At 35.8% G+C, this 70888-nt stretch overlaps 8 protein-coding genes and 2 long non-coding RNA genes across 31 annotated transcripts; 6 read left to right on the forward strand and 4 right to left on the reverse strand.

Annotated features, from left to right (window-relative positions):
* Positions 1-2617: 2617 nt before the first annotated feature.
* Positions 2618-6984, reverse strand: LOC108333450 (pentatricopeptide repeat-containing protein At1g53600, mitochondrial). 2 transcript variants are annotated; one of them, XM_017568897.2, is made up of 3 exons: positions 4529-6984; positions 3581-3696; positions 2618-3338 (listed from the first exon to the last, which is right to left on the reverse strand). In XM_017568897.2, the coding sequence occupies exon 1, from the start codon at positions 6897-6899 to the stop codon at positions 4764-4766; it is 2136 nt and encodes a 711-aa protein (XP_017424386.1). In that variant the 5' UTR covers positions 6900-6984; the 3' UTR covers positions 2618-3338; positions 3581-3696; positions 4529-4763. The 2 variants fall into 2 exon arrangements, with proteins under 2 accessions (XP_017424386.1, XP_017424385.1); XM_017568896.2 differs by having other exon boundaries at positions 2618-3696.
* Positions 6985-8644: 1660 nt separating this feature from the next.
* Positions 8645-9952, reverse strand: LOC108332597 (uncharacterized). The gene is made up of 2 exons (XM_017567918.2): positions 9913-9952; positions 8645-9339 (listed from the first exon to the last, which is right to left on the reverse strand). Exons 1-2 carry the CDS (start codon positions 9950-9952, stop codon positions 8756-8758), a joined length of 624 nt encoding a protein of 207 aa, XP_017423407.2. The 3' UTR covers positions 8645-8755.
* A 4778-nt stretch (positions 9953-14730) lies between these two features.
* Positions 14731-16555, forward strand: LOC128194692 (uncharacterized). Its single transcript, XR_008246012.1, has 3 exons — positions 14731-15117; positions 16144-16225; positions 16316-16555. It is a non-coding gene; the product is annotated as an uncharacterized LOC128194692 (long non-coding RNA).
* A 10695-nt stretch (positions 16556-27250) lies between these two features.
* Positions 27251-28951, reverse strand: LOC128194690 (uncharacterized). 2 transcript variants are annotated; one of them, XR_008246010.1, is made up of 3 exons: positions 28775-28951; positions 27667-27748; positions 27251-27576 (listed from the first exon to the last, which is right to left on the reverse strand). It is a non-coding gene; the product is annotated as an uncharacterized LOC128194690 (long non-coding RNA). The 2 variants fall into 2 exon arrangements; XR_008246009.1 differs by having other exon boundaries at positions 27667-28951.
* Positions 28952-29487: 536 nt separating this feature from the next.
* Positions 29488-30163, reverse strand: LOC108333745 (uncharacterized). Its single transcript, XM_017569221.2, has one exon. It carries the CDS (start codon positions 30044-30046, stop codon positions 29609-29611), a length of 438 nt encoding a protein of 145 aa, XP_017424710.1. The 5' UTR covers positions 30047-30163; the 3' UTR covers positions 29488-29608.
* Positions 30164-41364: 11201 nt separating this feature from the next.
* On the forward strand, positions 41365-42048 carry LOC108333732 (uncharacterized). The gene has a single exon (XM_017569209.2). It carries the CDS (start codon positions 41486-41488, stop codon positions 41921-41923), a length of 438 nt encoding a protein of 145 aa, XP_017424698.1. The 5' UTR covers positions 41365-41485; the 3' UTR covers positions 41924-42048.
* A 9119-nt stretch (positions 42049-51167) lies between these two features.
* LOC108333729 (uncharacterized) lies at positions 51168-51823 on the forward strand. The gene has a single exon (XM_017569205.2). The coding sequence runs from the start codon at positions 51298-51300 to the stop codon at positions 51727-51729; it is 432 nt and encodes a 143-aa protein (XP_017424694.1). The 5' UTR covers positions 51168-51297; the 3' UTR covers positions 51730-51823.
* A 3902-nt stretch (positions 51824-55725) lies between these two features.
* Positions 55726-56607, forward strand: LOC108333666 (uncharacterized). Its single transcript, XM_017569141.2, has one exon. It carries the CDS (start codon positions 55930-55932, stop codon positions 56377-56379), a length of 450 nt encoding a protein of 149 aa, XP_017424630.2. The 5' UTR covers positions 55726-55929; the 3' UTR covers positions 56380-56607.
* A 1194-nt stretch (positions 56608-57801) lies between these two features.
* On the forward strand, positions 57802-61905 carry LOC108334260 (pentatricopeptide repeat-containing protein At3g14580, mitochondrial). Of its 19 annotated transcripts, XM_052870489.1 has the most exons (6): positions 57803-59842; positions 59979-60035; positions 60108-60172; positions 60248-60299; positions 61138-61242; positions 61517-61905. In XM_052870489.1, exon 1 carries the CDS (start codon positions 58543-58545, stop codon positions 59716-59718), a length of 1176 nt encoding a protein of 391 aa, XP_052726449.1. In that variant the 5' UTR covers positions 57803-58542; the 3' UTR covers positions 59719-59842; positions 59979-60035; positions 60108-60172; positions 60248-60299; positions 61138-61242; positions 61517-61905. The 19 variants fall into 19 exon arrangements, with proteins under 19 accessions (XP_052726450.1, XP_052726449.1, XP_052726458.1 ...); XM_052870490.1 differs by having other exon boundaries at positions 57802-58206; positions 58444-59842; positions 60248-61905; XM_052870498.1 differs by having other exon boundaries at positions 57803-59875; positions 60122-60172; positions 61084-61905.
* Positions 61906-68503: 6598 nt separating this feature from the next.
* LOC108333350 (tobamovirus multiplication protein 2B) lies at positions 68504-70714 on the forward strand. 2 transcript variants are annotated; one of them, XR_001832549.2, is made up of 6 exons: positions 68504-68679; positions 69409-69474; positions 69576-69640; positions 69876-69966; positions 70247-70344; positions 70424-70714. XR_001832549.2 is itself a non-coding variant. In XM_017568764.2 (5 exons), the coding sequence occupies exons 1-5, from the start codon at positions 68506-68508 to the stop codon at positions 70283-70285; spliced, it is 435 nt and encodes a 144-aa protein (XP_017424253.1). In that variant the 5' UTR covers position 68505; the 3' UTR covers positions 70286-70714. The 2 variants fall into 2 exon arrangements, 1 of the variants encoding a protein (XP_017424253.1); XM_017568764.2 differs by having other exon boundaries at positions 68505-68679; positions 70247-70714.
* The last annotated feature ends 174 nt before the right edge of the window (positions 70715-70888 follow it).

Raw genomic sequence — 70888 nt, forward strand, 5'->3', positions numbered from 1 at the left:
GTTTTAAGTAGAAGGTGTGGGTTGAAACCCAATACCTAGGTGATCATCTTTATTACCAATTTGATGATAGACTAATCAGATCTAATGGAACAACTAAAGAGAAGAAGTTTCTACAAGAAATCATTCACCTTATGGAAGTATAAGGAGAAATTTAAGAAGGGAAGCAGCTACTTCTACCATTACCAAACCTATAGAGTAAGAGTCTTCAGATGGTACAAATTTGAGAACAAATTCTCTACAATCTAATTAGGGTACTGTTCTTTTACCCTCTACACATAAGAGTAATTTAATGTAAAAGTTGTTTATGTTGTGAATTAATTGTATCCAAACGTCCAAGGAATTCAATCTTGCTTTCACTTGCACTTCGATTAGAATTTCATACATGGTGCACTCATACAATCTGTCTTCTAGTTTCTTTTTTGGTTTTAGCAACAAAACAGTGGAAGCAAAGATACAATGGCTGAAGTGCACAGACTGAAGTGGTGAATTAAAAAATGTACGAATGACAATTACAATGAAATGTAAAGAACAAAGAGTAACGTGGAGAAAAATAAATTAACAAGGGAAGTAAAAGAACTTGTAAATTAAACTTGAGAGTGGTGACCCAAATTGCAACAACTAATATATACTAGATTAATCATTTTTCTGTTTGCGGAATTTCTCACTATGTATGTATTGTTCTACAATTTATTATCCTTGTTAAATACAAAATAAACCTATTTATATCTTTTTATCCTTACTTAGACAGTTACAAGATTTTGAATTTGAAATTTGATCAAGTTACATGCCATGTACTCCTATAATTGTTCTAACAACTACCTTTAGCAATTTTGGAGTTCACATGTCTTGAGTGGTTAATATCTTTATGTTTCCATAGTGGTTGTTGTTTTGTTCTTTTTCCCAATTTGTTTCGTTTTTTTGTTTTGATTATCTTTTCTCGATTGTCATTAGTTGTATCATTTCTTCTTTTTTCTCTCACATAATATGGGGTAAATAGTCTCCTTCTAACGAGTTATAGGCTCGTCTTTGTATGATGTGTGGTTTGAGTTTATGATTTTTATTGAAAAATATATTTAAACTTATAATGTGGTGAAAACTATTGTTATTGTTTAGGTTGGCTTACCCTTTCTGTTTTGTGGTTTCCCTTTACAATGATTGTATTTTTACATAAGCAAATAATAATATTGGTGTTGAGAAAGATGCACAACACTAGATAGAATGGTCAATATCGAGAGACATTTGGGATAATATTAGTCTTATGTTTTTTCCGTTTCATAAAGTTTGTTTATAAAACAATTTTTTCTTGAAGATTTTCAATAAAAAAGGAATAAAGTTATTTTAAATCATGTAATTTGTGTTAATGATATATTTTAGGAAGCGAAAATAAAATTGGGGTGTTACATTGTTACATTTTGGTATAGAGTAGTTAGGTCTAAGGGTTACGTGGGAAGTGAGCTTATTGTGCTTTTATTGTGCAATGTCTCTTAGAATATGAATATGTTGTTGTGTTTGTTTAACTATAACATTTTTAGTGTTTCTCTTAAGTGTTTTTAAAGAAAAATATAAGAAGAAGATACTTTTTTTTTTCATTTACAATTTTGGGGATTAGTTTTTTTGTGGGGAAATGTGAGATCCTAAAAATTTTAATATTTAGAAAAATATATAAATATGGTTAAATATTTTAAGTAAATAGATAAAATGATTTGTTATTTATGATTTTAGAGGATATATTTTATTTAAAAGATATTCTAAGAAATAGTATTTGGTTTATAATTATTCAATTAATAATATAGTAATTGATATTCTTAGAAATAAGATTTGGTGAATAATGTCAATCACACAAGCAAACGGTTTCTCAAAAGAGAAATAAAATGTGACAATTATTACATAGATGATCAACAAGTCCAAATTGGATTTTTTTACTGATAATTGTTTGATGCAAGACAAGCTCGAACCATGAAAATATGAGATATTGACTAGATGGATTTTATACAAGATGTGCAGGATAAGGTCTGTGGCATAAAAAATATCCCAAAGAACACACTGTCGAGCTCGATATAACACAGGATGAGGCCTGTGGCATCATAAATACATCAAACATTTAGCTTTTACTATACATTCAAGCATGAGTGTCCAACCATGAACCTACATGGAAAATACTCCAAGTATCTTTTGAGTGTCCAACCATTGACATACTTGAAAAATACTCCAAGTATCTTATGAACGTCCGACCTTGAACTCACTTGAAAAACACTACAAGTACCTTATGAATGTCTGATTATCAACTTACTTGAGTATAAATTAAGTGTTTAAAAGCATGACAATATAAGAGCCCAGGTACACTTTGACTATGAGCTAAAAGTAACATACAACTTGTCCAAGAGATAAAATTAACGTATAAAACTAAGTATAAAGCTAAAAGCAACATATTAGCTCGTTCATTTAATAACTTGGTTCACATGCAAAAGTTATTAGCTTTTGAGCTCAAAGGTTATATACATACCTAACCCAAAATATATTAATAAACAAGAAATCTAAGTATGACATTTGTATGAAATATTAACACTCATAAAATCAGAAAAATTTGATATTTATGATAATATAAATAGAATCCAGATTATAATAATCTACATCCAGTTATTATATATGATAATACATTTTTATATCTTAATTAGTAATTTGCTTCTTATATTTAGGCCTTTGAGTATTAGAACCACTCCTGATACTTAACAACCTTAGCCGAGATTTCCTTTGAGTATTCGAACCACTCTTGCTACTTAGCAACCTTGTCAAGATTCCTTAACTCAAACAGAGTTCAGTTGTAAGTATTTTAATTCTCTTCAGAATTGTAATAAACGATTGCTTACAAGCGGTTAAAACTATATCTCTCGTAGAGAGGATTTGATTACAATGCAATACAGTCTAAACACTCGCAGATATTCTCCCTTTCTCTCTTACAACAGTAAGCAATATGACAATGAAGTGCGAGAGTATCTCTTTCTCTTTTTCTCTTCTCTTCTCTTCTCTTCTCTTCAGCTCAAATATCTTCTTTTTCTTGAGATCTTTCTCTTTTGCTTCTCAGAATGAATATTTATAAGCTTTTCTTCACTATGTTATCCTCTTAAGCTATCTTCTTGGTTTTCTTCTTAAGATATCTTCTATTTATAGGTTTAATGAATATTTGTCCGTTAGATTAAGCTTATAGCCTTGATACTCGTTCTTTCTCTTTCTTCTTTGCACAACAGCCGTTGGGTAAGTCAACTTGTCAGAGCAAGCATATTTTTTCAGTCCTTTGCTTAAAGTAGGTTGTACTCCAAGTCTTCCAAGCAGTACCCAATCTACGGGAACAATACCAATAAATTATTCATCTCTTCCTCCACTAAAAATAATATTAATAATAACAAGCCGCCACAGATTTGGTTTAAAAGAACACTGAATTATATGTTCCTGTATATAATCAAAGTATATAATATACGAAACAATGGAATAGAATAAACAGTAAAGTTCAGGATATAAGGTTATATTATCTGATTGCTTTCAGGACTCTCGGGTGTGAGTGTGGAAGTAGAAAAGAAAAGACCTTAATTCCAATATAGTAGTATTGGCATTTCTCATCTTTACTCAGCGTCACTTGAATGAATCCTACTCCAGAGGATTACAAGTATAGCCTAATTGAATATTTATAAAAAGTTGCACCTGCAAATAGTTATCACAGTACTTAGTAGCTGCCAAAACTTGTAACCACAGAAGATCATGGCATAAATGAAGCTTCGATTAAAACAGTTGTTTTGTCAGTTCAAGAAAAAGGGGAAAGAGTAGAATTAGATGCAATGCAATGTTTAAAATTGTCAACATGCATATTCAACTACCTAAGAACTGACTTCATACTTCAAAAGTTATTTTGACTGTAAAAAGTATATAGCACGGCAAACCAGTGCCCTCGTCTTATTATGAGTAGAGGGTTACAGTTAAACATCATAGGAAAACAACAAAGTTTTGTCAAAACAGAAAAACCTTTGTTACCACGAAGGTGAACTGTAAATTGATACAACACACTAGAAAGCATTCTCAGTTCAGACATAAATACATATATACATGCATGCATATATAAATGAATCGTTGGAGAGGCCGCAAACAAAGATCAAAGAAATATTTTACAGGTAAAATTATACGAGAAACCAGTTTAACTAAGCTTCATACTCTTTTTTATACAAGTAATCAAATTTCTTTAATACGTAATCAAATCAATAAACAATAATATACACAAAATTCTTGACAAAATTATAAACAATTAAACATGTATAGTCCCCACTGGCCATTTAAAACATGCCCTGAGTATCACCAGGACTCCAACACCAATGAAATCCCTCAATTTCAACTATTTCAAGCACATTTCAGAATTTCACATTCCTGGTTATCTCACTAAACCCTAAACAATTTTTATGATAAAATAAAAATCAGAAAAAATAATTGATATTATATTCCCTAACCAAACACATTTTAAACTTTGACCAACTCTAACACTTACGTGGTCAGTACTTATCCATACAGTAGTTGAGGTTTGAGGAATTGATGATCAAGAATGCTGAAACGCACACATTAAGTAGTGTGTTGAGTGCGCTAATGATCTTTTTCTTAGACGTCATTACAACAGGTGCATCCAAGAATCTTTGGTTGAAAATGAAGCCAGCTCGGCTACACAATGATGACGCTGCACCAACAAAGAAGTAATGTTCATAAAAGAAAGAAACGAAGACTGTCAGTCAGCACCGACAATGACACAACCACTGCATTTCCCTATCCATGGTCAGTATTGTGGCTTTCATTTCTTCAATATTATCATGTGATTGATCCCCTGCAAGAAACAGATGAACCTTATCTTTCATTGTAATCCAACTACAACCTGGATTTTTTTTTATTCCTTTAAAGTTTTTGGTCTTTCTTACTAAGTCACTGTCAATCTTTTCCCCAGAAGCAGAATACATGTTAGATAATACCACATAAGGAGTTGCATTTTTAGGCTCCAGCTCAGTAATGTGTTGAGCTGCAAGCTTAGCAAGGTCGAGACGGAGGTAAGTATTGCTTGCACCAAGAATAGCCCCCCAAACCCCAGAATGGGGCTTAAATGGCATTGAACGGATTAGATCAACAGCTTCATCAAGCAAACCTGCACGGCCAAGGAGATCGACAATGCAAGCATAATGATCAGCTTCTGGATCAATTCCATAACGTGATTTCATGGAGTTAAATAAGTTCCATCCCTCTTCAACTAATCCTGCATGAGTACAGGCTGAAAGAACAGCAAGGAAAGTAACATGGTTGGCTTCATGACCTTCACTCTGCATTTTTCTATAGATACCGAGAGCCTCTTTGCCAAAACCATTTTGTCCAAACCCATTGATGATTGAGTTATAAGAGATGACATTTGGTTCAATGACATCTAAGAAAATCCTGTGGGCATCAATCACATTCCCACACTTGGAGTAAAATGATATAAGAGAGTTTTGTACAGACAAATGATACTCTAGGTTCATTTTCAGAATACAGGTATGAATCTGTAGCCCTTCATTTAACGCCACCAAAGCAGCTGAAGCTGTGAGGACACTACTAATAGTTAAAGGATTTGGCCTGCATTCCCAAATCATCCGAGCATACCAATGCAAAGCTTCCTCATACTCCTTATTATTTACAAACCCAGATATAATAGTCGTCCAAACAAAATCATCCTTCACTGGCAACATATTAAAAAGCTGTATGGCATTTCCAATTCTTCCACTTTTAGTAAACCCTGTGATCATGGTTGTCCAAGAGATCAAGTTTTTCTCTGGCATACTCTCGAAAACCCTATACGCAGCTTCCACTTCATTGTTATGAACGTATCCAGAAATTAAAGAATTCCAAGTAACTATATCTTTGTCGCTCAATATACAAAATACTTTGTCTGCCATGTCTGTGCAACCAAACATGCAATACATAGTAATCATGGAGTTACTCAAAACACTTTCCAACTCAAATCCCAAACGTGAAACCAACCCATGTATCTGCATGCCCTCTGGCATTCTACAATAATTCCCGCACGCTTTAAACATGATAGTCACTGTGGTGGAATTAACATCAACCAGACCTTCCCTCCTCATATCCGTAAACAAGGAAAAACCCTCTTGAAAGAAACCTTTCCCCATGTACCCATCTATCATTGCACTCCAAGAAACCACGTTCCTTTCAGGCATCCTGTCAAACAGCTCCCTGGCAGCTGCAACCCTCCCATCCCTGCACAACCCATCAACCATGGCACTCCAAGAAACCACATCCCTCTCAACCATGTTCTCAAAAACCTGCAACGCTTCATTCACTTCACCTGCCTTCAAATATCCATTTATCAACGCATTTGAGCAAGCAGGGTCCCGGAACTCATGTGGAGCCTGAAGGTACAGTTCCTCAGCCATGTGGAACTTCCCTGCCTTCACAAAACCCGTGATCATGGCAGCATATGAGACCAAGTTGCGTTCAGACAACACTAAAAACAGCTCATAAGCTTTGGCCACGTTGCAACCATTGCGAATATAAGCCGATATCATTGCGTTATATGAGACCGTAGTTCGTTGAGGCGTTTGATCGAACGCTTTGCGGGCGTTTTCTATTTGGCCATTTTGGGCGTAGACAGTGAGCATGGCAGTCCAAGAAGCAGTGTTCTTCACGGGCATCATGTGGAATACCAATTCTGCCTCATTAACGTTTCCATTTCTTCCATTCTCTGCTATCTGTTTGTTGCACTGAATCAAAAGTTTGCTGTCTCTAACAACTCTATTTATGGAGTCACTAGGTTTCGGATCATGCTTGAATTGAAATTGCTTCAACTTAGTAATTCGTTGCTGTAAACTTCTGAAGTTCTGCTTCATATTCTACAGCAAATTCGGGGAAGATAGATAATTAAGAGAAAGTTGAAACATGAACGATAAACATACTCCTTGCAGTCACAAATTAACAAAAATAGTTAATTCAATTAAATTTTAAGAACACTGTATGTATACAAAATATAAATAAATCATAATATTTAATAGAAATAAAATAACAGGTATACTTTTTAAAAAAAGAAAATCTAAAATGTGTCTTAAAATAAAAACCAACAGGAGTAAGTTTTTATAAGAAAAATAATTGTTACTGAACTTTTCAGAAATTAACATGTTCATGAAATAGATAAAACTTTCGTCACACATAAATAACTTTATGATGTTCTTTTTAGACTGTGCCAGTAAAGAAAATATTTAGCATGGAACTAGCTCCTATAAGAAGATCCAAAAGAATAATAAGTTTGTTTTTTTTTTATAAACAAAAGTTAAAATTAACAGAGAGTAGTTTTAATCTTTTTACTTAAACACAAAGTTCATATCTTCTAAAAGTTCCTAAAACAAACTCTAAGGTATATAACATTAATCAAAACCTGCAACAAATTGCACAATAGCCTTCTAAAAAAAACTAAGTTCATTGTATGAACATTTTCTAATGAAAAGAAAAAATATACAGATATGTACCAAAGAGCTAAACATAATATAATAAAACATAACATCCTCTTAAAAGATACTATCACCACAAAATATCTCTTTATATTTGTTTTTGTGTTTCAACTATTAGATACTTCTTATGACGTAAAGACATATTTTTGGAGCACCACATACCATCTTCATTGTATGAGTATAGCAACATTGTGTTTTCCATTATTCTCGTTAATTGTGAACCTTCAGTTTGGCTAATAATGGTAACATACATTTCCTACAAAGGATATGTATTTTGCCTTCTATCTAGTTAGTCACTTCCTGACCTTTTCTACAACCCTTTTCCACATTTTGTAGCTTCTAAAATTACCTCCTATGTTCAGTTCCAAGTAAATAAAAGATAGTGTCATGATCTTACAATTCATCGTTTCTATATATATTGCTAACATATTTTCTTCTACTCCCATTCTTCCTATCTTAGTTTTTGAGAAATTCATCTTTAGTCTAGTCTCAAGCTTAAAACACCTCAAAATGCTCTCAATAACCATAATATTTTGTGTGTTTTCCTGACATATACATAAAGTGTCGTCCGCAAATTATAACATATCCACTATTGCCTTCCTTTTCCCTACCTTAACTCCTTATGATAATTGTTTATTTGTCATCCTCACCATTCCACCAAATTAGGAACAAGAAAGGAGATAAAGAGTCTCCTTGCCTAAGACCTTTTAATAGAATAAATTCTTTTGTTGGGCTACCAATTACAAGAATTGAGATTATGGCATGCTCCAAACACTCTTTTATCCCATTCATCCATTTGTTACTAAAACCCATTATTTCCATCATGTAGTACAAAAATTTCCAAGTAAAGTGTCGTAGTAAACCTTAACAATCAAAAGAATGCTCAATTGTATCTTGTAATATTAGTCGTATAGGAAAACTTAATTGATCAAGAACTGAGTGTGTTTTGCGCTATCAAGATATATAATTTTAAGAAAACTAAAAATAAAAAGCAACTAAACTCTAAAGCAGTATCATTTCTTGCATCCAACTAGGGTTGAGGAAATGAGGAAAAATCATAATGTTCACACATATATATATATATATATATATATATATATATATATATATAGGTTTGGTAAATGGAGAAAAATTAAACTAAAGATAAAATTAAAAGGTTTACAAATTAATTACAAAGTAATCCATCTTATATCTTCTGTTTCCTTACATAGTACTTTATTAACTAATTTGAGAAAAGTACATCACTTATCACTTGGCCCTTGTGCCAAATAATCAGTGTCTCTATATTGTTGCTGCAAGAAAAGTCCATAGCACAGCTGAAAGTCTTCAATATAACTTGCTTCTTCATATTCCATTGGTGCATGCTCCATCATCTCATCTCCACAAGGGATCCATGCATTCATCTCATCAAAAGGCAAGGAAGAGATGATGTTCATCTCAGCCCAATGATCAGCCTCACTGTCTGACGTGGAGCAATCTTGATCATCCATTTGAGCTATTTCGGTGTCACTGATCTCTGCCTCCAATGACTGAATCATGCTCACAAGTCTATCATCACCATGATAATACTCTTCTTCCTGTGTTTCTTCCATCAGTGACATGAGAAGAACATTGTTGGCCCCTGAGAACTCCACGCCCAACTCAAACACACTCTGAGGAAGACATGTTTGTGAAAAAAAAGGAGTTTTTGAGTAACCCTTTTGTCTTTGGTTTATGAAAATGGATAAAGTGAGAGCAATTAAGGTTGTTGCAAATGCAAGATGAGTTTGAAAGGTTAAAAAGGGACCTTTATATAAACAAATAATAGCCCTTGCTTGTTGCCACTCTATATATGAAAGATAAATTATGCAGTGAGAAGATAAGATTCATATAATTGTGGAAAAAATTAATACTTTTGTCCCATTTGTGTCTACTTGTCGAGCAACAAATCAAGCCATTCCAGCTCATGAGCAATATCTGATATCTGACTACCTAATTAATGGTTGCATCAAAATCAGAAACTAGACATAATATGTGTGTGTATTTGTACTTTGTGACCAATAATTAAGTAACATGCACGAGATATTAAAAAAACAATAAATGCATATGAACAGTGTTTTAACAGACAAAGATATATACGATTGATACTGAAAGGCAAAACATGATAGAAATCAAGGAGGAATTGATTTTGATTTGTCAATGGAGTGTATGAGGCTGATGTATAAGTTACAGCAGACTAAGAATCAAAGAAAAAAAACAAAGCATCATAGTTACTGCAGATTTCATATTTATTAACGTACATATAAGTACCTGAACCTAATAAATTAGACTCGTGTGTATAATATTTGTTTCGGTGGAAAGTTTTGGGACCGAGCGGGATTTACCGCTCGTCCTTCAACAGGAAACGAGAAGATTTTACCTCGCGGTCCTAGAAGATTTGACCTCGCGGTCCTCGACATTTGTCGAGAGGGTTTTACCTCTCGACCTTCGACATTTAACCGAGCGGGATTTACCGCTCGTCCTTCAACAGAAACCGAGAGGAATTTACCTCTCGGTCTTCGACATTTGTCGAGAGGGTTTTACTTCTCGACCTTCGACATTAACCGAGCGGGATTTACCGCTCGTCCTTCAACAGGAACCGAGAGGAATTTACCTCTCGGTCTTCGACATTTGTTGAGAGGGTTTTACCTCTCGACCTTCGACAGTAACCGAGCGGGATTTACCGCTCGTCCTTCAACAGGAAACGAGAAGATTTTACCTCGCGGTCTTCGACATTTGTCGAGAGGGTTTTACCTCTCGACCTTCGACATTTAACCGAGCGGGATTTACCGCTCGTCCTTCAATAGGAACCGAGAGGAATTTACCTCTCGGTCTTCGACATTTGTCGAGAGGGTTTTACCTCTCGACCTTCGACATTTAACCGAGCGGGATTTACCGCTCGTCCTTCAATAGGAACCGAGAGGAATTTACCTCTCGGTCTTCGACATTTGTCGAGAGGGTTTTACCTCTCGACCTTCGACAGTAACCGAGCGGGATTTACCGCTCGTCCTTCAACAGGAACCGAGAGGAATTTACCTCGTGGTCTTCGACATTTGTCGAGAGGGTTTTACCTCTCGACCTTCCACATTTAACCGAGCGGGATTTACCGCTCGTCCTTCAATAGGAACCGAGAGGAATTTACCTCTCGGTCTTCGACATTTGTCGAGAGGGTTTTACCTCTCGACCTTCGACATTTAACCGAGCGGGATTTACCGCTCGTCCTTCAATAGGAACCGAGAGGAATTTACCTCTCGGTCTTCGACATTTGTCGAGAGGGTTTTACCTCTCGACCTTCGACAGTAACCGAGCGGGATTTACCGCTCGTCCTTCAACAGGAACCGAGAGGAATTTACCTCGTGGTCTTCGACATTTGTCGAGAGGGTTTTACCTCTCGACCTTCCACATTTAACCGAGCGGGATTTACCGCTCGTCCTTCAATAGGAACCGAGAGGAATTTACCTCTCGGTCTTCGACATTTGTCGAGAGGGTTTTACCTCTCGACCTTCGACATTTAACCGAGCGGGATTTACCGCTCGTCCTTCAATAGGAACCGAGAGGAATTTACCTCTCGGTCTTCGACATTTGTCGAGAGGGTTTTACCTCTCGACCTTCGACAGTAACCAAGCGGGATTTACCGCTCGTCCTTCAACAGGAACCGAGAGGAATTTACCTCTCGGTCTTCGACATTTGTCGAGAGGATTTTACCTCTCGACCTTCGACATTTAACCGAGCGGGATTTACCGCTCGTCCTTCAATAGGAACCGAGAGGAATTTACCTCTCGGTCTTCGACATTTGTCGAGAGGGTTTTACCTCTCGACCTTCGACATTTAACCGAGCGGGATTTACCGCTCGTCCTTCAACAGGAACCGAGAGGAATTTACCTCTCGGTCTTCGACATTTGTCGAGAGGGTTTTACCTCTCGACCTTCGACATTTAACCGAGCGGGATTTACCGCTCGTCCTTCAATAGGAACCGAGAGGAATTTACCTCTCGGTCTTCGACATTTGTCGAGAGGGTTTTCCCTCTCGACCTTCGACATTTAACCGAGCGGGATTTACCGCTCGTCCTTCAATAGGAACCGAGAGGAATTTACCTCTCGGTCTTCGACATTTGTCGAGAGGGTTTTACCTCTCGACCTTCGACAGTAACCGAGCGGGATTTACCGCTCGTCCTTCAACAGGAACCGAGAGGAATTTACCTCTTGGTCTTCGACCTAGGAGTGCTTCCTAGGGAACGGGCTTTACCGTTCGACTTTGAGAGGGTTTTACCTCTGGCCCGAGGGGGATTTACCGCTCGGTCTTCGACCTAGGAGTGCTTCCTAGGGAACGGGCTTTACCGTTCGACTTTGAGAGGGTTTTACCTCTGCTTTGAGCTAGGAGTGTTTCCTAGTGAACGGGATTTACCGTTCGTCGTTGAGAGGGCTTTACCTCTTGCCCGAGGGGGATTTACAGCTCGGTCTTCGACCTAGGAGTGCTTCCTAGGGAACGGGCTTTACCGTTCGACTTTGAGAGGGTTTTACCTCTGCTTTGAGCTAGGAGTGTTTCCTAGTGAACGGGATTTACCGTTCGTCGTTGAGAGGGCTTTACCTCTCTCCCGAGGGGGATTTACCGCTCGGTCTTGGACTTGATCGTTAATTATGAACTTTGCTGACGAAATTGGCAATCAGTGTTTGCAATATGAGACTTCCCCTTCGTTAATTGAATTCCATGATACTTTAAGCATGAAGTCCGTTTATGACAAGATCTTAGTACGCACTTGCATAGTTGATGGCGTGGATTTTGATATATATTTCTTCAAGATGTTGTCTTGTTAAAATTCTCATGATGATATATATTATGGTATATAACCGTATAATAAATGATTCGGTTACCAGATATTATGAATTGCACCGAATAAATAACATATATAATAAACAAGGTATCAAAACCGTCCTGAGATTTTATAATATTGTTGTTGATAATTATCTTTAAAACAACAATTTCTTTGACTATTTTAATCATGCCAAAAAATGTTTCGGTTATAATAATTAGATAACTATATTTATAGTTATGTACTATATTATATATCATATAATATATTATGGATTATACTATATATTTAACATAAAAATAGTTGTTATAATATCTATTATCAATTAGATATTTTATGAAATATTCATATTTCAAAAAATACTTATCTTGTTGACGACGTCGCACGTAGAGATGATGATTCATCTACTGTAGTTTTTACTTTGTCGAAAGTTTCTGGTGTTGATCTGAAATAGTGATGTCGAGACCGAACGCTCGTCTTGGTTTCTTATGGTTTCTAATCATCTTTCTGGTGCTCTGTTGTTCCTCCATGCTCCTCGTGGTCATCATTGGGTTTGACGCTCGGCCCCACGGTGGGCGCCAAAATGTTTCGGTGGAAAGTTTTGGGACCGAGAGACTAACCTGTTGATGTGTCTGGGCTGCTCGCTCGCCTCCAAACTCCAGCTGTTGGCCGATCGGTGTTGGCGCAAGCCGATCGGTATCCTTTGGGACGGGGGCGGATGTACCTGCAAAAGGTACTCCGACGCTCAAGTTAGGCGTGTGATTTTGAGGAGCCTCGGCTCTTAGTTGAATGTTTAGTGAATGATGATCACTATTGAGTATTGGAGAGTAATGTAGAGTAAATGATGCGTAAGTGGAACGTACCTGGCCTTTGGCCCTGGCTTTGTATTTATAATTTACCTCATGGATCTTAAGCTGATATAAGCCCAATAAAATATAAACAGAATAAGATATAAACAGATTACCTGAATATCCGGTTGGTTGTTTGTAACCACTCGGTTAATATTTTATACTATACAATATTTAATGCAGAATTATGATGGAAAACTTTAGTTAATCATGCAATTAAATCCTTATGGCTATGAAAATCATCATAACCTTTATATGTTTATCATCGAAAGCAAGTTTTGTTAGATTTATGAATCAGATCAATAAATAATGAACAATAATTTTTTATAAAAGAAACCGTGCCTAAATTCTTATAAGACAGAAAACGGAAATTTATCTGAAAGATTAATCATTAGGAACAATTATATAAAGGGTTAGTCTTATTCAATAAATCTCTTTTAAGTTATTCAACTAGCAATTTCTCCTTTGTTGCAAGTTTCATTGACAATTAATAGTCATTAACCATAAAAAAATTCTCATTGTTTGATTTTGTTCCATTTATAAGAAACTAAACTATGAAACAAAAAACTTTTACAAAAGTAATGTTATAACTTTTATAATATTCAATTAGTATATAACAATTATGATTAGCATGTTTTCATTAGCAAACCAATTATTAAATAGGAGTAAAAGACAAATTCAATATATATATTCTAAGGTTAGAAATCACGCTTTAAATTAATTGTTTGCATGAAAGTTATATGGTAATAATTTTTTATTTTTGTTATCTTAATGTAATAAACAAAATAATTCTTTTGAATGTGAGTATTATGTCATATATTAGATCAAAAGTATCGTTAAGACATGAGTCATTTATAATTAAAAAGAGGTATGTAAACACTTATAACTAGTGTGTAAATTATATAATCTGAGGAACTCTGTTTATGTTAACATTGTATCATTGTTTTAGATATTAATTTGGTGATTCCTCACCAATATCAAAACACATGATTGAAATAAGAAAAGAATAGACAAGCTATCTCTTAAACATTTAATAAAATTAGATTTTTACTAGTTTTTTCTTTTAAGTTAATTATCTTTTTTATTCCTTATATATTCATTTTTTATTTTATAAAATATATTATAAATGCTATATTTGAAATATATATCTTGTTACCGATATTTTCGGATTTTTAAGTTTTGGTTTTATATCAAAATCAATTCAATTTAAAAAAAAACTATAAAATTTATGTTTATTATAACATTAATAAACATAAATTTACGTTTATTGGTATCAACTGATGTAAATTAATGTTTGTTCATGTGATAACATACCTAAATTTCGATACAGGTAAACAAAAACTTTTGTCGATTGTTTGTATATCAAACATAAATTTATGTATATTATAGATTAAATATAAATTTATATATGTTGTTTTCTTTCAACATAATACCAGACATAGTCTTTTGTGTGAGTAACAATATAGTTACAGGAATAGAAAACAAAAATGATTCTTTGACACGGTTAAAGCAAATTACATTCATTTGACACGCGGTGGGCCCCGAAAACTGTCAACATCATGAAGGATAGCTTGGTCATTTGACATTATGGGCTGGTGCTGAGTTGGCAGGTAAAAAAGTTAAATGAAACGTTGCGTTTCACTGTGTGGCTTAGGATCTGTGTGTGGGATTTCAAATTTCGAAACGCTCGAGTTAACTTGCTGGCTTAGGATCGTGTGTGGGATTTCAAATTTCGAAATTTCGAGCTAGGGTTAGGATTGAGAGAGAACGAGAGATAACGAGAGAACCAGAGAGATCGAGGGAGAAAACACAAACCCTACTCCATTGCTGCCACCGGAGGCTGGACGTGATAGGAAAAGTTTGTACCAGCGAAGGTGTAGCCGAAGGCAAAGTTCGTACCGGACGTGATCGATGTGGAGCGCGGAAGGTTTGTCCCCTTTCTTATTTCTCCCCTTTGTACCGTTTGAATAATATAAAGTATGACACTGTTGTTCCTTTGTTCTTTTCTCAGAATTTGTCTATCTTTGTTTTTATTTTTGGTATTTTATCGGAAACCCTAGACTAAAGGGGGAAATGTCGTGAGAGATAAAATTCTGGATTGGGCAAACCTGTAGGATTATTTACTGTCCTTAGTGTTTTTGGGCTTGGTTTGCTTATTTGCAAAAGGGAATATTGCAATAAATGGATAAAGTGTGAGATGATTACAAGAAATGGAAAAAGGGTAGTGTCGATGGAGAGCTAGAGAGTGAAAAAGTTCCACGAAATCAGAGGGAATAGTGATTGGAATAGTTTGCAAAATGGCACCCACCCAGCACGGTTATTCTGCTCAGCAGCAGCACGAAATGCAACGCAAACGTTTCTAACTGTCTTCGCGCCAATGCTGGAGCTACTTCCCATGAACTGATTGAAATGATTCCCCTTTTTGTTATAGTCCGAAAACTCCCTGTCCATGCTGCATTGGCTCCCTCTGTGTTCCTTCATTATTATCTGTTTGATGATATTTTTTTTGAGTTAGAAAAAGGGAAATATTGTCATGAGAGTTGAACATCAGTTTAAGGTGTCCTGAATTTTTCATACATTTGCTTCTGGCACCATTTTATTTTTAATTTATGTATTGTATATGTTATTTACCTGCATCCACTGTTTTTTACTCAGTGATAAATTTGCTTTGGAATCCATCACATATATTTTATTTCTATCACTACTAGGTTGCCCTTTCTTGGTCAGTTGTATTAGCATTTTGCATTGTGCCCTGTTTGCCCCTAGATATATTGCGTGATTATGTTGTTTGTGGTTTGTATATGGTGTTTGGCCACTGTTATTTATAACTCCTTGGATTTTATGTAGAGAATAGTTTCATCTAATTTATGAATTTAAATATAGATTATTCTTTCATAGAGCTAAGTGCTTGATTAACACCAAAAGTTTCTTTCTCCATTTTTTCTGTTTCTAGTGTCCTTGTGGAATCAGCTCTTACGAAATTAATTGTTTTGCATGTATTACCCTATGACATAACTCTGAGGAATATTGTCAAGGTAAAGATTTTGGTGAACAATTTTCTATTGTACTATTATATATGTTGTAAACTTTTCTATGACTTTAAATGATACTCTCGGATTGTGCAGGTTTTTGGAAGTGATATTGGGGGCCCAACTGATGACCTAGTACGTCTATCAATACCAATTGATACCAACAAGCCTCCAACACGCTCCGTTGATGACATTCTATCGAAATTGATTCCACCTCTTCACAAACCTCAAGGCACTGGATGAAAGAAGAACAATATAAATGCAACAACTTTAAAACTTTCATAATTTCCTTGCCTGTATTTCAGATTTATCGTTGTTGTTTGTTGTCGAATATTGTGTGTGGTCACATGGATGTGTTATTTAGAAAAATTTGTGAACTACTTAACTTATGTTGATCAATTTGTTGTTGCATTAAGTGCTTATGTAATGTTCGTTATGTTATAAGTTTTATATGAAGTTCATTTCGTGAAAATTAAAAGTGTTTAACTTTATGGACAACTTTATTCGGTTATTTATTGAATTGGTTTTCTACAACAATATAAGTGGTTATTTATGCAATTTGGTTTTGTACACCACCACGAGCGTCCAATTTTCTGGAGGAGCGTCCAATTTTCCGGACGACCGTCCAATTTTATGGACGAGCGTCCACTTCTCTACGATCTTCTGGACGAGCGTCCTTCTGGATGAGCGTCTGGACGACCGTCCACATCTGGACGACCGTCCTTCTGGATGAGCGTCTGGACGAGCGTCCATCTGGTCCAGCGTCTGCACGACCTTTAAACGACCGTCCATGTGCCAGCGACGGACGTATGGACGAGCGTCCACTAGCAGATCGAGCGTGGACTTGATCTTCTGTGGACGACCATCCTCTTGTGCATGCAGGGGGCGACGAGCGTCAGCTTGCTATGAAATGTTCGTGCGCTCGCTATGTGACGAGCGTCCTGGGCGACAGGGTGATGTGCGAAAACGCTTGAGGCTCGGTCAGCTGTACAGAACGAACGCTCGGTCACGTGTAGAGAGCGCTCGTTCACTAAATGCATAGGCGCTGATTTGGTTACAATAAATGGGCGAAAACGCTGGACGCTCGGTCAGCTGTACAGAACGAACGCTCGGTCACGTGTAGAGAGCGCTCGTTCACTAAATGCATAGGCGCTGATTTGGTTACAATAAATGGTTATGTTGTTAGACCTTTGTGGTTATTTCTGAATTTTATTTTGTACAACAATATTACTGGTTAAATTCAATATCAAAGTTTTAATTCTTTGATGCACTAACTGGATATATGGACAACTTTATTCGGTTATTTACTGAAGGACCGCGATATTCCAACAACACATTTTTAACACTCTTTTAACACTATTTCATGGATAACTGTAATATTTGAAACGTACAATGTATCATTTTGTTGTGTATGTTGTGTAACTGAATCTCTATTAATGGTGTATTATAATGAATTTAATTATGTCATACAAAATGGTGCCTAAAACTCATGAGGGGTGCCTAAAACTGAATCCCTTTTTTCAGCAGTCTCACTCATTCCTTGCACAGCTTGCTCCTCCAACTCATGAGGGGTCTCCCCACCCTCCTTGGCCTCACATCACATCACCATCCACCCTCTCCCACCTCTGGAACACCTGCACAAGCCTCAGACAGGTGCAGATTAGCATAAAAGTTAGTTTTGTGTCCCATGGTGACCTGTGTTCATCTGACTGAGTACCTGTGTTGGACTTTCTGTACAAATTCACAATTTCTCTCGGGTAATCGTTTACAGGGGTCCTGTAAACGATTACCAGACCCTTTTTTCAGCAGTCTCACTCATTCCTTGCACAGCTTGCTCCTCCAACTCATGAGGGGTCTCCCCACCCTCCTTGGCCTCACATCACATCACCATCCACCCTCTCCCACCTCTGGAACACCTGCACAAGCCTCAGACAGGTGCAGATTAGCATAAAAGTCAGTTTTTTGTCCAATGGTGACCTGTGTTCATCTGACTGAGTACCTGTGTTGGACTTTCTGTACAAATTCACAATTTCTCTCGGGTAATCGTTTACAGGGGTCCTGTAAACGATTACCAAACCCTTTTTTCAGCAGTCTCACTCATTCCTTGCACAGCTTGCTCCTCCAACTCATGAGGGGTCTCCCCACCCTCCTTGGCCTCACATCACATCACCATTCACCCTCTCCCACCTCTGGAACACCTGCACAAGCCTCAGACAGGTGCAGATTAGCATAAAAGTCAGTTTTTTGTCCAATGGTGACCTGTGTTCATCTGACTGAGTACCTGTGTTGGACTTTCTGTACAAATTCACAATTTCTCTCGGGTAATCGTTTACAGGGGTCCTGTAAACGATTACCAGACCCTTTTTTCAGCAGTCTCACTCATTCCTTGCACAGCTTGCTCCTCCAACTCATGAGGGGTCTCCCTGATGAATCATTATTTTGTTCACTTCACTTAGTTTAATGTGCTATAATTAGTCAGGAAATTGTGTTTAAATGTCCAGTATTTTTCCATTTTTTCTAATTGTGCTTAATTTGACCAGAAATTCTTATTTTAATTAATTTGAATTATCTGAGACTAATTATGTGCATTATTAATTTTAGGAAAATTATTGGATAAAATTAAGGACTAACTTCTTCTTGGAAGCAAGCAAATTGTTTGAAAATAAAAATCACAAATGAAATAGTACATAGTCTTGGGATAGCTCTCGGTTGAAATTGCAAAATGAAAATGGAATTGGTATATCTTGAACCGAGAAATGTAATGTCACGGTTTCCATCCAAAGCTTTTTCATCCAAGAGTAACACTTCTTACACGTGGAAAAGGGTGCATTTCATTTTATATTGAATAATTGGAAGATAATGTTGGCCACCAAGCAAAAGAAATACACGGTCTTGAATCACATGACACTTGTTTTAATTGATAAAAGAGAATGATAGGAGAAAGCACTATGGCCCACTTTGTCATTCATTGGCTTAAAAGAAACACACATAACTCACGTTTTATTCCCCAGGTTTTATTTTGGCATTTAATGCCTTGAAGCTTACGTCCACGTGAAGCACCTCCAAAATGCAATGATGAATTTATTAAATTAGTATTATGAAAGAAAGTGGTGTGCACGAGAATGTGAGCAAGAAGCAGCAGCCACCACCAAAGGAGAGCACTTATTTTTGGCTTGGAGTGGACAGCAGCACAACAGCTTCGTCCAACAGGTGGTTGTGCCCAGCAATGCAACGCGGAAGAAGAAAGAGCAGCACAGTCCACCAACACAGCAAGGAAGAAAACGTCCAGCTTGAAGCCACCTTCACGGTGCATTGAAGGTTCACTTTGCTAGAGAGCAGAGGTGGCACACATTGAAGGAAAATCACGTTGACAGCAGAGATGCATGTCCAGTAGAGCTCACTCATTGCTGCACTTGAGAGAGGAGAAGCATTCCAGCCATTACAGTCCACCACCAGCAAAGCTCCTGGTCCAGAGAGGAAGAGAAGCAACCCAGCAGCAGCACCGGACCTTCAACAGATCACGTGGAGAAGAGGAGTCTCGGTCATGGCCTGGCTGGAGAGAAAACCACCACGGAAAACCAGAAGATGTGTCCGGCAATGCAGGGATTAACGTCCAACAACAACTCCATTACAGCAACAGCTCCCCGTGTACCAGCAGCCACCAGAAGCTCACGGCCAAGGGTCCGTTCACCACTTAGAAAATAATTATTTGGAAGAAGGAAAAGCCTTCAACGGTCCAACAGCTTAGAGTGGAGTTCATGTTCCATCAACGACCAGCAGAAAAGGATGGTGTCTGAGTGGAGGTCCAGCAGAATGATGTGCACGTGATGGAAGCATGGGCAGCTGAGTTCAGATGTCACGGCCTTGGATATGGTCCAGTAGCTGAATCACGCTACAACATTGGCACCGGAGAACACACAACACACGCATGCTAACACGGCTTGCAGAAAGAGAAGCAACGTTTGGGTCTCTCGGTTTAGCAGCAAGCTTGATGAATTGTAAAGCTTATTCACGTCCTGGAGAAAGGATTTATGGGATTGTTCCAGCAAGCAAATCCAACATGGTTTGGAAGGAAAGAAACTCACGGTCAATGAATCAGCAGTTGGTCCAGGCCGTGAGATAGCAAGGAAGTGGCTTTCATTCAGAACATTCCAGCAAGGGGTCCAGCTTCATTTTAAAAGAAGAATACAAGAAGTGATTGGTCCTACCCTATTTCTTTGGCATGACTAAAAGTGGGAAAGAATTCACGGACTGCCATCAACAGTTGCTGGAATCAAGAAAGAATACACGGGAGTTGGTTCTGAGTCTTGGCTATAAAAGAGCAATGGCAGCAGAGAAGGGGAGGCATTAGAGTTTAGGAGTAGGAATTAGGAAGCAATTTATGTGCTGGCTTTGATTTTTCTTCCTCCCCGTAGGGGAGGTTTTGTTTCCATTTTCAGTTCATTGCTTATTTCCAATTGCACAATTTAATTTCTTTCAGAAGTGTATTTGTTTTGCAATTTATCTTTTTCAGGTCTAGTTTCTGGAATTTTATTTGAAGTGTTGAATCATTACATGAATCTTTGTCATTTTCATTTAAACATTTTATTTTTACCGTCTCTTTATTTTACCGTCTCTTATTTTACCGTCTATTGTTTTATGCATCGTTAAGTTTTACCATTTTCTAAATTTACCATTTTCTATACATTTACTGTTTCATGCAATTTATTTACCGTCTTACTATTTTAATCTTGTTTTTACAGTCTGTTATTTTTACTGCCTTTCCAATTTAATTTTTCAGTGTCAAACCAAAAAATTACAAAAACAACCCCCCCCCCTTCGTGTTAAAATCTAAGACTGAACCACATAAATTGGTCCTTGAGAGACGACCTAGGAGTCACTTCCTAGTAATTATACTGCATAAATTTTTGTATCAAATTTGTATGACCGCGACAGTCGTATCACTCCCCACCCTCCTTGGCCTTACATCACATCACCATCCACCCTCTCCCACCTCTGGAACACCTGCACAAGCCTCAGACAGGTGCAGATTAGCATAAAAGTCAGTTTTTTGTCCAATGGTGACCTGTGTTCATCTGACTGAGTACCTGTGTTGGACTTTCTGTACAAATTCACAATTTCTCTCGGGTAATCGTTTACAGGGGTCCTGTAAACGATTACCAGACCCTTTTTTCAGCAGTCTCACTCATTCCTTGCACAGCTTGCTCCTCCAACTCATGAGGGGTCTCCCCACCCTCCTTGGCCTTACATCACATCACCATCCACCCTCTCCCACCTCTGGAACACCTGCACAAGCCTCAGACAGGTGCAGATTAGCATAAAAGTCAGTTTTTTGTCCAATGGTGACCTGTGTTCATCTGACTGAGTACCTGTGTTGGACTTTCTGTACAAATTCACAATTTCTCTCGGGTAATCGTTTACAGGGGTCCTGTAAACGATTACCAAACCCTCGTTTACAGGACCCCTGTAAACGATTACCCGAGAGAAATTGTGAATTTGTACAGAAAGTCCAACACAGGTACTCAGTCAGATGAACACAGGTCACCATTGGACAAAAAACTGACTTTTATGCTAATCTGCACCTGTCTGAGGCTTGTGCAGGTGTTCCAGAGGTGGGAGAGGGTGGATGGTGATGTGATGTGAGGCCAAGGAGGGTGGGGAGACCCCTCATGAGTTGGAGGAGCAAGCTGTGCAAGGAATGAGTGAGACTGCTGAAAAAAGGGTTTGGTAATCGTTTACAGGACCCCTGTAAACGATTACCCGAGAGAAATTGTGAATTTGTACAGAAAGTCCAACACAGGTACTCAGTCAGATGAACACAGGTCACCATTGGACAAAAAACTGACTTTTATGCTAATCTGCACCTGTCTGAGGCTTGTGCAGGTGTTCCAGAGGTGGGAGAGGGTGAATGGTGATGTGATGTGAGGCCAAGGAGGGTGGGGAGACCCCTCATGAGTTGGAGGAGCAAGCTGTGCAAGGAATGAGTGAGACTGCTGAAAAAAGGGTTTGGTAATCGTTTACAGGACCCCTGTAAACGATTACCCGAGAGAAATTGTGAATTTGTACAGAAAGTCCAACACAGGTACTCAGTCAGATGAACACAGGTCACCATTGGACAAAAAACTGACTTTTATGCTAATCTGCACCTGTCTGAGGCTTGTGCAGGTGTTCCAGAGGTGGGAGAGGGTGAATGGTGATGTGATGTGAGGCCAAGGAGGGTGGGGAGACCCCTCATGAGTTGGAGGAGCAAGCTGTGCAAGGAATGAGTGAGACTGCTGAAAAAAGGGTCTGGTAATCGTTTACAGGACCCCCGTCAACGATTACCCGATAGAAATTGTGAATTTGTACAGAAAGTCCAACACAGGTACTCAGTCAGATGAACACAGGTCACCATTGGACAAACACTGACGTTTATGCTAATCTGCACCTGTCTGAGGCTTGTGCAGGTGTTCGAGAGGTGGGAGAGGGTGGATGGTGATGTGATGTGAGGCCAAGGAGGGTGGGGAGACCCCTCATGAGTTGGAGGAGCAAGCTGTGCAAGGAATGAATGAGACTGCTGAAAAAAGGGGCGGGTAATCGTTTACAGGACCCCTGTAAACGATTACCCGAGAGAAATTGTGAATTTGTACAGAAAGTCCAACACAGGTACTCAGTCAGATGAACACAGGTCACCATTAAACAAAAACTGACGTTTATGCTAATTTGCACCTGTCTGAGGCTTGTGCAGGTGTTCCAGAGGTGGGAGAGGGTGGATGGTGATGTGATGTGAGGCCAAGGAGGGTGGGGAGACCCCTCATGAGTTGGAGGAGCAAGCTGTGCAAGGAATGAGTGAGACTGCTGAAAAAAGGGTCTGCTAATCGTTTACAGGACCCCCGTAAACGATTACACGAGAGAAATTGTGAATTTGTACAGAAAGTCCAACACAGGTACTCAGTCAGATGAACACAGGTCACCATTGGACAAACACTGACGTTTATGCTAATCTGCACCTGTCTGAGGCTTGTGCAGGTGTTCCAGAGGTGGGAGAGGGTGCATGGTGATGTGATGTGAGGCCAAGGAGGGTGGGGAGACCCCTCATGAGTTGGAGGAGCAAGCTGTGCAAGGAATGAGTGAGACTGCTGAAAAAAGGGGCGGGTAATCGTTTACAGGATTCCTGTAAACGATTACCCGAGAGAAATTGTGAATTTGTACAGAAAGTCCAACACAGGTACTCAGTCAGATGAACACAGGTCACCATTGGACAAAAACTGACGTTTATGCTAATCTGCACCTGTCTGAGGCTTGTGCAGGTGTTCCAGAGGTGGGAGAGGGTGGATGGTGATGTGATGTGAGGCCAAGGAGGGTGGGGAGACCCCTCATGAGTTGGAGGAGCAAGCTGTGCAAGGAATGAGTGAGACTGCTGAAAAAAGGGTCTGCTAATAGTTTACAGGACCCCCGTAAACGATTACCCGAGAGAAATTGTGAATTTGTACAGAAAGTCCAACACAGGTACTCAGTCAGATGAACACAGGTCACCATTGGACAAACACTGACGTTTATGCTAATCTGCACCTGTCTGAGGCTTGTGCAGGTGTTCCAGAGGTGGGAGAGGGTGCATGGTGATGTGATGTGAGGCCAAGGAGGGTGGGGAGACCCCTCATGAGTTGGAGGAGCAAGCTGTGCAAGGAATGAGTGAGACTGCTGAAAAAAGGGGCGGGTAATCGTTTACAGGATTCCTGTAAACGATTACCCGAGAGAAATTGTGAATTTGTACAGAAAGTCCAACACAGGTACTCAGTCAGATGAACACAGGTCACCATTGGACAAAAACTGACGTTTATGCTAATCTGCACCTGTCTGAGGCTTGTGCAGGTGTTCCAGAGGTGGGAGAGGGTGGATGGTGATGTGATGTGAGGCCAAGGAGGGTGGGGAGACCCCTCATGAGTTGGAGGAGCAAGCTGTGCAAGGAATGAGTGAGACTGCTGAAAAAAGGGTCTGCTAATCGTTTACAGGACCCCCGTAAACGATTACCCGAGAGAAATTGTGAATTTGTACAGAAAGTCCAACACAGGTACTCAGTCAGATGAACACAGGTCACCATTGGACAAACACTGACGTTTATGCTAATCTGCACCTGTCTGAGGCTTGTGCAGGTGTTCCAGAGGTGGGAGAGGGTGCATGGTGATGTGATGTGAGGCCAAGGAGGGTGGGGAGACCCCTCATGAGTTGGAGGAGCAAGCTGTGCAAGGAATGAGTGAGACTGCTGAAAAAAGGGGCGGGTAATCGTTTACAGGACCCCTGTAAACGATTACCCGAGAGAAATTGTGAATTTGTACAGAAAGTCCAACACAGGTACTCAGTCAGATGAACACAGGTCACCATTGGACAAAAACTGACGTTTATGCTAATCTGCACCTGTCTGAGGCTTGTGCAGGTGTTCCAGAGGTGGGAGAGGGTGGATGGTGATGTGATGTGAGGCCAAGGAGGGTGGGGAGACCCCTCATGAGTTGGAGGAGCAAGCTGTGCAAGGAATGAGTGAGACTGCTGAAAAAAGGGTCTGCTAATCGTTTACAGGACCCCCGTAAACGATTACCCGAGAGAAATTGTGAATTTGTACAGAAAGTCCAACACAGGTACTCAGTCAGATGAACACAGGTCACCATTGGACAAACACTGACGTTTATGCTAATCTGCACCTGTCTGAGGCTTGTGCAGGTGTTCCAGAGGTGGGTGAGGGTGCATGGTGATGTGATGTGAGGCCAAGGAGGGTGGGGAGACCCCTCATGAGTTGGAGGAGCAAGCTGTGCAAGGAATGAGTGAGACTGCTGAAAAAAGGGGCGGGTAATCGTTTACAGGATTCCTGTAAACGATTACCCGAGAGAAATTGTGAATTTGTACAGAAAGTCCAACACAGGTACTCAGTCAGATGAACACAGGTCACCATTGGACAAAAACTGACGTTTATGCTAATCTGCACCTGTCTGAGGCTTGTGCAGGTGTTCCAGAGGTGGGAGAGGGTGGATGGTGATGTGATGTGAGGCCAAGGAGGGTGGGGAGACCCCTCATGAGTTGGAGGAGCAAGCTGTGCAAGGAATGAGTGAGACTGCTGAAAAAAGGGTCTGCTAATCGTTTACAGGACCCCCGTAAACGATTACCCGAGAGAAATTGTGAATTTGTACAGAAAGTCCAACACAGGTACTCAGTCAGATGAACACAGGTCACCATTGGACAAACATTGACGTTTATGCTAATCTGCACCTGTCTGAGGCTTGTGCAGGTGTTCCAGAGGTGGGAGAGGGTGCATGGTGATGTGATGTGAGGCCAAGGAGGGTGGGGAGACCCCTCATGAGTTGGAGGAGCAAGCTGTGTAAGGAATGAGTGAGACTGCTGAAAAAAGGGGCGGGTAATCGTTTACAGGACCCCTGTAAACGATTACCCGAGAGAAATTGTGAATTTGTACAGAAAGTCCAACACAGGTACTCAGTCAGATGAACACAGGTCACCATTAGACAAAAAACTGACTTTTATGCTAATCTGCACCTGTCTGAGGCTTGTGCAGGTGTTCCAGAGGTGGGAGAGGGTGCATGGTGATGTGATGTGAGGCCAAGGAGGGTGGGGAGACCCCTCATGAGTTGGAGGAGCAAGCTGTGCAAGGAATGAGTGAGACTGCTGAAAAAAGGGGCTGGTAATCGTTTACAGGATCCCCGTAAACGATTACCCGTGAGAAATTGTGAATTTGTACAGAAAGTCCAACACAGGTACTCAGTCAGATGAACACAGGTCACCATTGGACAAAAACTGACGTTTATGCTAATCTGCACCTGTCTGAGGCTTGTGCAGGTGTTCCAGAGGTGGGAGAGGGTGGATGGTGATGTGATGTGAGGCCAAGGAGGGTGGGGAGACCCCTGATGAGTTGGAGGAGCAAGTTGTGCAAGGAATGAGTGAGACTGCTGAAAAAAGGGATTCAGTTTTAGGCACCCCTCATGAGTTTTAGGCACCATTTTGTATGACATAATTAAATTCATTATAACACACCATTAATAGAGATTCAGTTACACAACATACACAACAAAATGATACATTGTACGTTTCAAATATTACAGTTATCCATGAAATAGTGTTAAAAGAGTGTTAAAAATGTGTTGTTGGAATATCGCGGTCCTTCAGTAAATAACCGAATAAAGTTGTCCATATATCCAGTTAGTGCATCAAAGAATTAAAACTTTGATATTGAATTTAACCAGTAATATTGTTGTACAAAATAAAATTCAGAAATAACCACAAAGGTCTAACAACATAACCATTTATTGTAACCAAATCAGCGCCTATGCATTTAGTGAACGAGCGCTCTCTACACGTGACCGAGCGTTCGTTCTGTACAGTTGACCGAGCGTCCAGCGTTTTCGCCCATTTATTGTAACCAAATCAGCGCCTATGCATTTAGTGAACGAGCGCTCCCTACACGTGACCGAGCGTTCGTTCTGTACAGCTGACCGAGCCTCCAGCGTTTTCGCACATCACCCTGTCGCCCAGGACGCTCGTCACATAGCGAGCGCACGAACATTTCATAGCAAGCTGACGCTCGTCGCCCCCTGCACGCACAAGAGGACGGTCGTCCACAGAAGATCAAGTCCACGCTCGATCTGCTAGTGGACACTCGTCCATACGTCCGTCACTGGCACATGGACGGTCGTTTAAAGGTCGTGCAGACCCTGGACCAGATGGACGCTCGTCCAGACGCTCATCCAGAAGGACGGTCGTCCAGATGTGGACGCTCGTCCAGACGCTCATCCAGAAGGACGCTCGTCCAGAAGATCGTAGAGAAGTGGACGCTCGTCCATAAAATTGGACGGTCGTCCAGAAAATTGGACGCTCCTCCAGAAAATTGGACGCTCGTGGTGGTGTACAAAACCAAATTGCATAAATAACCACTTGTATTGTTGTAGAAAACCAATTCAATAAATAACCGAATAAAGTTGTCCATAAAGTTAAACACTTTTAATTTTCACGAAATGAACTTCATATAAAACTTATAACATAACGAACATTACATAAGCACTTAATGCAACAACAAATTGATCAACATAAGTTAAGTAGTTCACAAATTTTTCTAAATAACACATCCATGTGACCACGCACAATATTCGACAACAAACAACAACGATAAATCTGAAATACAGGCAAGGAAATTATGAAAGTTTTAAAGTTGTTGCATTTATATTGTTCTTCTTTCATCCAGTGCCTTGAGGTTTGTGAAGAGGTGGAATCAATTTCGATAGAATGTCATCAACGGAGCGTGTTGGAGGCTTGTTGGTATCAATTGGTATTGATAGACGTACTAGGTCATCAGTTGGGCCCCCAATATCACTTCCAAAAACCTGCACAATCCGAGAGTATCATTTAAAGTCATAGAAAAGTTTACAACATATATAATAGTACAATAGAAAATTGTTCACCAAAATCTTTACCTTGACAATATTCCTCAGAGTTATGTCATAGGGTAATACATGCAAAACAATTAATTTCGTAAGAGCTGATTCCACAAGGACACTAGAAACAGAAAAAATGGAGAAAGAAACTTTTGGTGTTAATCAAGCACTTAGCTCTATGAAAGAATAATCTATATTTAAATTCATAAATTAGATGAAACTATTCTCTACATAAAATCCAAGGAGTTATAAATAACAGTGGCCAAACACCATATACAAACCACAAACAACATAATCACGCAATATATCTAGGGGCAAACAGGGCACAATGCAAAATGCTAATACAACTGACCAAGAAAGGGCAACCTAGTAGTGATAGAAATAAAATATATGTGATGGATTCCAAAGCAAATTTATCACTGAGTAAAAAACAGTGGATGCAGGTAAATAACATATACAATACATAAATTAAAAATAAAATGGTGCCAGAAGCAAATGTATGAAAAATTCAGGACACCTTAAACTGATGTTCAACTCTCATGACAATATTTCCCTTTTTCTAACTCAAAAAAAATATCATCAAACAGATAATAATGAAGGAACACAGAGGGAGCCAATGCAGCATGGACAGGGAGTTTTCGGACTATAACAAAAAGGGGAATCATTTCAATCAGTTCATGGGAAGTAGCTCCAGCATTGGCGCGAAGACAGTTAGAAACGTTTGCGTTGCATTTCGTGCTGCTGCTGAGCAGAATAACCGTGCTGGGTGGGTGCCATTTTGCAAACTATTCCAATCACTATTCCCTCTGATTTCGTGGAACTTTTTCACTCTCTAGCTCTCCATCGACACTACCCTTTTTCCATTTCTTGTAATCATCTCACACTTTATCCATTTATTGCAATATTCCCTTTTGCAAATAAGCAAACCAAGCCCAAAAACACTAAGGACAGTAAATAATCCTACAGGTTTGCCCAATCCAGAATTTTATCTCTCACGACATTTCCCCCTTTAGTCTAGGGTTTCCGATAAAATACCAAAAATAAAAACAAAGATAGACAAATTCTGAGAAAAGAACAAAGGAACAACAGTATCATACTTTATATTATTCAAACGGTACAAAGGGGAGAAATAAGAAAGGGGACAAACCTTCCGCGCTCCACATCGATCACGTCCGGTACGAACTTTGCCTTCGGCTACACCTTCGCTGGTACAAACTTTTCCTATCACGTCCAGCCTCCGGTGGCAGCAATGGAGTAGGGTTTGTGTTTTCTCCCTCGATCTCTCTGGTTCTCTCGTTATCTCTCGTTCTCTCTCAATCCTAACCCTAGCTCGAAATTTCAAAATTTGAAATCCCACACACGATCCTAAGCCAGCAAGTTAACTCGAGCGTTTCGAAATTTGAAATCCCACACACAGATCCTAAGCCACACAGTGAAACGCAACGTTTCATTTAACTTTTTTACCTGCCAACTCAGCACCAGCCCATAATGTCAAATGACCAAGCTATCCTTCATGATGTTGACAGTTTTCGGGGTCCACCGCGTGTCAAATGAATGTAATTTGCTTTAACCGTGTCAAAGAATCATTTTTGTTTTTGTAAACTAAAATTATAAAAGCTAACAAGTCACTGAGAATTAATACGGTGAAGTTTATGTGATTCGCAGAATTCGTATTAATTCATATTATAAAAAAAAAAACAATATCTACTACTCAGGAATTAAATATCACTACTATCTATCTATCTCTCTCTCTCTATATTTCTTATATGCCAGTATGATCGAGTAATGGAGAGAAATTCATTCTAATAATTTTTCAGCTAGGTAATTACATGAAATTAAAGGAAGAAAAAGAACAAAAGATAAAAATAAAAAGTTTGGCATTAACATGTACTTAAAAGACACCTCCAAAAGTTAATTACAAAGTAGCTAGAAAACCATGTTAATTATCTTCTCTTTCCAAGTATGATCTGCTATATGTTAATTAATTTGAGAAAAGTACATCACTTGGCCCTTGTTCAAAATAATTAGTTTCTCTATATTGTTGCTGCAAGAAAAGTCCATAGCACAGCTGAAAATCTTCAATATAACTTGCATCTTCATATTCCATTGGTGCATGCTCCATCATCTCATCTCCACAAGGCATCCATGAATTCATCTCATCAAAGGGCAAGGAAGAGATGATGTTCATCTCAGCCCAATGATCAGCCTCACTGTCTGACGTGGAGCAATCTTGATCATCCATTTGAGCTATTTCGGTGTCACTGATCTCAGCCTCCAATGACTGAATCATGCTCACAAGTCTATCATCACCATGATAATACTCTTCTTCCTGTGTTTCTTCCATCAGTGCCATGAGAAGAACATTGTTGGCCTCTGAGAACTCCATGCCCAACTCAAACACACACTCTGAGGAAGACATGTTCGTGAAAAAAAGGAGTTTTTGAGTAACCCTTTTTTGTTTGGTTTATGAAAATGGTTAAAGTGAGAGCAATTAAGGTTGTTGGAGATGCAAGATGAGTTTGAAAGGTGAAGAAGGAACCTTTATATAGGCAAAAATAATATATGGTCGCTAATTAATATACATTAAAGGTGGAGTTGCTTTTTTGTTTTGCTTGTTGGTACTCTAGGTCAATAGATAAGATTCATAGAACTGTGGCTAAGGAAATATCTGTATAATTGTGATGAAAAAACTATTAATTGTTTGACCCATTGATGTCTAGATGTGGAGCAACAGGGCATTGGGGTGGTCAATATATGGTATTAGGGTATAGCCATAATGCACCCACTAAAGGTTGCAACAGTGGGGCATCAGAAACCAGACAATATGCCCACCGAATGACCAATAATTAAGTAATGCAATATTTTTTTGAAAGGAATTTGTAGGAACCACCCATGATTAATAATTTTGTAGGAGTGTCGGCTATGGGTTGGAAACCTCAATGTGACGATGTTAGAGAAGAATGTGAAATGATTTGATTCTTGATTATAGGAAATTTCAATGTCAAAATTGTTGCATGTTGAAGAATGAAATTATCTTTTCTTCTGTGGACACCCTATACCTAAAAGAGACCTCTATTATTATACTTGTAATGGAAATATAATAGAAAACGATAAAGGGGTGTATGGAATGAATACCCCACCCAACCATTGAGTTTCCTCGACCACAAACACTAGCTAGAATGTTGAAAGAGAATTATCAGAATTATAGTGGACCAGCACTAGCTACAAATCAAACTCAATATGTTCTACTGAGTCATGTCTTGTACGGCATCAAAGCTTATTATACCTGTCTGTATCTGTCATAAACTGTTATCTTTTCAAGTATATTTCATAACAAATACAACATATGACGGGATTTTTCTAGAGGGCTTCTTAAAGTGAGATAATTTGGGTGCAAGCTACAATTGTCAGAATTTTCGATCCAAAATTTTAAACAATAAATTTATCTACGTGGTGGTTGTTATAATTATATTATGTGTTATTTTTATTTATTATCTTAAGATAATAAGTTTATGAGTTTTTTTTTATATAGTTTACCGAATGATTAACAATTTACGAAACCGATCGAAAGAGAGCGTTAGAGATATTCGATAGACCAAGTAGTCTATAAGTTGTAAGTCAAGAATAAGTAGTCCATCAATCAAGTGACCAAGGAGGAAGGGAAGCCGAGCAGACATTCTGTAGCGCCAATCACTCTTAAATATCACGTCAAATCAAGATTACGGATAAACATTGTTTAATGATTTTGAACTATGATTAAGGTTTTACTATTCTCAGATCAATCTCGAAACTTATAAATAAAGATCAAAGGTAAGAAGGTGGTGGATTCATTTATTGTCAATTTAAGATTTTACTCTGATATCATGAGAGTGCCTTTAACAGATATTTCGGACGGTTTAGAACGTAAACAAGGAAGGATTTGGGACTGAGATATGTAGGTTACCTAAGTTAATTTGGAATAAAGTGTGAAGACGTGTTTTGTAAAGATTCTCGACCCTATATCCAAAACATATAGTATTTAGTTTTATTATTTTTAATCAATATGATAATTTTTTTTATATATAATATAAGGATAATTTTGATGTATGAGTTTTTGAATAGGATGCGGCAGTGGAATATGATATGTCAAGTGGGTGGTGGGAAAATAATTGTTGTGTGGTGCTTAAAATCTCTTTGGAAAGAAAAAGCTTGATTGAAGATGCGTCCAATACATGAACCACCGGCATGCACAGAAGGGACGTACGTTGAAGTAGTTCTTAGAGGGATATGCACACGAGGCACCCACGTGGGTGTTCGTTTGGTGTGAAACCAAAACTTGCACGACTAGTCCCATCTCCACGCAAGTTTATATTTATGATCACTTACCCATATATGTCTTCTTGTTTTAGGGAGAAAGTCTTTAATTCATGTGTTAGGTATTGCGTTTATTTCTATCATATGAAAATGAAATATTCAAAGATTTAGGTGTCTCTATGCATGCTGGCCTGTAGCTTCGACAACTATGGATCATGTGGCCAACACGATCGATGTGGTTTATAATTTGTGTTCTTAATGAATCCCCAACAGATTGGTTAATTTGTGTTCAACCTATGGCTTTCTTTTGTGAGCCCCACTAACGACGAAGGATGTTAAAAACAACATGGTGTTTCTAAATAGAAAGATTCAGGCAACAACCTAATAATGTTATTTCTTTGAAGAATTCTTAACCCTTTTCATCACTCATTTTGTTGCAAATAAGATTGATGTGGTGGATGATGGATTATCATTGAATATTTTTGGACATCTATTTATACTAGTATTTGGTCATCAAATATGTTTCTCTAATAAGACCCAAACTTTGGACATTAATTTAATCAATTCATAGTGACCAAATTCAAGTTGCAGTTGTTTCAATGTTGATTTTTTATTGATAGGAAACCCAATATCAAACAAAAACAATATCAAACCTATATAAAAATGACTTATTTTAACAATATATATAAATTGAAATCAAGATCATCAACACTTACCTATGGTATTGTTCTATCAAGTAGTATTGATAAGGTCACGTATCACATTATAAACCTAACACGTGGCAACACAAATTTTTATAAAAAAAATCACATATTAACACGTGTCACATCATTAATAGGGTTAGCATTTTTTTAAAATGATCTAATTGAGATATTTTTTTCAAAAATTGGAATACAATTAAAACAAAAATGAAAGTGGGAACTAACTTCAAACTTTTCGGCGAAAACAGGGATTAGACGAGTAATTAAGCCATTTATAATATTATTTGATGAAATAGATAAATATTTTTATTAGTACTATAAAATAATGAACCAAGTCAATCTACTTTGATTGTACTGTAACAAATATATAAAATAAATAAAAAAACTAAATATTTTAAGTGAATCAACCCACTAACTTAATTAACCCATGATGAGTCAATTCATCAAAATGTAAACTATTAAGTTGACTTATTTTTAGCTTAATGTATAGTGAACCAGTGAATTGGGTTGACTCATTCTAATATCTTGTATAACCCTATCTAAATTTTCAATCACAATTTCTAAATTTGCAATCACAATTTTAAAAATTGTGATCATCTTGATACAAAATATAGCTATTGTAACAAAAAATTATTTTACCTGTTAACCAATGATAAAAAAAATAAAATCTTTATTTTAATAATTTATTTACATTTTTAGTCAATATCTGGAGTAATTTTAATTTTGGTATTCAAATTTTTTTTAAAAGTCCTTAAAAATTGAAAAAAATATCATTCCAAATTAAGGGAACTAAAATGAGGTTTACATACTTCATCACTTAACATTTAGGATAAAGATTTAGAATTTAAAATTACTTTTAATCCTCCAAATATATGTTTAAAGATTGAAACTTTTTTTTTCAAAAATTTAGGATCAAAACTAAAAGGTTTAATTAATCGGACGGTTTCTATTTTAGTGGACATATCCTAAATTTTAAAAAAATTATCGCAATTGACTTTCTAAATAATGTTAATACTTCACATGTACTAAACATAAGGGCCCTGGGATATTCCTCTGAAATAGGAGTTGTATGAAGTGGTAAAAAAGATTACAACAAAAGAAAATACTCATAAATAGTTAATATACTATTCACTAACACTGTTCGTTTGTGATAGCTTTTGTTCATAGTTCAAACTTTAATTCTAGTTATATAAAATGTCAAAAGTGGACTACATTTGTTAGTTTTTTACTTTTCAAACTTGTAAAGTTGTAAAAATAAATCACTATTTATTAAAAAACAAAGAAGTTAATTGACGTTGGCAAATAATAGAAAAAACATTGATTAATGTCGAAAATTATCATTTTCCAATGTTAATTACCGTCGAAAAATGTAATTTCCAACGTCAATCAACGTTGTTTTTTTTTCACGTTAATTAACGTCTCCCGATATGATATCGATATCTTTTTGGACGTTAAAGACAAAAAACACCAAAGTCAAAGTTCTTTTTTGCAGTAGTGAAAGTTCATCAAATCTTATATTTTTGTTTTGATTATGTTCTTAACATCAAAGTATAAAACATGATTATAAGTATTAAATCTGGGTAGATACAAGTGCTTCTTATGGCCAGATAAACACACAACATTGTGTATGAATATTTCATCCAATAAATCTTTGCTTGGGCGACCGATAAGTATACATAGTCTAAAGCGTTTATAGTAAATGTCAAACATTTATAAATGTTAATTTTATGCTTGTAGACAACGTTTGTCTCTTCATTTCTTAGAAAAAGATCACGTAATGAATTGTCTACATAAAAAATATTCTGAGGAACGTGTTTATATTGCTCACACAAACAACTTTTTAGAAAGTGTAGAAGGACAATTTTGCAAAAACAATCAATCTTGTTAGATCATGTGTTGTACTACAGTGTGAGAAAAAGTTATTTGACCTAGATTTCATAAGTCATGTCATGTATAAGAGAATTGCATGCGTAAAGATTATATAATGATTTTATGTTGCATGAAGGGAATTTAATGAATATTTAAGCATGAACATGGGGAGATGGAAGTGGAAGAAAAAGAACTTTGCAAGACCTTTGATAAGGAAAACAACTACCTTGATTCAAGGACAAGGCAACCTCCTTGAAATTATAGAGATAAGGGGAGAGAAATAAATTTTTCCAGCTACTATTCTCATTCATTCTGCTGAAATAAATACATGTATTGGTTGTCAATCATTGCCTGACCGCATTTGAAGGAAATAGAAACTAACAAAGGAATATTCCCCTAACAAAACCTATGATCAAGTGACACCTCACAAAGATATCTTTATAATATGATTTTGTCAAACGTCTTCCTCAAAGCTGATAATCCAAAAGATTTTATTACTCTCTCTTTTAGTCAGAATGGTGCTACTAGGCCTTATATCAGTATCGGCCCTATTGCTAAGTTGCAAGGCTGGACTGCTTTTGCTAACATTACCTGCGTCAGGGAGAGTCACCTTGTCCTCAAGGTGAAAAGTATTACGAAGCTCCTCCCATACCTCCCAGCTTGCATCCTCGGGAGCAAGACCCATCCATTGTACGAGGACCATCTTAGTAAGGGGATCAGTGGTAGTATCTAGTTTCGAATCAAGCATCGCAAGTGGTTCAATGACTGAATTGTTGTTGTGTGCCATCAAAGGGAGAGGACTTGGTGGTGTGGTGAGTGGGCCAATGTGCAACTTCAACAAAGAGTAATGAAAAACAGGGTGAATTTTGGAATTTGCAGGAAGGTCCAACCGATAAGCAACAGGACCAACATGTTTGGTAATACGGAATGGTCCAGAAAAACGTTTTGCCAATTTATGATGAGGAGATCCTCGAAGTGAACCTTGGCGGTAAGGACGTAAGCGGACATAAACCCAATCTCCAACTGAAAATTCAAGAAGGCGTCTTTCACTATCTGCATATAATTTCATCTGTTATTGAGTCTTTTCAAGCTTTCTAGTTAGAGCGTCCAACACATCTTGGCGAGTAGTGAGTAGAGAATCCACGGCCTCCACCGAAGAAGAGCCGGTGGGGTAATGAGGAATGGATGGAGGTGGTTTGCCGTAAGTGACTTGATAAGGAGAAAGACCAGTGGAAGAATGAACAATAGTGTTATAAAACCATTCAGCAAGAGTTAGGAATTTACCCCAGTGAGTTGGATGATCATGGACAAATGCTCGTAGGTACTGCTCCAGGGTCCTGTTTAAGACTTCTGTCTGCCCGTCAGTTTCAGGGTGATAAGAGGTGCTCATGCAGAGTTTAGTGCCACATAAACGGAAGAGCTCACGCCAAAATTTACTAATGAAAATCGGATCCCGATCTGAGACCAGGCTACGAGGAAATCTGTGGTATTTGCAAACCATATCTAAGAAGAGTTGAGCTACCTTGAATGATGTAAAATAGGAAGGAAACATGCCGAAATGAGCCCCTTTTGAAAAACGATCCACTACCACCAGTATGAATGTATGCCCCTAAAAATCCGGTAAACCTGTGATGAAATCAAGGGAGAGATCAATCCACAGTTCAAGAGGCACCGGAAGGTGTTACAAAAGACCAGCTGGGTGTTTGGTCTCATATTTAGTTTGTTGACAAACGGAGCAACTAGACACAAAGTGCTTAACGTCATCCCGCATTCCTTGCCAGAAAAAATTCTCTTGTAATCGGGCCAAAGTCTTGGTAATGCCCATATGACCACTAAGGGGTGTGGAATGAAACTCAGTAAGTAGAGTATGAATGAATGGGTTGCCACTGTTAATCCATATCTTCCCCTTATACACAAGAAGGTTGTCATGGATGTGATATTGTAACTGATCCTCCGGATGTTGTTGTACTTCCTTGAAAAAAGTTGAAAAATTATGGTTGGCGTATAAGCTCTTGCGAAGCTGTTCCAGAAATGTGAAATTAGGCATAGACAATATAAGGAAATTTCTAATAGAAGAATCCTGGGGCCGTGATAATGCGTCAACAACAACATTCAACTTGTCTGCTTTATATTGAATAGAGTAATCAAATCCCAGTAACTTAGATAAGTAAATTTGTTGCTTTGGAGTTTGAATAATCTGAGACATCAATTCTTTTAGGCTACGATGGTCAGTCATGATAACGAACTTATGTCCGAGTAAGTACTGCCTCCATTTCTTAACAGCAGCAGTAATGACGTGTAATTCTCTAACGTATGTTGAAGCCTTCAAGAGTTTGGGACAAAAAGGTTTGCTATAGAAAGCAATTTAGTGACCTTTTTGCATAAGAACGACACCCATGGCTGAACCTGAGACATCTGTTTCAAGAATAAAAGCTGATGCGAAATCAGGTAATGCTAAAATTGGGGTCTCAGTCATTGCACACTTTAGTTTGTCGAATGTCGATTGTGACTCGGAAGTCCAAGTAAAGTTATCCTTGCGCAAAAGGTTCGTTAAAGGGGAAGCGATGGCAGCATACCCCTTTATAAAACGGCGATAGAAACCTGTCAAACCCAAAAAACCACGCAAAGCCTTGGGAGAAGAGGGAGTTGGCCAATCAATCATAGCCTGAATCTTAGAAGAATCAGGTGCCACACCTCTATGAGAGATTATATGCCCCAAGTACTCAATTTGTTGATGTGCAAAAAGACATTTTGAGCCCTTAAGAAAGAACTGTGCATCCAACAGTGTTTGGAAGGTTTGCTCCAAATGCTTAACATGGTCTTCTAATGACTTACTGTAAATAAGGATGTCATCGAAGAACACGATAAGAAACTTACGAAGGAAGGGCTGAGGAGTGGCATTCATAGTGGCATGAAATGAGGAGGGAGCGTTGCACAAACCGAATGGCATAACGCGGTACTCGTAGTGCCCTTGGTGTGTACAAAAGGCAGTTTTGGGAATATCAGCCTCCCTCATGCGAATCTGATTGAAACCCTGTTGAAGGTCTAGCTTAGAAAACCAACAAGCACCCCCCAATTCATCCAATAGTTCGTCGATGGTGGGGATTGGAAAGCGATCCTTGATCGTGATAGCATTGAGGGCTCGATAGTCTATGCAAAAACGCCAACTTCCGTGCTTCTTTTTTACTAAAAGGACTGGTGAGGAGAAAGGGCTACGATTGGGTTGAATGAGACCAAATTGGAGCATGGATTCAACTTGGATTTCAATTTCAGCTTTCTAATAATGGGGGTAACGGTAAGGACGGATGTTCATTGGGGTGGAATTGGGAAGCAAGTGAATGACATGATCAGTGAGGAGTTGTGGGGGAAGGGAAGTAGGTGTATGGAAAAGGGAGGAAAATTTGAGGAGAAGAGAGTGTATTTGTGGGCAGGAGTGTGAAGGAGGGGAAAGGGTGATGCGGTAGTATGCGTTGAGGACGGCAAGACCTGTAAGTGGAAAAAAGCAGCCCCAACATTTGTTTGTAAAAGGTGTTTCAATTGTTGGGTCGTAATGTCAATGGGCTTGGTGGGGGCGTCAGCTTTGAGATCAACAGATTTTCCATCTTTAATAAATTGCATAGTTAGCTTTGCATAATCATTCATCATTGGGCCCAATGTTTGGAGCCATTGTATCCCGAGGACCACATCAGCTCCACTGATGGGTAATACATGGAGGTCTGAAATAAAAGTTTGGCCCTGTATCAACAAGTGCACATTGCGACAGAGCTTGTAGAATTCAATTTCAGACCCATTTCCAATCATGACGCGTAAAGTAGTAATGGGTTCAGTTGCCAGAGCAAGGAAGCGAACAACTCGATCTCGAAGAGAGTTGAAACTGATTTGGGCTTCGGAGGAAGCATTATTATCCTCTTCTAACAACGAAGGGGCCAAATCAGAAGGAGAAAGTTCCAGACGAGCATCATCAGCTTCCTCAGCCACAAGGAGGAAGAAACGAGCTTTGCACTTATGCCCAGGACTAAACTTCTCATCGCAATTGTAACAGAGACCCTTTTCTCTACGAGCTAGCATCTCCTCATGGGTTAATTTCTTGTAGTTTGTACGATTGGGTGTGGGTAACAATGGAGGGTGGGGGTGGTTTTGTGCTGATTGAGTGGTAGCTTGAGGTGAGGAGTGACGGAGAGATATTGGGAAAGGAGGTTTCCCGCTAGAACGACGCTGATCGGCGAGTTTTTCTTCCTACAACTTTGCTAAAGCTGCCGCTTGGTTAAATGAAATGGGTTGCAACACTTGCACCTCGCGACGGATGTTGGGCGTCAGGCCAGAAATAAAGCAGCTTAAGAGGAAGGACGGAGCCTAACCGACAATACGATTGGCTAAACGCTCAAACTCAGTCAGATAGTCATTGACAGTACTTGACTGTGTGAGTTTGGAAAAGGCGCCTCGAGGGTCATCGTAGTACGTTGGGGCAAAGCGCGTTTCTAACGCTTGTAACAAATCTAGCCAGGATGTAACCATACCGTTGCGGTGCATCCACTAGTACCAACAAAGGGCAGAACCGTCCATGTAAAAGGACGCAATCTGGGTGCGGTCAGCATCTGGAGTATTGTGGTAGTCGAAGAACTGAGAGATTGTGAAAATCCACCCTGAAACATATGTACCATCGAAACATGGAACGTCGAGCTTTACGGGAGGGGTATGTGGGTGAAAAGGTCGAGGGGAGGTACGACCTGGGGAATTACGGGAAGAAGATTCTAGGTTTGACATTTGAGATATTAGGTGGTCAAGTTGGGTTTTGAGGGCATCGTGGTTGGCCATAAGAATTGACTGGTTTGTGGTAAGTTTAGGAATGACTTCCTCCATTTTATCAGAGGAGGTCTTAGAACGAGTGGTCATTTCAGACATTGGAAGGGTCAATGAAAGCACCAAATTGATAAGGAAAACAACTACCTTGATTCGAGGACAAGGCAACCTCCTTGAAATTATAGAGATAAGGGGAGAGAAATAAATTTTTTCAGTTACTATTCTCATTCATTCTGCTGAAATAAATACATGTATTGGTTGTCAATCATTGGCTGACCGCATTTGGAGGAAATAGAAACTAACAAAGGAATATTCCTCTAACAGAACCTATGATCAAGTGACACCTCACAAAGATATCTTTATAATATGATTCTGTCAAACACCTTCCTCAAAGCTGGTAATTCAAAAGATATTGTGATTTTTTACTCTCTCTTTTAGTCAGAATGGTGCTACTGGACCTTATATCAGTATCGGCCTTATTGCTAAGTTGCAAGACTGGACTGCTTTTGCTAACAACCTCACAATGGCTCTTAAAGGATTTACAGTAATATTTTTCTTCTCAATATTTATATACATACACATATACACATATACACATGTGTGTAAATGATTGTGTTATATATGAATGATTGTGTTTCAAATAATATTTTATATTTATTTAGGAGTTTGTAATCCAAATAATACCCTGTCTAACTAAAAGTCGCTAAGGTCTAAAAAAACACTCATTTGCAATGTTAATTTGTTAGTGGAGCTAGATTGAACTTATTAAAAACGGGACAAAGTATAAATTTTCAAATAGAATAGTATAAAATACCTGAATTTACCTCTATTCTTGTATTTCATATGAATTAACTAAAATTATTTAAAGAAGAAGAGTTTTCCTAACATAAGATTTTGATGGTGCATATATAACTTAAAGATTGTGTTTGACAATATTCATAAAACTGTATAATTGCTTTTACCAATCAACATTAGGCGAAAATTTTCGAAAATTTTAAACAAGAAAGAATAATTTTGTCTGTCAAACTTTCGTAATGAAATCCAAATACTGTGTTCATTCATTAATATTGGAGACTGTTTATATAGAAAAAATAAATAAAAATCATATTCGATCTCTATCATATGTAAAAACTCATCATAGTAGTGATATAGTTACGATATCGAAGGTAAAATTAATTCAAGTCCATCTGATTGTGAAAATCCCAATAAAAAAACAGATGTAAAGAAAATAGAAATTTAGATAAGAAAAAAAAAGGGATTACCTTCATAATTAATGTCATCTAGATTTTGTAGAGTTTAAAATTTAATCCATGTGTTATTAATGCTAAGTATTATAGATATAGACAGACTTGCCCAGAAGAGAATCTGAAGCTAAAGATGAAGAGACCCTTTTGATAAAGATAGATATTTAAATGCATGATTATTAAGACGTTCACTAAAATTTAAATTATGAACTACAATTTTGATAAAATTGAGGCATTCTCTACAATAGTATTCTTCATAATATTATAAATGTGACCGTGACAGATTTAATACATGTTAGACAAATTCAGTACAATTATGCATAACATATAGAATAGTAAACATCAAGTGTACAATAACTTATCATCACTCTCCGTAAACTCAAAATCTACATACACAAATCAATTCCTCATTGATTTCTTTCTTAGCCTTTCATTTTCAATAATGTACATCTTTGTCGGTTCAAACGCTGTTCTTGCTTTAATTATTTTTTTAATTTCTTGCGCTTGTTATTTAATTATTGGCCATTAAGTGGGCATATTTTGTCTAGTTTCTGATGCCCACTTTTGTTGCAACCATTAATTAGCTAGCCAGATGCTATATATTGCTGCTCGACAAATAGACACCAATGGGTCAAAGCATTAATTTTTTCCATCACAACTTATATCTCAGAATCATATCTTAGCACAATTATATGAATCTAAGCTTATCTTTCACTACATAGTTTATTAGTGATTTGGCCTACATGCACTATCAGCAAGCAAAACAAAAAAGCAACTCCACCTTTAATGTATATTAATTAGCGACCATATATTATTTTTGCCTATATAAAGGTTCCTTCTTCACCTTTCAAACTCATCTTGCATCTCCAACAACCTTAATTGCTCTCACTTTAACCATTTTCATAAACCAAACAAAAAAGGGTTACTCAAAAACTCCTTTTTTTCACAAACATGTCTTCCTCAGAGTGTGTGTTTGAGTTGGGCATGGAGTTCTCAGAGGCCAACAATGTTCTTCTCATGGCACTGATGGAAGAAACACAGGAAGAAGAGTATTATCATGGTGATGATAGACTTGTGAGCATGATTCAGTCATTGGAGGCTGAGATCAGTGACACCGAAATAGCTCAAATGGATGATCAAGATTGCTCCACGTCAGACAGTGAGGCTGATCATTGGGCTGAGATGAACATCATCTCTTCCTTGCCCTTTGATGAGATGAATTCATGGATGCCTTGTGGAGATGAGATGATGGAGCATGCACCAATGGAATATGAAGATGCAAGTTATATTGAAGATTTTCAGCTGTGCTATGGACTTTTCTTGCAGCAACAATATAGAGAAACTAATTATTTTGAACAAGGGCCAAGTGATGTACTTTTCTCAAATTAATTAACATATAGCAGATCATACTTGGAAAGAGAAGATAATTAACATGGTTTTCTAGCTACTTTGTAATTAATTTTTGGAGGTGTCTTTTAAGTACATGTTAATGCCAAACTTTTTATTTTTATCTTTTTTCTTTTTCTTCCTTTAATTTCATGTAATTACCTAGCTGAAAAATTATTAGAATGAATTTCTCTCCATTACTCGATCATACTGGCATATAAGAAATATAGAGAGAGAGATAGATAGATAGTAGTGATATTTAATTCCTGAGTAGTAGATATTGTTTTTTTTTTATAATATGAATTAATACGAATTCTGCGAATCACATAAACTTCACCGTATTAATTCTCAGTGACTTGTTAGCTTTTATAATTTTAGTTTATTAAATTAATAATTTGTGTTTCCTTCGTGGGAAAATAGAATTAAATTGAAATAAATCAATGTTAGAACGAATCATCAAATCGCTTTTAAAACAAAGAACAATACGCAATATACTTTGAATTTTACAAAACAAAATAGTAAAGTTTACAAAACAAAACAAAACAAAAAAAATAGCAAATTTACCTTTGACAACAATATAATAAACGTATTAGAAGAAGAAAATGATAAGGAAAAAAAAGAACAACATATTAAAACGAAAAAATAAATTGAGAAAAAACAAAAACCATAAATCTTGATTTCTAAATTCTTTAAAACAAACGTTTTTAAGCTCTCAATTTTAAACAACTTATTTTTTTAAACAACTTTAAAAGCCCAATACCTCCGGCCCACTCTGGATCCAAGAGAGACGCTTCTCCTGCGCCACCACCGGCTCCGTTAGTGGCGAAACGTCGGAGGTGCTTGGATCTGATCGAGGAGGAAGTTTGTGAAGGTCGGAAGAGTCGGTTAGTGAGGAAGCTTGGTGATGATTTTGATAGGGTGGCGTCTTTGGAGATCGAGAGTTCTGATGCGGTGTCGTTTAAAACTCCGAGTCGGAGATTGGTTAAGGGTGGCGAAACTGTGAAGAAGACGGTGGCTGAATCGGCGGAGAAATCAAATACCAAAGCAAAAAAGAGTAGCGATGGAAGTGCGAAGAGTCCTAGGGTTAGAACTTCACCCAGATTTGCTAGGCGTGTACCCAATTAGCTTGTTTTTAATTTAATATTTTTATGAGGATCAAGATGCAAATTTATGTAAATCCTTCGCATTTCAGTTGCTGAGAAAATGTAAATATGATTTCAAGACTGTTATAAATTTTTGGAATGTTCTTTTTTAATCTTTTCTTATAAAGAACGATAGTTTTTCAAAGAAAAAAGAAATTATCTAAAACTTTTAAAACATTTATTTAAATTTTTGTATTGACATGCGAAAGGTATTTAACAGGTTTTTGTATGTGGGAAACTATGATTTGGATTTAAATTCACAATTACATTATCATGATATTTATTTTAAAATTTTATTATAATAATTATAAAGTCCAATTGTACATTATTTTATAGTTTATATATAGTTATAAAATCTAAATGTGAATATAACCTATTTAACTCATTTATAACATATAAATCAAGAAATATTATGTAATAAATTTATTAAGGCTTTGATTATGATCTAATAATTACATATTTTGATCTAAATTTAAAGAGAAAATATATTGGTTAATTGAATTGAATACAATATATATATATATATATATATATATATATATATATATATATATATATATATATTGTTGAGCTTTTTAGTCATACCACTGACATTGTTATATGATGCAATGAGAAAAGACACGTTTTTTGTTTTACTCTACGCAATATTTCCTTTACTTACCGTATATTACATTGTTAAAACAGACTTTCAGCTGTGCTATGGACTTTTCTTGCAGCAACAATATAGAGACACTGATTATTTGGCACAAGGGCCAAGTGATGTACTTTTCTCAAATTAGTTAATAAAGTATTATGTAAGGATTACTTTGTAATTAATTTGTAAACCTTTAAGTTTTATATTTAATTTACACTTTCTCAATTTACCAAACCTATCTGACCATTATGAATTTTCCTCATTTCCTTAATCGTACTTGGATACAAGAAATGGATACTGATTTAGTTACTTGCTTTTTATTTTTACTTCATAAATTATAATTTTGTTTTTCTCTATGGTAAAAAGAATTAAGTCGAATAATTTAATCTTTCAATCCTTGAAAGATCTTTTGAAAAAAACAATAAAAGGAGGATATATATTTGAAGAAGGAGGTGAGATTCTGAACAAAAACGAAACTATGGTTGATTGAGCATGGTTAGTAAGGTGGTAAGTAAGCCTTCTTGTTTGAAGAAGGAGTTGAATACAATACTCAATAGTGAAAAATGACTGTCAACAACTAAGAAAAATAATGGGTGTATTCACCCAGTTATAAAACCAATTAGTTTCTTTAAATTTATTTACTCTCGTCCCTTTTAACCTTTTTCCATTTATGTGTCTTAACTTTCCAACTGCAAATCTCACCACAAGTTTTTTTTTTTATTTCCAACGGATTTTTTTTACTGTAATTGTTGAAAATATAGTCTAAATTAATGTAATTACGGGTTTGGTGACCTTAACTGCTTTATAACGGATTTTGAGAGTGTATGAAAATAGTACCATTTTATTTATTATTTAATTATAGTTCATGTTTGATAACTTAGTTTCTGGTTTTTTGTGAAGTGAAAATAGAATAATTTATAATGTGTTTCAGTTTATGGATCATGGTTAAGTCTTCTTATACAAGTAGTTTTCAAATTTTAAGCTTAGGTTCAAGTCTTAGTCTTTAGTCCTCTCTACTGTTCAGTTAGGTTGGGTATGTTGGGTGCTACCTATAAAAAATACTCTGAGGTTAAAGTCAGTGTTTACTCGAACACTTTGATAATAAATGCAAAGCAAAAAGTAACTAATTACTTGGACATCTAACCTGTATTTATAGATTTTGGGATGAGCTTCTCATTGGTGTTGGCCTAATTATTCTTATTACTAATCTTGTTTGCGATTTGACTGTTCGACAGACCGAACGTTTTCCAATGGATCAAGAGGTATTGACCACTCAGTCTATGGCTGACCGGGTGGTCAAACTATACACATGACCCCCAAGCCCGAGTATGTCTTCTATTGAAGAGGTACGAAGGGGTTTGTTGTTGACGAAGATATGGTTGTGTGTGTTGTTATGGGACGGGTTCTGTTGTGCCGCTCGTTCAGGAGTAGTTGGTTGTATGGGTAGTTATCGTGGCAGTTAGAAAGAAATGTAACCAGTGCGAGTGGGACACGTGGTTTTTCGAGATTTGTGTGCTTGCTTGAAAGGAAAGGTCGCGTGTTGTAGATCATTGAATCTAGCTGGTTTCAACGACTGAGATTCACTGGCGAAAACCATTTTTTTGGCTATAAATAGAGATTGAGGTCGCAATCATTTTCACACCTACTATTTTTCCTATCTTTGTGACCGAGTGTTTCGTTCATTTCTCAACTCTTAAGGTAATATTGTCGACCATAGAACTTTCTTCGTCTGTGGAGTCTGTTGGGAGGGGAGGTCGAGGGTATATGCTGATGATGCATTAGAGTTGTTATCGTCGTCCATTAGTTCTTCAATTATGGGGTTAATCGAGCAGGACGAGCCTTTGATTGACGGAGGAGTAGCCATGCACAGAAATAATGAGGCTGCCACGGTCAATGAGGGTGTGACAACCGCCATAGAGATAGATGCTGCCAATGAATGGATAAGGTTGTGCGCCCTACTACCGCCCGTTCTGGGGTATGGTTAGGCTCGTCATGTGGCAGAGAACTATATTTCCTACTTCAACACTGGTTCATACTTGGAGGACTTCAAGGATCATCTTAACCTGGTGGTTGAGGTCGCAAACGTTGAGGATTTAAAGCTCGCTGTTTGTAAACGGACCGAGCAGGCTTGCCACGAGAAGGAGGGTTACGCGTCTGATATTTTCTATGCATACTCAATTATCTTTCATGACATGTCCATTCGGATTCCATTATCTGCTTTCCACATGGGCGTTTTAAGGGAGTTGAATGTGGCTCCGACCCAACTTCACCTGAACGGATGGGCATTTATGCAGGCGTTCGTTGCTGTTTGCAAGGACCTAGATCTGACCCCGATGTCTACATCCTTCTTTCTTTTCGCACCCGGCCGCACCTCAACAAGTCTTGGGTATCTCTTGTTTCAGAGAAGGATCGGACGTTGTTTACCCTTTTCAACACTTCCTATAAAAGGTTTAAACAAACTTTATAAAAGTCACAATAATGGAAGCTAGTCGATCGAAATTTTACACAAATAAAAATCGGTCCAAGTTTCTCTTTTACTAGACAGAGCATCCCAAGAGAGTGATTGCTTGGGCAAAATTTGCAATGACACCGGTAGAACTAGGGGCAATCAACATGATCAATCAGCTACCCCGCAAGGTCTCGTCCCGTAAGCTCATCGGTTACCTTGGCTTAGATGCTCTATGTACTAGAGTGTTCGGTAAGCCTTTTATTATGTACTATTTTAGAATTGTTGTTTTTAACTTATCTAAATTTTGTTTTTCTTTTCAGATTACTTGGTCGCCATGGATAAAGGAAAACTGAACGCTTTCACTATGATGGTCGCTCAGCCCAAGGAAGAGCTCAAGAAATCCATGGAGGGTACGTCTCATCCCCTCATCCCCAAGGTTGCCGCTCCGACCCGAATAGTCTAAGATCCTAGGCTTGCACACCCTTCTCCTCAAGTGTTTGACTTGACACCCCTGACTGTTGTACCCCGTCTTTCAAGGATAAAGGAAAGAAAAAATCTTCTAGAAAGAAGTCTTACTCTTCACAGAAGAGAAGCAAGAGGAGTTCGCTGAAGTGGCCTCTTCTTGTTGGGTCACTTGATCCAAACGTGTGGGTTTTAATCTGAACCCCGAGGAGAAGGTCTTCTTCAAGGGGATGACTTATGAGGAGGCTGCAAATATGGCCTATAAACTAACTCTTCACTCATTAAAACTTGTTAGGTTATGTGTAAAGGGTCACAAAGTATTGGTGAATTGAAACACTTTTTAATATTAAAAACAAGATCAAGAATGATGTTAATATTTCACATTAGTGACAATCATAACCGATCGATGAAGAGTAACATGATAAACCATGAAAAGTCATTTCTCTATTAGATTAACAACATTAGTTAGTTTAAACTAATGTGAAATCTCATACTTTTTTATGTCAATCATCTATCAATATAAAAAGCACACAATTACGAGACTCATATCATATACAATACAAAATTCAAAATCATTGTTAATCTAATTGTCGTTATAAGCATAAAAAATTGATGATGTGGTCATTATTGTTATAAGTTTCATTTAAAGAAAAAAATAACAGTAACAACAAGGAAGCTACAACAATGACAATAAGGAAGTAGTAGTGACATGCATGACATAAAAAAAAGGTTTAATACCCTATTTTGTCCCAAGTTTCGCTCCAAAATGTCAAATTAGCTCATCCTTTAAAAAGTGCGTCAATTATGTCCTCACTTAATAAAATTTGCATCAATGAAATCCCTTCCGTTAATCCGTACAAACGGCGTTAACTATTTTTCTCTCTCTTTTACTTTTTCTGTGCAACACAGGTTTTAGCAGGTTTTTGTCAGATTTTACTTAATATACATTTTAATATAAATTCTTTATAGAACTTTTTTAACCATTCTTTTTTCTAGTCCGCATAATAACCTTTTAGTTTCATTGGTCCAATAAAATAGGGTAGGGTGAGCAGAGAGAAAATTGTAGAATGTGATTAAAGAAAGAAGGTTATTAAACATAAAATCTTAACTCGTATCTTTTTATTTATAGAGTCATCTCCCAATTACTTTTCATTTAATTCAGATTGTATTTTCCATATTTTTTTTTAATATTGTTTCAATGTCTTTTTTTTAATATTAAGTTTCAATTAGAGATAATTTAGGAGAAAATACTTTTGAAATAAAATCTGATGATCTAAAATATAACATTTTTAATGGCCATACTTATTTTAATTATTCGACAAATAATACATAGTATTAATATTCCAATTGAAATTCATATTAAAAACTAAAAAGCTTGAGTTAATTGCAGCAAAATTTCCTAAAATATTCTTAATTACATTTACATTTTTCTTCGTATATAAGTTCAAAAAATTTATAAAAAACCAAAGATATTTTTAATTTAACTCATAATTTCATTTTTTTTTTCTACATTATATCATAACTTAATAAGCTTCATTACGTTGTTCTTTTTTTAAAGCCATGATTCTTATGATTAGCAAAATACAAAAGTGGTTTCTTTTCTAATCTAAAAATAGCTCATAATTGAAAAAACAAATACACAATTATATCTTAAAGTTATAAAAGAATTAAAATATAGAAAATAATAATAACATTATAAGAACATTATTAGTTAAAATTTATTGAAAAGTAAGAATCATAAATAAATTCTACTAAACAAGTTATTATTTAAAATAAACGGACCACATTAATTTTTGTGTACGAAAGGGTCAAACAACATTTTGATACAAAATAATTGCCAAAAATAACAGCATGTTGAACCCTCACATGGAAAGTAAAGAACAGTATGCATGAGAGGTAAGGGGCTACGTGATTGATATGGGAGGAGAGAGTATTTGAGTGATATGGGAGGAGAGAGTATTTGAGTGATATGGGAGGATAGAATATTTAAAGTAGAAGAAAAGTAGAAGAGAAAAAAAAAACTGACAAAAACCTGCATTTGACAGAAAAATAGAAGAGAGAGAAAAATAGTTAACGTCGTTTGTATGGATTTAACGGAAGAGATTTCATTGATGCAAATTTTATTAAGTGAGGACATAATTGACACACTTTTTAAAGGATGGGCTAATTTGACATTTTCGAACGAAACTTGGGACAAAATAGGATATTAAACCTAAAAAAAAGTAAAAGGAAGAATGTCATGAAAGTGGAAAAAGGGTGCAAAGAAGAAATGATGCAGCACTGCAAAGCAAGCATAAAGAAAAACTGATAGTTGTGAAGGCAACACAATATGCAAAGGTAGTGGAGGTAGGCAAATCACTTTGGACAAAAGCTTTGTGCGAGGTTGACAGGCGATAACACTAGCGATAAAGGACAACGACAGGACTAGTGGTGGAACTACCATGAGACAAAAACGATGAATAATCAAAAGTAATGATAATGAGAACGTAAACTTAAAAGCTAAAATAAAATGACTGTAGCGCGAGGATATTAAAAGGTATAACCATTTTAAAGGGGAACAAACTTAAAACGACACTTATTACATGCAAACATCGTACAAAAAGTCTTATGCCTAGGTTCAGGCCAATTTGCCTCAAATTAGGTCAAATTCAGTTACCACAACCTAGGTTAAGGACAACTCGTCTTAATCTAAGTCTAAATTGATTCAACTTGAAATGAGCTTGAGTCGACTCAACTTGACATAGAGGCCCATGCCAACTCGGGTCAATTATTTGGGCCTAGCCTACTCGACTCAACTTGCGCAAAGCCTGCTAGCATCGAAAACAATCTAGCTAACTCGCCTCAACCTTGATTCAACCAACTTGCCTCGATCTCAACCTCATTCAACTCGTTTTGACCTTAGCTCACACTGACTTAGTTAGACATAAATTTAGGTTAACTCGGCTAGTCCCTGGCTTGGGTTGACTCACCTCAATCTTGATGATCCCCTAACCCCTACCAAAGATGGAGGCAAGTGTTTAAGGAAAATAAGCATGTTTAGGATAAAAGTTTATTAACATTTCTTTTTGCCTTGTTTAGTTTTTTCTTAAACAAAATTTAAAACTCGTATATGTGTCTTGTGTTTTGTAGGTTTGTTAGTAGCAGCTCCTATTTTTTAGGTTGTCATCTTCTAAGGGAATGAAGGGCCATGGAAAAGTCTAGCCCAAGGGAGTGTACTCACCACACCTAAGAAGAAAGACTACTTGGAAGTTGAAAAGGGAGAGCATATTGAAAGATATTGATGTGGGGACCACTATGCATACATGAAAGTGAGAGAATGCACTTTTTTGAAGATTTTTCAAGTGATTTAAGAATATTCTCCTTCTCTTTCATCATTAGGGCTTTTACTTTGTGATTTTGCTAGGTAGTCCATCATCTTTGTATTACTACTAAAAGGCCTCTCTCTTGGCCTATTTAAGAGGACATTTTATCCACTTGTAAAGGGTTTTTTAATGAAGAAGTAAAGTTACTATAGTCAATTTTAGTTGTATCGATTTCTCTTTGAGAGTGAGTCTACCCGTTGGTCTTATCTTGAACCTTAGTTCAAGTGGCGGCAACTACAACTCGTTTTGGGTTAGTCCATCCCCCAAGTGACGTGCTACATTCTCCATATCTCTTTCCCTTCAATTTCTTTGACTTAGATCAACTCGATATAATCTTTGTCTTAGGCCAACTCAATTAAATCTTTGGTTAAGGCCAACTCAACTTTGTCTTAAATTCAATTGCCTTAGTTCAACCTTCAACTCGACCAACTTGAACCTATAATAACTTGACTTGAGCTAAACATACCTTGGTCTTAAAGTCCAAAATCCAAATCCAATTAAATAAATCAATTCAAAAATCTAAATTTAAATTTAGGAATAATATGTTTAAATAGACATAAAATAACATAAACTTGGAAAAATATAAATTTAAATTCAAAAATAATATATTTAAGTAGACTTAAAATAACATAAACTTACATAATTGTAAATTGGATTTCTCAAATTAAATGTTTTCGACACCCTTGGTGCTACTCTAATATAATAACTTATAATCACTCTCATATAGACTCATTATAATCAATTCTTGATTGATTTCTGATCTTTTGTTTTTCCTTTCAATTTCAATCATTTATATGCGTGTCCATTCAAACGTTTGCTTTTATGCTTTTAATTTCTTGTGCATGTTACACTTAATTATTGGTTGGACACGTTGTCTAGTTTCTGATGTCCCAGTACTGTTGCAACTTGCAACCCTTAGTGGTGCATAATAGCTACCCAAATACCGTATATTTCTCACCTGGAATGCCTTCATTTGTTGCTGGACAAGTAGACACCGATGGGTCAAACCATTAGTTTTTTTTGCTATCAACACTATATATCTCATTATTATATATATCTCACCACAATTATATCAATCTTAGCTTATCTTTCACTACATAATTTATTATTCATTTGGCCTACATGCACCAACAAGCATACCTACCCCACACCTTGTATTAATTAATTAGTGTACCATGCACCCTTTCTCTATATAAGAGTCCCTTCTTCACCTTTCAAACTCATCTTGCATCTGCAACAACCTTAATTTCTTCTACTTCTCTCACGTTAACCATTTTCATAAACCAAACAAAAAAGGGTTTCTCACAAACTCCTTTTTTTTCACAAACATGTCTTCCTCAGAGTGTGTGTTTGAGTTGGGCGTGGAGTTCTCAGAGGCCAACAATGTTCTTCTCATGTCATTGATGGAAGAAACACAGGAAGAAGAGTATTATCATGGTGATGATAGACTTGTGAGCATGATTCAGTCATTGGAGGCTGAGATCAGTGACACCGAAATAGCTCAAATGGATGATCAGGATTTCTCCACATCAGACAGTGAACCTGATCATTGGGCTGAGATGAACATCATCTCTTCCTTGCCCTTTGATGAGATGAATGCATGGATCCCTTGTGGAGATGAGATGATGGAGCATGCACAAATGGAATTTGAAGCTGCAAGTTATATTGAAGACTTTCAGTTGTGCTATGGAGTTTTCTTGGAGCAACAACACAGAGCCACTAATTATTTGGCACAAGGGCCAAGTGATGTAGTTTTCTGAAATCAATTTAGTATTCCAAAAGAAAATTTGTGAATGTGTTCATTACTACGTGTACATGTTATTAAAAAAATTAATGAGAGCATTTGAATACAAAGTTAAATGCTTTTGAAATTTTAAAATTCATACTTGTTATTTTACAATTTTAGTTTTCTTTTCATCTCATCATCACCACTGCAATATAGCTTGTCATATAAAAAGTTGAGATGCAATTTGTCCTATATGTATTCTAAACAAAAATTTGATTATAAGTACTTTAAAGAAAAAGCATATTCATTCATTAATTGTTCTCGAGTAAGGTGACTTTGGCGATTCGTCAAACAAAATTATTTTTGTATTTACCGATAACTCAAATTAATTTGATAAAGATTTTTTTTTTTCGTTTCCTTATGATAAAGAAAAACTTTTTCATAAGAAATATAATATAAAGTGGTATTTGAGTTTTTTCTATACCTATGTTTGGTGTTTCCTCGAATTACGTTTGAATTTTGGTTTGTATCTTTATTGTTTGTGTTATATGTGAAATGTGGTTGTAATAAAGTGTGGTTTTCACTAGTTTTTCCAAAACAGTGGAATCTATCTAATCTCGCTTGTGTTTTTCATAACAAAGAATTATCCCTAATATTGAATAACTTAATACAAAATATAATTATTTCAATTAGATCATATTAGGTTGTTATTATTCACTTATCCATACCATAATCTATAAATATAAAGTAAGAAAATAAGTGATTTTATATTTACTATATCATTAATATCAAATCTTTACTATTTTTTTTTCTGACTATACAAACAAACAGTAGTATAAAAATAACAGTTGGACTTAACATTCAGACTCTTTATAACCTATAAGATGTTAAACCATTGTCTTCGTTCTCCACAACCAAAACAGAATCAATTTTTCTTTGATTTAGAAGATTATATCTTTCTTAATATATTTTAAAGAATTTTGTTCACATCTCGAACTATTATATCTAAAGTGAGTGAAGTTATAATCAATTTTTACCAATCAATAATTGTAATTAAAAAATTGATAATTACAAGTTGCTACCCTTACACATTTATGTTAAGATCTGAGAATAAAAATACAAGTTTACAACCATTGACAAAAGTATTCTGTCAAAAATAAAAAATAGTCTTGAAAATGCTTTTCTAAGTTATGTGGGACCTCCTTCTTCGTGCCTTCAATTCATGTTTTCAACTTGTTTCTTGATCCTTCTTCATTCATGGTCCAAGGCTAACCTAATCATGCATCCACGAAATTTTAAAAATTACAAAAAAAAACATGTATACCTATATGCAGTGTTTACAACGTATCTTCTTTCATTCATTTAGCACGGACATTGTGGTGGAATGATTTTCATAAGATGTATATTAAAAAACAATCAAATAAATATAACTTTTATTATTCTTTCCTTTGATACTTAATTATTATTCATTTTTCCGCCGTCTAAAAACATGAACAAGATCAACAAAGAAAAACAAAGATAATTCTCTCTCTCCCTTTTTCAGTTTATAACTTTAAATACATTAGTAATTTATTAAAACATTAATATGTATAATAAAATCAATTTGATGCAATAAAAACTTAAAATGTGTACTAAAATTACACAATTAAAAGAAAAAGAGTAAAAGAGAATTATCTTTAAAAAAAACTATCTTTTACATCATGGCATATTTCTCTTCAAAAGTACATACACTAAAGAGATGAGAAGCTTATCTTGGTCATTATTGCAGAAATGCATAATGAGGGGAAAGCACTAAGCACAAATTAATGTGCAAAGCATGGATCCTGTTGCTAGAATATCCATGATCATGTTTCTTGTTACAATGACTTTTGACTAATATATTAAATATATATATATATATTATTGTGGTGGCATATAGAGTCACCCTTTTTTCAATAAAGCATGGTACAAGATACTCTGGCTTCATGCTTGAAAGAGTAGCATTGGTTGTCAACATTCAATTCATTAACATAAAATATAATATATGCTTAATTCCCCAATAAATGATGCACATCACATGGGAGTGGTTCATTCACCATCCATTATTTTAAAGTGATATATTCTAGGCATCTTAATTAAACCCCACAAACATCTAAATGTGAGTTGGGTGGTCACAAACAATGGTTTATCATCAATCTCTTGTTGCTTAATTGGGTCCACTTGCTTTCATGCCTTAACTATTCATTGGAGGCATATCTTTTCAAAATCCTTCTTGCACAAATGTAAAACTTACCCAAAATCTTACACAACCCCACAAACCAGATTTTAGGTGCCTACAATTTTTATATAATGTGGATGATGTGGAGATTTTTTTTCTTCTCCCATCCTATTCTAGAGATTTTACATTTATATCAATTTAAGTGGAATCTATTTTTTCTGCATTGGAACCTTATCTAAATTTAAAGAATTTCATGTGGGGAAAAGATAATCTTCATATATACTAAAGTGTTCTTTCATACCAAAGACACTAGATCTTTAAGCATAGATAGTAAAGAAGATTTTACTTTAAATCTTCATTTAAAAGATAAATAAGGATGTGTATGTTTAAAAGTATTTTTTTTGGCAAAGAATTATCTAGTTTTTAAATTTTTTTCAAAGTTTGCTCATATATAACTACAAGAATAAAAAATAAAAACTATAAACACTCACCAATAATAACAAGAAAAAAAATGAGAGAAAAAATAATATTGGTGATAAAGGATTTTTATATTTATCAATATTCATTTTATATTCTCTTTTTTAATATAAAAATCATGATAGGAGAACAAAATATTTTGATAAAGGATTATAGGAAGAAAAAAATGTTTAAGTTTTTAAGCCTATTTCGTTAATAAAGGATGATGATAAGCTTTATTAAATCAACTTTTAAGAGGTTTATACATTATTTTATTTTAAATACGATAATTGACAGCTTTTATGGAAAAAATAATAAGTTATAAAAACTTATTAAGAAAACAAATTATACTCAAATATTTCATTTTAAAAAAATAATATTCTTTCTACAAAAAAATAAAGTATTTTATAGCAAAAAAAATTAAATATCATTATTTTCGTTTATTTTCTGAAAAAAAATAATTAAGTGAAAACTTTAAAAATTATGAGAAAATACACCTACAACTTAGATTTACAATTTATGACCATAATATTAGTGTTGCATATCTTATCTAGTTATATAAGAAATGTTCATGTAATAATTATTTGATAATTCACTCTAATTATAATCATAAAGTATACATCTCCTCCACCTTCTAAAAAAAAGACTGCTTACCTTTTTATCCTTTTCATTTTCATGACTCTTATCATTTTGGAACCTTGTCAACTATCACTGGTGAAGCTTCCAATTTAGTATTCAATGCTCACTATATTCTTATCTAGCTTTCATGGTAGACAGATAGTTTCCACGAGTAATCAATTTCATGTTACTATGCTTAAAAGTTGAAGGATCGTGTGTCCTTCTAGTCAACTATTGTTTCCATATTTGATCAAGTCCTTGCTCTAGTTAAAGAACTATATATGTACCCTTTTAAAATGTTAATATTTTTTATAAGAGAGATATAGAAGGAATTATTAAAAGGAATAGCATTATTTTATCTATTTTGAAGTTGTTCTTTAATTATGCCATAACACATAGACACCCATCAAGTGATATTGTATATAAACTATTCCCCACTTTATGCAAAACCCATTTACTATATACTATGCAAAAAAACTATTCCCCACTTTATTGCAAGTAGAGGTTTCATTTTCATCCACTAAAAGCTTTGTCTTTTCATGTTTCCTTGTCCCACTCACAAAAAATGAGGTTTTTGGGTCAGATTCTATGGCTTTTTCTTTTCCATGAGATCTTGCTTACTTCAAGCCATCCTTATTGCCAGAGCACACGAGCACATAGACACACATTTTCTTAATTATTGCCACAACTTTTTCTTAATTTCTCTATGCTATATGGATAAGCAACATGCATGATCAAACAATAATATAACATAGTTTTCTTGAGTGCACATGTTCACATGGCTGTCTGGCTCATGGTGGGTGCAATGTCCCCTTCTTCAGTGGCTATATAACCCCCCTTTGGCTCATTCAATTCATTCATCTAAACCTTCTTAATTATCTCTTACTATACATTAATTCTCTCTCTATCTCTCTATTATTGTTTATCTTTTTGTTCTTTTCCTGAGAGACAAGAAACAAAAAAATGGCATCTGAAGTTTGTGAGGGTTTGGCTTTCATCAAGGGGGATGATGGGTTGCAAATCAATGGTGCTCTTCTAATGTCATTGATGGAAGAACCATCACTATGTGATGAGGGTGATGATGAGAGATTGGATAGCTTGATTAGGGCTTTTGAGGCTGAAATTAGAGGAAGCAATAAGATGGAGGAGGATGATGATGATTCAGCATCATCCACAGGTTCTGAAAGGTTTGAAAGGAATGACATGAAAGAGTGTGGAAGTGAATCATGGAAGATGGAAGAGATTGATTGGGGTAATTCATCAAATGAATTTGGTGATTTGATGCCATCATGCCCATTTGAAGATAGGAGTTGGTGTTTTGACCCTTGTGGAGAGGAACACTATGTCTTCCCAAACAACTACATGGGAGATCATAATTACAATTCCTTGTGGCAAGACATGCCATGCAATTGATGTCTTGTAATAATAATTAGTTTCCATGTTGTTAACATGTAAATTCATCCATGTTGTAGCCCTCAAAATGTTTTTATAAAAAAAAAAATAGGATGAGATTTTCAGTATGAGCAGAAGAAAGCTCTTTGGCATGGCAAGCCCTCACTAGATGTTGAATTAACAAGCAAAGGAATCTAAAGTAATTGTTCAATCATTTTCTCTATATATATATATATATCTTTTATCATATATTTTTTCTTCCAATTTTTCTACTCTGGTTCATCTTTCTATTTCTTTAATCGATATAGGTCCAAGTTTGGAAGAAAAGAAAAAAAATAAAGAAAGTATACGATTGTTTAAAAGAAAATTATTAAAATCTATATCGTATAAAAAAATTATATTTTTTTTTAAACTTAATTCATAGTAGTTGAGATTGATCCGCGAATTTTAATTTATTTTGACACTACTAATTTAACTAAAACTTAATTTAAATAATATAATAAATTAAGAAAATGAATATTATGGATGGGCTTAGCAGACGCAAGTAATGTGAGTTGTTGTAATTAAAAAAGCAGGTGAAATGGGTCGTTAGTGAAAGGGTAAAGTAAAGTAACATTTCCCTCTTCCATTACATTTTCTCCATTTCTAACTCACTTTCATCCATCCCTTGTTGAAGTCATGCTTTCATCCCTCCGTTGTTAGTGAAAGAGTAAAGTAAAGTAAATGTGATGTTTAGTTTTATTTGCTATTTTTCTTTTTATTTTTTTAACTAATAAGTTTCCACTAACAGTTTTTGCTTAAAATATAAGTTTCCAAATCTTAAACATCAAATAAAATGAGATTAAGGGAGTTATATATATATATATATATATGCTAAAAAAATGTGTTGTAATATATAATTTTATATAATATTATTTTCATTTCATATTATTTTATTTTGATTTATTATTAAAACACTGCAAAATCATTTGAATAATAAAAAAATTAAATTATTTATATTATTGGCAGTTCTGAAAACTCCAATTATATAAATCTAACAATTAACTACGGTTTTGAATATATTATCTCGCAACTATATTATCAATTGCATATATATTATCAATTAACGAAATATATATTGCATATATATCCATAAAAGAAAAAGCCAAAAAAAAAACTATCATTTTTAATTTTATATATTTATTATTACTTTAAAACATTTATTTTTCATATTTAATAAAAAGTTAGTGTGGGATACTAAATAATAAAAAGGGTAGAAGCATGACTAGTAGAATAAGGTTTGTGAAAAGTAAAACACAACCTAACCCCAAAAGGTAATGGAGTGTAAGTAGTGAAAACGTACGGGTGCAAACAACAGAATAAGAACAGGCTCAAAACACAAAATCAAAACAGAGGATGGGGTTCAACAAATAAGGGTGCTGCAGTAAGTAAAATAATAGAGCTTATAAAACTCAGGGGGTTCTGGGGATGAAAGGAGGGGTGTGTGCGAAGCAAGGGTCAGCCCAACCATTTCTTCAAAAACCACAAAAACCTCGAGGGTTTCTACTTTTTCCTTAACGCGCAGAAAAAATTGCCTCCTGAACCCGCAGCCGCTGCACCTCCGGCGACCGCCCAACGTCGCTGCTTTCACCTCCGGTTCATACTGGATCCGTCGCCGGCGCGAACTAGTGGCGTGCGACTTCTCCTCTCATTCTTCTTCCCTCACGCGAGCTCCTCCGCACTCCCAAGACCAGAGCTCGTCTCCACCGCATCTCCGACGGTCAGACACACCGCGCCATTCGGAGTTGACGCCACCGCCGGAGCTTCACCGGGACGTTTTTCTTGTTCAAGCTTTGCTCTCTATTTTCAGTTACTCTATGATTCCTCTTCGTGATTCTCTGTTTGGTGATAAAACGAGTTGTGTTTAGGAGAATGAAACGAGTTGTTCAATGGAGAAGAGTGGGTCTTTGGAGTTTAGGTCTTTGATAGATTGGTGTTCTGTTTACTTCTTTTAAATCCTTTTAATCTCGTAAAAGGATAACAAATAATGTCTTATCATAGCATTGTTTAATTGGGAAATGATCTTAAATTATCATTGGTTTGTAGGTTTGAGTGATTAGTTCTTATGTTCTTCCGTGATCAATCCAATTTAGCCATATTTATATTAATCAATCCAAGACCAGTCCACATATAGCAAGAACAGAAATGATTTCACCAATTCTTTGTCGTGTTGTCCCTCTGAAACCCACCTTGCTCAGGTTGTTATCCCCATTTTCCACAACCCCTCATAGTGACGCCGCCATCCTGGCGCGTCTGAAACACAGAGACTGGCTCACTCCGAAAGAAGCCACCACTCTCTTAACCTCCCTCACAGACCCTTCCTCCACCCTCTCCTTCTTTAACCTCTACACCTGTCGCAAGGACTTTGACCCCACCGAACCCTTTTGCACCACCCTTGTTGCCAAGCTTGCCCAGGCCCAACACCTCAACCCTCTCCTCACCCTCCACCATGCCCTCACCCTCCCTCGCCCCCAAAGACGTCAATTTTCTGATAACTTCTTTTTCACCCTTATCAAAGCCTATGCACACTCCTTTCAGCGTGTGGACGACGCACTTCGCACCCTCCACGAAATGCCCTGCCCCCCCTCCACACGCACATTCAACTTTGTCCTCAACCTTCTGGTTAACACTCGTCTCTACTGTGCGGCACACAACCTCTTCCTCCATGCACCAAAGCTCGGTGTGACACTTGATGCTTGCTCGTTGAACATCCTCATCAAGGGGCTTTGTGCCCAGGGGGAGTTAAATGCAGCGTATCAGTTGCTGGAGGAGTTTCCTGGGCTGGGATGTGAGGCGAATGCACGGACCTATGCGACACTGATGAAGGGGTTGTCTGAAAGAGGGAGGATGGAGGAGGCTTTTGGGTTGTTGGAGAGGATGGAGGGTGGAAGTGTAGATGCTGATGTGGCGGTTTTCAATATTTTGATTGGGGGGTTGAGGAAGGGAGGGAGGGTGGATGAGGGGTGGAGGGTGTTGGAGGGGATGATGGGGAAGGGTGTGGCCCCTAATGGCGGGTCTTATAATGAGGTTTTGTGTGGGTTGGTTGAGGGTGGGAGGTTTGACGAGGCTAAGAAGGTTGTGGAGAGGATGGGGGTAGAAGGTTTTGTGCCTAGTTTTGAGTCTTATAAGGGTTTGGTTAAGGGATTTTGTGAGAGTGGGGTGGTTGGGGAGGTTGAGTGGGTTGTTAGGGATATGGTGGGGAAGGGGTTTGTGCCCAAGATGGGGATGTGGGGTAAGATTGTGCGGTGTGTTGTTGAAAGGGAAGGGAGTTCTGGGTGTCTGTCTGTTGCTATTGATAGTGTTTTGGAGGATGACAAATGACAACCACCCCCATGAGTCCATGATGTGATGTGATACAATTAGTCCTAGGATGTGTTTGTTTTCAGTCAGCTCACAAACTGAGGTCACATTTGTGTATCGTTCAGCCTAGAATCTATATATTCAGGTGATTACCAGAAATCCAGGTTTCAGTTCTAATGTATGTCTTATTACCTTGCTTCCTTGTTCTTGTTGTTTGCATTTAATTGCTTTAGTATATTCATCCTAATATATATAAATATGTTGAACTTCTTGCATTATAGGCTCACATTGTTTTGGAAATTGTGTACCATGTGAGTATCTGCTTAGCTACAGTTGAGGTAATAATAACAACCTCGAATACTTTAATTTGATTTTATTATTTAGCAACTTACTCTTAGTGGCCAATACAGCTCGTACCCGACAGATTTTGGACTTTGGTGAGGAGATGTATGAATGAAATGACCTTTTCCAAAAGGTATGGTGCATTTAATTGTTTTGGTCACATAATGGGTCAGTTAATGTGTCTGATAAAGGTTTGATTATTCTGCAGTCAAAAGTGATGCTGGTGCAATTGTGGCTGTATGGAGCCCTGTCATAATTTTGTGAGAATGATTGCTTCAACATGTTCCCTTTTTTTCTTTTAACTTCGAATCCTCATTTTATATATACTTATATTGAAGTTTAGGGGGAAAATATTCTACTGATTGAAGTAAAAGGAATAACGATGAAGATGAAAAATCTATGTTAACAGATCCTGATCAAATAATTGCCCGCTTAACTGCTGAAGGTGGTTATTTGGTACTGGATATGATGTTTCCCTTACTCATCTGAGATCTTTTTTCAACCTATCTTTGAGTATATTCATTTTTTTTGAAAAAATGTCAAATTTTTGTATGGATTGTTGTTTTGTTTTGATTTGGTGGTAATTAAAGTGAAAGTATTATTATACTGTTATATTATATTATTATATTATATGTTACGATATTGATTGGGGCAGTTGTTGAAAGTGATGAATATAGCAGGTACTTCTGATGACACAAATAATGTGGTTTGCTCTCTTGGTGTAGCCAGCAAGGTTGTGCCGAGCATTGCACTGTGAATGTGTCTGCGTGAATTACATTTACATCTGCAACTGATTTGTTATTCACTGCCCCTTATTTTTACAATAATTGTGTGATTGTTTTAGTAAATTGAACTTATTCAATTATAATATGTTCCTACACCTTGAAATTTATGATATAGATTTTATATTTTAACGAGATATAAAATATTCTCAGATAACATGAACCCATTTATTAATGTTTATGAAACTAAAAATCCAATTGCAAAGGCAGTGGGAATACAATTCTAAAGAAGAAATTGTCCATGCTGATATTGAAATTACAGGTGCAACGTGTAACCCAACTCGAAATAGTTTATATAGTCCTTGGACATATGCAGGTCTTGTCAGCATTCTTCCTGTCATCTGCTTATAATGGATATGAATGTGAAGTTTCCAAATTCTGAAGTCATAAGGCCCTCTATAGGCATCAGCAATTCCTTAAGGTGATAGCTAGCAAATGAAATATTGTTATTTTAACTAATGTTCTTGCATGGGAAGGATTTGGAATTATTAAAGGGCTTATGAAGTGGAGTTATATAGTGATAGCTACAACAATTGAAAGGATAGTGATATACAAATCAGAGGATTTGCTACTGAGTATGCATTTCGGCAGCTTCTGTTTTTGTTTGCTTCAAAGATGGAGTTTGCTGTTTCAGTCAGCCACTCAAATGTCATATTGTATGGTTAACTTATTATTTTATGAAATTGGGTGACAAGTTGGCGATGAATGATGACACCTGGCTCAGTCAGCAGCAGCGGAGAGGCAGTGCAGGCTACGGTTGCTGACAGATCTCGCAGTTGGTGCAGTCCACCTCCGAACCTCCACCTTATGAAGCACTCCTCTCATGCCCAGGTATCATATCAACACTGCAAATTCATTGAAACTTCAAAAATTTAAAGTAATAAGCAAAACTTTGGTTAATATGTCGAAAATTTGATGTTCAATCAGATGTCCCTTTTGATAGGGGCAAGTTTGATTGCTTGTTGTTTGGTGTCAGGGTTTTGTTTATGAATTTTATGAGAATAGAGTGAAAGTGTACAATTGCTTATAAATGTTAAATTTTGTAATCAGAATTTAATTACAATGATAAATGATCATTTTGATACTTGAGTGTATAATAATCAATGACTAATTTTAGATCACGATAGAGCGGCAATTCTGATCTATTATCTGTGAAAAAAAGTATCCCGACGATGACTTTGTACTTAGGTTTTCTGAGATTATTTTGTTATTAGGCTGTAATGATTAAGGACCAGTGAATTATTTTCCGAGGAGCGATTTGAAACTAAAATAGGGACTAATTTATTTATAAATTGTACAGCATGATGCAATTGCAACAATTTTTTACATATTTAGGATTAAATAAGAGTTTTTGCTTTTTTTAGGAACTAAATATTATCATCAATTACTACTCTGAAGATACCTAAATGGTTATTTACCCTAAAAGTTTTTAATAGTGATGCAATAATGTATTATCTTATGTTAAATTTGTATGCTTTATAGTAACTTCTTTGAAAGTCATCTTAGTATGGTAACTTCTTCGAAAGTCAAATCTTTAAAAAAACTTTCTAGAGTAAGTTTTTTTTCTCGTGTTTTCTCATTCTTTTCTTCCTTTGTAATATGACGACAGTAACCGTGGCAGCCTCGACAATAATAGTGTTTACAATCTCTTATTTAGTATGTATTACGAAATGCAATTACCTGTTTAGTTGAAAATTTGAACTTTCCACTTGTCCTACATGAAAAAGTACTTGTAAATATATTTCTAATACATGTAAAATGAGCATGATTTTAGATTTTGTAATTAGTATTTTTATTTTACATATAAAATTTTAAATTGAAAAATTGATTTTGTTCGAAAAAATAGAAATGTGGAAAGAGTAAAGAGGTAGATCGAGTAGTGATGGGCTTAGTCCATAACTTCTATAGGGTTATTTCTTCACCTCCATAAACAAAATAAAAAGACAAATTTGTCCTCATCTTCTTCCTTCTTCCTTCCCACTGTACCTCCCTAATTTCTTCCACCTCTTGGGACCCATTCTCCCAATTCCACCGGCACCCATATTCCTCCTCACTTCCACCCTATTTTGTTCCTTCACCTCCATCCCATTTTCCACATCTTCTTATTCCACCTTTACCTCCTCCACTAATAACAAACTCTTAGCCAAACAACAGAGCAATAGTTTGAAGGATCCAAGAAAATTGGACTTTACTTGAATTGAGCAGGCATATTTATATTCCCTTTTAGCCTTTAATATTTGATTTTTAATTAGTTTTATATTTCAAAAGAATATTTTAATTAAACTTGTTATAATTGAGTTTATTGAGCAGATAAAAAATATGATAAAAATAATTTTTTAGATGCGGAAATGATTTTTTGGATGTTTTGAAGTGTGTTAGAGCAATTGTAACTAAGTTGAGTTCACGGAAGTGTGAAAAATAATTATTTAAAGTTTCATTGCATTTTTAAAATAAACTAAAGAATATTAATTAATCAAAATCATTAGAAGTGAAGCCAATTTCATGAAGAAAAATATGAAAAAGTGAAAAAATTTAGCTAAGTCAAGAAGAGAGAACAAACAACAAAAAATTGAATCTTGTGGTTTTCTTTAACTTTTTTACAAAAGGTATTTTGATAATTGATAAATGATTATGATGAAAGATAATTTAAGAAAAATTTATCTGTAAATATTTTATTTGATATTTTTAAATAATTATCTTATTTAACTATATCAATAAATATCAAAAAATAATATTTATCAAATCTTTTTGAATTTAGCAAAGATCTTCTCCAATATTTTTATATCTTCACAACAACCAAATATATCTTGCATATATGGATTATTTAAAAGATAATTAGAGAATATTACATTATCATAAAGAAAATTAAATAAAGTCCCGTCTAATTGCTATATAAAGAGACTTAGAAAAATGCATTAGGGAGCTTAGAACTCTTGCGTAGCCTAGTTTGTTAAGACAAAATTGTCTCGAGAATAGACTGTTTAAAGCAATCTAGTTTTGAAGTTTAACAAACAATATTAAATGTAATATTATTGTGTAGGTAAACATGTTTAAAATGCGTATAATACAAAAGTGTTTTATAACATCTAAAGTCAAGAGTTGAAGTAATACTTTTCATATCAAACTGTTTAAATGAATTAGAAAATCATAAATAACGTCTAAAAGAAAGTATCTCTCATTGAAATCTCTTAATAGAATATATGAGAAAAATAAGTTAGCTTCTTACGAAAACAAAAGTCTTTTTCTTATATAACACTAAAGCTAAAATAAGTTTCTCACTCAATATAATGTTATATCAAACAAAGTTGTCAAGAGAAAATATTGTCTGATAAGTGACCGCTAAACGCTTTAGCCATGAGAAAACATCTTATATATATTTGTCTTGTCAAATGATGCATTTATTAATGAAATGACAAATGATAAAATGTCTTGAACACAGTACATTGCTTAACACTTATCAACGTTCAAAACATTTAATGCATATACAAAAAAGTACTTCGATGCTTGTATACTTTGTTTCTTGATATCCATGCAAATCAATAAAGCAGAAAGATATGATAAGAATACGATACCCAAGAAAAAGACGTTGTGAGAGGAGAAGAACATTTTGGAAATGTTTCTTTGAAGTCATTTGCTCTATCACATCGTACAAGCTCAAGTTTCGCTTAAGGCTATGAGAAAAAGCTCTGGACCCTACAAAGTATACTAAAGTCAGACATCACATCTAAAGGCTACCAACTCTTCAAAAGTCAACTTGTCTGTCTAACAATCATATTTCAAGAGAAGCTATATATATAGAAGAAAGTTTGGAGAAAAGATGTTGGTAATGAAAAACGCAAGAAAGATAACATAAGAAGAATAACAATGTGAAAAGAGAGAAAAGCTTAAAGAGTTCTTATATCATCTTACACTAAATATCTTTTGAGAGAAAAATCTTTGAAAAGAGAGAAACACTTTCAAGTGTTACAGATTGTATTGTATTTGAACATATATCCTCTCGCTGAGAGTTAATCGTCTGTACCTTGTAGAAAATCCATCTGTGGATTTGTTGTAAGTTTCGAAGAGAACTCAAATACTTGGTTATTCGGCTCAGGTTGAGTTGAATGTTGATGAGTGCATATTTATGCCTTCATTTGACTTTTAATATTGGATTCTTAATCAGGTTATGTACTTTAATAGAATATTTTAATTAAGATTTGTTATAATTGGGTTTATTTAGCATGAGATACAAAAACATGTTAAAAATAGCTTTTTAGCTGCATAAATGTTCTTTGGATATTTTGAAGTATGTTAGTGCAGTTACAACTAAGTTGAACTCATTAAGATGTGGAAATAAATTAGTTAAAGTGTCATGACACCTTAAAGATAAATCCAAGAATAGTAAATAATCAAGACCACAAAAAGTCAATACAAGCATAACATGAAAAAGTGAAGAAACTTTACTAAGTTAAGGAGAGGGAACATACAAGAAAAAATTGGATCCTGAGGTTTTCTGTATTTTTTCTACTAAAAGGGTTTTGATAATTGATAAATGTTTATGATTAAAGATAATTTGGGAAAAATATATCTTAAGATACTTTATTTGACATTGTTAAATAATTACCTTATTTAACTATATAAATAAATATCGAAAGATATTATTTGCAAAATCTTTTTTAATCTAGCAAATATTTTCTCAAATATTTTTAGATTTCCACAGTAATCAAATATATCTTGAAAATATTCAAATATATCTTGAAAATATTGAATTATTTAGAAGGTAATAGGAGAAGATTACATTATCATAAAGAATATTACAACAACAGAAAAGCTTGTAACAAAGCTCAATCCAATTTATATATAGAAGACTTAGGGAAACACATTAGGGGAGCTTAGGAACCCTTTGGGGGTTCAAATTTCATCCTCTCTCTTATCTCATGTTGTCCACCATTTCTTGTTATATTTTCATGTTATTTCCACATTTCATGGAGTGTTAAGTGTTAAGAAGTGAGCTTTAAGCCTAACTCAACCCCATAAAACCGGTTTGTAAAGTGAGGTTTACACCCACTTATATATTATAAATTAGCCTAATAGATAGACTCTAACCATAGCTCTGGTACCATGTTAAGAAATGGACTTTAAGCCTAACTCAACCCCACAAAATCGACTTGTAAGGTGAGGTTTACACGTACTTATATATTATAAATTGGCATTATCTCTAGTCGATGTGAGACTTCCAACATTAAGTCGGGGTTGATTATGCTGTAATTTCTTAACTAGATTATGAGATTAGATGAATAATTATTTTTTTAATTCTTGTTGTGATTTATTTTTATCTATGTTTTTTGCTTCTTAATCATGTAAAAGTAATGATTTTTACATTATAGCAAGTTAGCATGGTGTGAAATCTACATAAGATATCAATCATATGAGTCCAACAATTTTTAATTTTAATTGAGAATTTACTTTGATTAAAGTTAGAAGCTTATATGTGATTGAATGAGTTTTTTCCAATAATTGAGAATGTACTTTGATTAGTGGTAAAAACTTTAAGAAGAATTAATCAAGAATGTACTTTGGTTAATTAACTTTTTACTTGATATAAAAGGTAAAAGAATAGATATAATTAGGCACAATAATATTTAATTGAGAATATACTTTCGTTAAATTTAACATGACTAATTTACAAAGTTCTTGCTTTTAATTGAGAATGTATTTTGGTTAAAAGTGAGAACACTAACAAATTAATTGAGAATTTACATTCATTAATTTGAAAATCTAAGATAATAATTAATTGAACAATAATCTTTAGATAACTATTGATGAATCCTATTTCGAAAAAACAGTGAAACCAACCTATTTTTTTATCATTGTTTTTTATCTTTTTAAATCTTTTTATAGATTTATTTCTTTCTATCTTTTCTTATTTTGTTCTTCAATCTTTTAATTTCTTTTATTACTTCTATTATTTTATTTTACTAACCCATTTTGTATAGTTTTTATAAGAACTAATTTGTTATAAATTAATTTTGTGTTCGTTAGGAGATAACTTAGGGTTGAATTTATCATTTCTAGTTTGGTGGTTACTATCTTAGCAATGCCGAAGTTGTTATAGTTTAGTGGTATTAATTTGATCGCGTCAAGGATCTCAGCCGAATAGCCAACCTATCTAAAGAGCTCAAAGCTCAACCTGAACGGGTAAGCCCACACTGATGAACTCGACCTCAACAACCAAAACCACACTCAATGGTCTCGGCCTCAACAGTCAAATCCATGCTAGATAAGCTCGACCTCAATGGTCAAAATTGAATAAGATTGACCTCCACAACCAATGCACACCTAATATGCTCAGTCTCAACGACAAAGACCAATCCACTTGCAAACACGGCCTTAGGTCCAATCCACTTGCAAATAGGGTCCTCAAGGCCAATCCACATACCCAATTGTTTATCCATCTACAAACTACACAAGTAGGCTCAAGGTACAATATGACCTCATATTCCAAACCAAACTCTCGAGATTGGGAGGCTTATGTTCCTACCCAACCTAATAGATATATTAAAAAACACAATCCAACAAGACCTTTTAAGCCTCTTCATTGTATAATAGTCCAACATATGTCTATACGGGCCATATTTACATAACTAAATCTCGATATTTTGGTATGTTGGTTATTATTTAGCATTTTGCTACCATTTATTATATTGTTATTATAATCCTCAAGTAAGTATTTTTCTTAATAAAAACATAAGTCTATGACTCATGTTAATCTTATAAATACAACTAGTATTCTTTAGGGAATATTCACTTCATAATCGCTCTGACCTTATTATAAAAGATTCTAACTTGCTTACAAAGTCTTTTGCAGGTGGATCTTTGTTGGGTACAAACAAAGTCCTACATCGGATAAAATATGAAATAGACATGAGTCTATATACACATAAGATATCTCCCTTAGTAAGAGACCTTTTGGAGTGGTACCAAAAACAAATCTGTGAAGACTTACCAATGTGGAGATCTATGGATATGTGTGTATATTGAACCTACACAACATCAATCTTCTCCCTCAAATGCAAGAAGTCCTTTTCCACACAAAAAGGAGCAATCAAACCACTATTATGATCTCGCCACCTATCCAAAAGTACTTGCCCAAGATTCGAGTAAGAACAACAATTAATTTTATACTTATTAATATAAATTATTTTATCCTTTAATAATATTTTTTATTGTAATAATAATTAAAAAATTAGGCTCAACATCATTTTTGGTCTCTATTTTCGTCAACTTTATTCAATGTGATATTCATTTTTCTAATGTCAATATGGTCTCATTTTTTGTAATTTATGTTTAATTTAATCTTTTTTCATAACACCCTCTAACTTGTTAACAACAAATAAACAAAATGTGTCACGTGTTATTTCGTGATTTTTAATTTTTTTTAAAAAAAATTTATTAAACTTTTTAAAATCGTAATCTTTTTATCTTATTTCTTTTATGATATAAAATCTAACATTTTAAACTTATTATTTATATTTATTTTAAAAAAACTAATACTAATTAATTAGAGTTAATGGGCATAATTAACTGTCCCCAAAATCAACCCTTTTAACAGTTTAATCTTTCACCATATTGGAATTAACAGCCATAATTCTGATTCAGACCAGTAAAAAAAAACCATTAGCATGAATCAATAAAGCATTGACAAATGAACCTCGACAATTTAATAAACGGTCAAACTTCGTTCTGGCGAAGAATGGCGGCACCTGAATCGATCGGCGGCGGAGGGACGGCGAAGGCTACGGTAGCTGAGCAGATCTCGCAGGCGGTGCAGTCCACTTCCAACCTCCTCCATCTTATGCAGCACTCTTCTCCTGCCCAGGTACCACATCTACACTATCAATTCATTGAAATTTCAAAAATTAAAAATAATAATAATAAAACTTTGCTTTCAATAATAAAATTTTGATGTTTGATCAGATGACCTTTTGATGGGAGACCAGTTTTGATTGTTTTGTATGTTGTTGTTTGATGTTAGGGTTTAGTTCATGATTGGGCGACAATTCTGATTTATTATCTGTGAAAAATATTGACATAGTGACGACTTGTACTTAGGATTTGCAAGATCATTTTATTTATTAGGCTTTAATGGTTGAGGACCAATGAAATATTTTTAAAGGACCAATTTTGATACTAAATGAGAGACCAACTTATTATTGAATTGTACAGCATGATGCATTGCAATATTTTTACACATTTAGGATTAAATAAGAGTGTTTTTTTTTTCAGAAAATAAATTATTATCAATTTGAGCATTTAGAGACCTGTTGTTTGCCTTGAAAGTTTTTAACACTTTTACGCATTCGTGTGCTATTTTATATGTTAAATTTGTTTATTTTACAGTGAATTCTTTCTTTGAAGGTCGTGCTTACGGTAATGTCTGATTGATTGACGATGAAAGTCTATAAATTGGAAGTGAACAATTAAGTTACTCCAAAATTCAAAGAGTAATTGACAGTAAAAATGTGTACACTGTTAACCAAAATCTTTAGCTTTGCTGAGTGTGTCAAAATTAACCTCTGATTTTTTGCCCTTTTTGTATCGTTTGCAGGCTCAACTGGTTAAGCTTCCTAAGAACCTTTTGGCTATGGTTCCCACCATTAAGAATACAGAGCAGGTATTATATTTATGTGATGCAGGGTTATAGTTGTAGATGAGATGACTCATCAATGTGGAAAAGTGTTTAATGATGGTTGCTTTCGGTTTTTTGTTGCACAGATTTTGGAGCAGTTACCGAAGGTGATATCATCTCTGGATGCACACATGGAAAATGGGCTACAAAAGTCAGAATCTTCTCTTGTCTACTTGAATAAGCTTTACTTTGGAACTAGGGTGCATATGAAGTGTTTTGAGTTGAAACCTTGAGCTAAATTGTATAGTGCTAATTATGCATCTTAAAGATGTTGTGCTGACGCCTAGTGCTGTTCTTTTTTTTAGTGCATCATGATTTGGTGTGAAATTCAGTGCATTGTGTGGGTTTTGTTTTGACTGTGGCTGATGTGGATCATGAATTTGCAGTGTTCCGCATCTGAAGACTGTGGTTCAGGTGCTTTCAAATATGGAAAGTAGCCAGCTTAGTGCACTATCACGAACTCATCCTCTTCAGCAGGTGTAAATATGATAGCGTTGTTACCAATACAGTTGTAAATATTGTTTTATAATTGAAAGTAAAGTTTAATATTTAGAGTGTATGTTTTGATTGGAGAAAGCTAGGAACTAGTATACTTTACGACAAAGTCTTTTTTGTTTGTATAATTCTAAGATGAACCTTGCTCTACATGGGAATAAAAGAAAGGAATAATGAACATAATAAGAAAAATGTAGAAGGTGAGCTTTGTGGATGATTTTGGTACTGTGTGGCTGATCATTTTCACTGTTTTTCTTAACAGGAACTTGAGCCGGGAAACCATTCTCAACGGATCAGTTAAACAAACTTGTATAGTTTTGGAGTGTCACCTGTGATCAATTCATGCAGAGTTTTTGGAAGGTTTGGATCTTAGACCTGCTGTGTTTCCTTGCAATTTTCCTGCACATCAAATAACAAAATGTTCCATCTTCTGATAAAGCGTTCAACCAAGAAACCTGTTGAGTACTAATCACAGTGTCCAAGTTTCTTATTGGGAATGTTGTCCAAAGAACTCAAGGTTAGGCTTTTAATTGCTTGGTGACAATTGGCTATCTGTGTCCTGTAATGTACTTCCGTCCATTTTAATCTTATGTTTTCTTTTCAACTCTGGTGCATTGCCAAATGTTATGTGAAAGTGGTGTATCTTTTACGTAAGTCAATTTTGTTTTAATTGCTACAGAATGCACCATTTTCAAAGAGAGAAATAAAAACAATTCTATGATGGCACTTCTACATACGCCCCTGTGTTTCTATTCTTGTTGTTATCACAAAAATTCAACTATTAGTTATTTTTTCTTTTTATAAATAAGAGATTTGGGTGTATAGAAGAAAGAGGGAATACAAAGTTTGACACCTTGCTGATATAGTTAAGAAAGATAGACAAAGTTTAACTTTCAAATGCAGT

The sequence above is a fragment of the Vigna angularis genome, chromosome 11 (genome assembly GCF_016808095.1).
Source record: "Vigna angularis cultivar LongXiaoDou No.4 chromosome 11, ASM1680809v1, whole genome shotgun sequence".
NCBI classification, from domain to species: domain Eukaryota; kingdom Viridiplantae; phylum Streptophyta; class Magnoliopsida; order Fabales; family Fabaceae; genus Vigna; species Vigna angularis.

Bases quoted from the DNA above. Each gene is read 5' to 3' on its own strand.
- LOC108332597 (XM_017567918.2), bottom strand. From the start codon at position 9,952: ATGTCGAGGACCGCGAGGTCAAATCTTCTAGGACCGCGAG. The intron at 9,340-9,912 runs GTAAAATCTTCT...TTTCATATATAG, and splicing joins AAATCTTCTAGGACCGCGAG to AGTGGCAACAAGCAAGGGCT.
- LOC108333732 (XM_017569209.2), top strand. From the start codon at position 41,486: ATGTCTTCCTCAGAGTGTGTGTTTGAGTTGGGCATGGAGTTCTCAGAG.
- LOC108333745 (XM_017569221.2), bottom strand. From the start codon at position 30,046: ATGTCTTCCTCAGAGTGTGTGTTTGAGTTGGGCATGGAGTTCTCAGAG.
- LOC108333450 (XM_017568897.2), bottom strand. From the start codon at position 6,899: ATGAAGCAGAACTTCAGAAGTTTACAGCAACGAATTACTAAGTTGAAG.
- LOC108333666 (XM_017569141.2), top strand. From the start codon at position 55,930: ATGGCATCTGAAGTTTGTGAGGGTTTGGCTTTCATCAAGGGGGATGAT.
- LOC108334260 (XM_052870490.1), top strand. From the start codon at position 58,543: ATGATTTCACCAATTCTTTGTCGTGTTGTCCCTCTGAAACCCACCTTG.
- LOC108333350 (XM_017568764.2), top strand. From the start codon at position 68,506: ATGAACCTCGACAATTTAATAAACGGTCAAACTTCGTTCTGGCGAAGA. The intron at 69,475-69,575 runs GTATTATATTTA...TTTGTTGCACAG, and splicing joins CCATTAAGAATACAGAGCAG to ATTTTGGAGCAGTTACCGAA. The intron at 69,967-70,246 runs GTGTAAATATGA...TTTTCTTAACAG, and splicing joins GAACTCATCCTCTTCAGCAG to GAACTTGAGCCGGGAAACCA.
- LOC108333729 (XM_017569205.2), top strand. From the start codon at position 51,298: ATGTCTTCCTCAGAGTGTGTGTTTGAGTTGGGCGTGGAGTTCTCAGAG.